General features: G+C 55.3%; 1 protein-coding gene across 3 annotated transcripts; it reads right to left on the bottom strand.

The window, feature by feature from the left end:
- Positions 1 to 26,407: 26,407 nt before the first annotated feature.
- ISG20 (interferon stimulated exonuclease gene 20) lies at positions 26,408 to 41,643 on the bottom strand. Of its 3 annotated transcripts, none has more exons than XM_080651724.1 (4): positions 41,338 to 41,643; positions 40,806 to 41,052; positions 27,518 to 27,718; positions 26,408 to 26,601 (listed from the first exon to the last, which is right to left on the bottom strand). In XM_080651724.1, exons 2-4 carry the CDS (start codon positions 41,031 to 41,033, stop codon positions 26,515 to 26,517), a joined length of 516 nt encoding a protein of 171 aa, XP_080507850.1. In that variant the 5' UTR covers positions 41,034 to 41,052; positions 41,338 to 41,643; the 3' UTR covers positions 26,408 to 26,514. The 3 variants fall into 3 exon arrangements, with proteins under 3 accessions (XP_080507850.1, XP_080507849.1, XP_080507848.1); XM_080651723.1 differs by having other exon boundaries at positions 40,806 to 41,057; positions 41,419 to 41,628; XM_080651722.1 differs by having other exon boundaries at positions 40,806 to 41,057; positions 41,338 to 41,601.
- Between the last annotated feature and the right edge of the window lie 28,349 nt (positions 41,644 to 69,992).

Below are 69,992 nucleotides of genomic sequence, written 5' to 3'. Positions count from 1 at the left end.
TCCTGGGGGCGGCCTCGTTTCCGCCCTTCTCTCTAAGATACGGCTTGGGGCTGGGTGTATATGTGGGGGGCGGGGGGTTGGGGAATGGGCTTCTTAAACCCAGTCCCTTAGGGGCTCCACCCACCTTCAGGTAGGGTCTCTCAACACCTCAGGGGTGGAGCTGACCAAGGGGGTGGGGGTGGGACACAAGAGAGACATTCGGTTCCTGTCTCCAAGGGCCTTGACTTTGAAGTAGAGATGTTACCTCCGAGGGAGGTTTTCACGCCCAGGCACAGAGATTAGCGGGAGACCTCCGTCGTACCACTTTATTTTTTAAATTTAATTTAATTTTTAATCCTCACCCGAGGATATTTTCCCATTGATTTTTAGGGAGAGTGGAAGAGAGAGGGAAAGACAGAGAGAAACATCGATGTGAGATTGGTTGCCTCCTGCACGTGCCCCGACCAGGGGCCCAGGCTGGGGAGGGGCCTGCAACCGAGGTACGAGCCCTTAATGGGAATCGAACCCGGGACCCTTTGGTCTGCAGGCCGACCCTCTATCCACTGAGCCAAACCGGCTAGGGCCATTGTACCACTTTAAATTCATGTCATCGCTGGGCCCCATGGCCTAGGGGGCCTCTGAATTCCTATTTCTATACTTTCTGTGATGATTTTGTGAACAGCACGATTGTGTCGCCTCATGTTTATTTTGGGGTGTGTGTACAAAGAGTGTTCGTTTGTTCACAGGAAATGTCTGAAACACACCCCAATTTTGCTAACCCTGTGTTGACACCTTTTTATGTTTTAGTGAACCGGGGACCCCAGTCCTTGGAAGTGGACCTGGGTCGTCTGGCCCGGCACGGGCCCCTGGCAGAGGGAGAGCAGCCCGCGTCCTGTGCCGTCTGGACGTGACCGACGGGTGAGGTAAGCAGGCCGGTGCTGCCGAGTGCCCGGCAGCTGTGGAAGTCGGCACAGAGGCCAGGACGGGGGTCCTTCCTCCAACTTGGCTGGCTCCCCAGATCATCCGGCCCGTAGGAGGGAACATGAAGTTCAAGTCCTTGCTGGGCTGTTCCCTACCTTCCCTGTGGTGCCAGGGTCCCAGGCCAAGCGCGGCTGCCTCTCACTGGACGTGCCCCTGCCCCTGCGCAGCCCCCTGTCCCCCACTGTCCACCATTCTGTGCTCACACTGTCTTCCTGGCTTTGTTAGCACAGCCTGTCTGACCCCAAGTTTCAGGGGCTTCAAAGCCCCAGAGCCCCCAGCTGCCGTGGGGTCTTGTCTCAGTGAGAGGGCAGCTCACTGCCACTGTCCTGCCCATTGGCCTGGCCCTCTGCCTCCGCCTCACTGAGTGCCCGCAGGACGTCCCCGAGTCTTGGTTTTGCCAGCTGCACTATGGGGCAAGGCACTGGTTGGTCTCTGAAGGCGCTCTCCGCTCTTGATTTTCTGTGCATCCTGGAATTTGGATGCAGATACAACTGGGATCAGACTGACAGTCTTCACACGGGTCCCTGGGAGGCCACGCTGGGATGCTGGCAGCTCCATGTGCCCCAGCACGGCCTGGAAGGGGTTCTCTCCTGGACATTTGCCCCTATGTTCTTGGGGAGGTTAAAGAGGCTTGGTTAAGCCCAGCCGCGGTGGCTCAGTGGTTGAGCGTCGACCTATGAACCAGGATGTCACGGTTCGATTCCCGGTCAGGGCACGTGCCCGGGTTGTGGGCTCGGCCCCCAGTAGGGAGTGTGTAGGAGGCAGCCGATCAATGATTATCTCTCTCGCCCTCTCTGAAATCAATAACAATGTGTTAGAAAAAAAAAGATGCTTAGTTAATATATAGTCCCCTGTCTTTGAAAAGAACCGTAGAGGAAGGCTTGCTGCTGGCGTCTCAGCACCGGTGGGTGGTGGGATGAGCCTGAGGATGGCGGGGGCTGGGAGTGGGCTGTACTGGAGGGGGCGAGCCCTGAGCTCCCAGCAACCTGTCCTGAAATAGAGGTGGCCCGGGTGCCACGGGAGAGAGAGACGTCCCTCCACTTGCTCTCCAGCAAGGCCTCCTGATGGGGAGACAGCTCTGTGGGATAGGATGGCCAGCACCTGCTCTTGGCTTTGATCTTGGACTCAGGGAGAAGGAAGGTGCGGGGGTGGGGTGGGGGCATCTGTGAGAGGCCAGGATCGCTCAAGCTGTCATGGCACCTGGTGGGTGCATATGCCAGCAGTTGTAGTTGAGATGTGACGTTACCTCGGGCTTGGGGACCAGGGCTTCTTGGAGCGTGACCTAGTCATCCCAGGGTAAGCTCGGTGATTAAATGTTTCACCAAATAGAGCAGCCTAATTTTTAAGTTGATAATTTTGTATGGTACGAGAATCAATCTATCTATCATCTATCTATCTATCTATCTATCTACCTATCTATCTATCTATATATTAGAGGCCTGGTGCATAAAATTTGTGCACGAGTGTCCTTGAAGGATGGAGGGAAGGATTTGGGGATGGATAGATGGATGGATGGATGGATTAATAGGTGGATGGATAAAATTAAGCTGATCTGAGGGAGGAATCACTAATGACTTACTTGTGATTAACTTACATACATAAGGGAGAAAAACTAAATTTTATTTCAGTGTTTAAGCCTGATGGACTAAGAGAATGAGTCTGGAAGCCGGGGTTGTGGAAAGGCGATGGAGGTTTGGCAGGCAGGGGAATGGGGATGGAGCGAGGAAGACATGGTTTGAGACCTGTTGAGTCTGAGGCAACGGAGGGAGAGTCAAGCAGAACAGGGGACCCTTGTCAAGGTGGGGACGCAGATTTGGAAATGCCACGCTCAGAGATGATACGGAGGTTCTCTGAATGCATCAGTCTTCAAAGGAGAGACATTGACACGAGAGAAGAAGAATGAGGACAGGTCCCTGTGGATGTTCACGTTAAAGGGACTATGGAGGGGCAGTCAGCAAGGAGGGAGAAGCCTACAGCCTCCTGGAACCAAGGGGTTGGGGGTGGGGGGTGGGGAGGTTCCAGGAAAGTCAGTAACTCCCAATCCTGTGGAGCTGAAAGAGCAGCAGGGCAGGTTGGATCATTCTCTGGCAGTCCGGGGCGGGGGGGGGGGGGGGTGAGCTTTGATAGACTGTTGGCAAGGGGAAGTCATATTGCTCCGCTCCTGGGAGGCGGATGGAATGGTTTGTCGGGAGCTTCTGCATCCTTAGTTATTTCTGTATGGCCGGCATATTCGCCAATGACAGACACCTTGCCTGAAATGTCAAAATAGGGTTCCCTAAGGACAGAGTCCCCTGACATAGGGCCTACACGCTATAGTCTACACATCTGTGTGTCTGTTGTGTATATATTATAATATATCTACCATCTGGTCATTTATGAGTGACTGCATGGTGCCTTGGGATGAGTCCCGTGCCAGTGGTTAAGGGATCTGGTTTCTGATTCTGGCTCTGACGCCAACCAAGTGCGTTCCCTTGGCCGGATCGTTCAGCCAGAGCTCTGTCTACACGCCAACAAAGTTACTTGCCACTCCTTATCGCTGTTCTCATTGGAGTCCCCCCCAAATATATTACTTTGCTCATTGCGACTGCTCAGTAAATGCGTTTGCTGCGTGGATGGATGGACAAAGGGCCAGGTTGGCGAATGACGAATTCTGGAGCTCAGCCTGCCCTTCTGTAAACCAAGGGATATGACTCCAAGCTTCCTAAGATTCCTTCCATTGGCAATCATCTATATAGGGGTGGGGAACATCCAGCGCATGGGCCATATAAGGTCCGGGAAATCATTTGGTGTGGCCCTGCCAAGGCATTAGAGGTGAGTTAATTAAATGTTCGACCAAATATAGTAGGCTAATTTTTATTTATTTTAATTTTTAAAATATTCTTACTGATTTCAGAGAGGAAGGGAGAGGGGGAGGGAGAGAGAGATAGAAATATCAATGATGAGACAGAATCATTGATCAGCTGCCTCCTGCATGCTCACCACTGGGGATCGAGCCAGCAACCTGAGCATGTGCCCTGACCGGGAATCGAACCGTGACCTCCTGGTTCAAAGGTCGATGCTCAACCACTGAGCCACACCCAACCAGACATAGTAGGCTAATTTTTAAGTTGATAATTTTGTATGGTACGAGAATCTATAATAATAAAAGCATAATATGCTAACTAGACTGGACAGCTGAAGCACCTTCTGGACGTCCTTCTGGACAAGCTTCTGGACAAAGCCGGGGCCGCGAGGACCAAGCCCCTTGCATGAATTTTGTGCACCGGGCCTCTAGTGATGGTATAAATATCCAAATGGTCCTTGGCAGCAAAAAGGTTCCCCACGCCTGGTATGCCTATTCTTTTGGGATCACAAGCAGAGTTCTTCCAAAGTTGCTTGGAGCCAGCACACCTGGGCCAGTCAGGCCTTTGCGAGCTTGTTGGATTGAATCTCCTTGAGGGTGAAGACTGGGTCATTCATTGTCACAGCGCCATAGCCTTTCCTCTATGATCAGTGATGTGATCTGAGAAGGGAACGCTAAGTGTTCATTGAGTGAAAAGCGAATCACTTCCAACCACCCTCTGATTCTCTAGAGACACATTTCAGAGTATGTGGCATGCGGTTCTCATGGCAGACAACGTGCCGTAGTATCCGCCAGCTGCTCAAAGATTATCCTCATAACAGGCCAGGATGTGTCCCTGTGGCCGGTGTTGGGTGTGACATCGGCATGAGGCTTTGCAACCTCAGTTTGGGCTTGTCCCCACATCTGCCAGCCCGTCAGCACAGAATCAGGCAACACCAGGGACGTGCAGACCCCAGTCACGGTGTCAAAGGGCGGCTGACAACTTGCTCAGTGTCCAGAGGTGAGTCGCCAGGTGAAGGCTCTGGAAATGACCTTGAATGAGGAGTGGTTACAAGAACAGGGTGGTGGTGGTGTGGTTTTAGCCAGAAGAGAGGGAGGCCTGACTGCTGGGGTGAGTGCAGGCAGCGTTGCTGTAGAGGCTGTTGTCCAGGCTAACTTGGAATAGGGTTGGCCTTCTTCCCTGTACAGGCTTTTTGAGGACAGACCTGCCACTTGCCGATACGAGTTGCAGGGAGGCCGATTTCTGCTCAACCTAAGGGCTTTAAAAGATTTCAAAAACAACAACACCCAAGTTATAAAAACACTAGAGGCCCAGTGCATGAAATTTGTGCACAGCTAGGGTCCCTAGGCCTGGCCAGCCATCAGGGCCGATTGGGGCCTTCCGGCTGCCGGTTGCAGCCTTCCTTCCCCAGGCAGCTGCTGGTTACCGGCTGTGGGCTGCTGGCCAGGGCCTTCCTTCATTCTGCGCTGCCCCCTAGTGGTCAGTGCACGTCATAGCGAGTGATCAAACTCCTGATTTTCTGGTCAAACTCCCAAGGGACACTTTGCATATTAGCCTTTTATATATATAGATTATATATATATAGATAGACTTGTGTGTCCATTGAAGCAGGGAAGGGGTGGCTATTGCCAAGGGTGAAGGAAGGGAGATCGCTGTAGGCTGGGTGTCTCCCAGGGAGGAGAATCTAGGATTCTAAAGACTCGAGCCTGGACAGAGAGAATGCTCCTGGCTTGGTCAATTTAGAAACCGTCCCCAATTTAGAAACAGTCTTTTGGTCTTCTCTGTGGTTCATCTCATTCCTGCCTGGTCTCCTCTACGCGCATTTTTAAATTCAGTGGTTTTGGCCTTCAACAGAAAAGACAATAAAACCTCTCTCCTCTCTGTCTTAAGAAGAAGAAAAGGATTTGTTTTTCTTTTCCAACTAAAGAGCTTAGAATGGATGTTAACTAAACTTATTGTGGCAGTCATTTTACTACATATTATTATGTCACATTATTTATGCTGAATACTTGAAACTTAAAAAGTGTTGTATGGCAATTACAAACCAGTAAAACGGGGGAGGAGGGGAACCCCAGAAGTAAAGAGCTCAGGAAAACTGTACCCAAATGGAGAAATTCCGTAAGAAATAATTAAACAAACAAACAAGAAAATAAATAAATAATAAACCTCCAAGCCCAAACTACATGGCAGTGAAGGCCAAACCCCTCCAAGTTCAGTTTTCTGGGCTGTCCGGAAAGTAAGAGTTCTTCTGTCTGTCCGTCCGTCTGTCTTCACGATCTCTTCAGAGAGGATGGATTTGCTTCACCCAAGACGGGACCCATTACCTTCAAATCTGGGGATGAGTTCGTGGGGAAACCCTCGGGAGCTCAACCCCCCTGAAAAGTGGATGGAGAGGGAGCAACTTGGTCTCCGTGGCGACAAGGGGCCCCATCCATAACAGCCTCCTTTTCACCTGGAGCCAAGTCCTCGAACAGGGACTGGGCCTGAGGTTTGCTCGCCCGGGGCCTCCTCTGTGGTGGCTGGTGATGTCAGTGGAGCCTCTGAGGGAGTGATTTTCTTGGAATTGCGCAGAGGACGGCCCGTAAAATACAAATGAATCTATCAGCTGTGTGGCCCAAAATAAAAACTGATTCACAGCCGCTCTTGTGCCACCACCACCACCACCACCGCCAACCAGCAGCCGTGGCGCTGGGCTCCCCCGCCCCCGGCTCTGTGAGGTTTTCTTTTCATAGTAGCAGAAACTGTCAGAGCCAGAGTGGCTCTCCGGGATCGTCCCACCCCCTCATTTTACAGATGAGGTTTCCTTTGAAGCGCCGTTCCAGGCGGCTTTGGCGTCCAACAGGAAAGCGCTAACATCTTCCAGAAGCAGCCGTGGCCTCCCAGCTGAAGGCCCCTACGGCGTGACAGTCCACGGCGTGTTTCAGTCCGCCCTGGTGCTCTGGGCGTGATGTCTGGAAAATGAGCGGGCGGAGGGGCAGGATGTGATGTCACTGGAGACCCCAGGTAGCTTAGAATGACGTGATGCCGGTGGTCAGCAGAGCCCTCCCCTGATTGGCTGGTAATGGAGGGCGCAAGGGGGCGTAGGTGGCAGCTACTGGTCATCGGGGGCCACGATGGGAGAGGCACTGGCGTGACACAGCTCAGGTAGCCACGGGAGCTTCTGTCTCCAGCAAGCTGGGTAACAGACACAAGGGCGCCACCTAGTGGCCGGGGGATCAAGGGGCTCCCTGCTTGGATGCACTGTGGGCAAAGAAACAGTATCTAGCTCAGTTTGCCCGGCTACGTCTCCAGGGGTTCGAGCTGTTCGAAGAGGAGTCTTTTCTCCAGCCATGTCCCCAGCACTGTCCCCCCTCCCCGCCCCCCCACTTCCACCAACCTTGCTTCCTCCACCTGCTGCCTCTAGCAGGGAAGTTGGGTCTTACCACGCAGATTCCCCAGTGCCCTTCGATCCTGGGCTCTCTACAAAGCCACAGAAGACCCTGCCTTACATGGGTTTCTCATGTGTGTGTGTGAGTGTGTGTGTGTGTGTGTGTGTGTGTGTGTGTGTGTGTGTGTTGGGGAGAGGGAGGGTGGAATGAGGGGGGGTTGTGCTGACAATCGCGAGTCTGTTCTGAAGCCCAGAGGAAAAAATGAGCCCAGGCTAAAAGAAAGAAAATTTCAGGGTTTCCAAGAATACTTAAATAATTGCTCCCATTCCGGCCCTCGGATTGGTGGTGTGTTTGAGTAATAGCTCTGGCACGAGTCCTTGACACCACACTTTGTCCTGGAGGCCAGGCTGGCTCTGTCATGTCTGCAAGGCTCTCCCAAGGGTGTGTGGGGCTGTCGGGAGGGCGAGGTGGTGAACGTCGCACCTTACTGTCGAGGGTCATGTCCGTGGGCTCAGGACTTGCAGCCTCCGGACACGTAGAGGCTTTCCGTGGGGGCCTTCTCTGAGGTCTGAACTCTCCACTGTGTAGATGCTGACCTCATTACCCAGTTGGAGCTCCGTGCATAGAAAGAGGCTACAGATACCGTGTCATCTGGGGGCGCTCTCATCTTGCATCCAATGCACGGGGTTGACCTGGATGCTGGGTGCTTGCAGGGCCCCCGATCGTCTACTCTGGCAGTTGTACCTGCAAAGGGGTTGAGTGTGCTTTGTCTTTGCACGTGGTTGGGCTGTGGTTGCATTTGCAGCCATAATTTGCTCAGGCGCCTCTTCCCTTCCATGCCAGGATAGCAGTTCCCTGAGAACAGGGAGGGTCTTTTCCTGGGCTCCAGAGCTGCAGAAGTAGGACGAGTGCCCAGCTGGCATGACTCAGTGGTGGAGCATCGACCTATGAACCAGGAGGTCACGGTTCGATTCCCGGTCAGGGCATGTGCCCGGGTTGCGGGCTCCATCCCCAGTAGGGGGCGTGCAGGAGGCAACGGATCAATGATTCCCTCTCATCATTGATGTTTCTCTCTTTCTCTCCCCCTCTCCCTTCCTCCCTGAAATCAATAAAAATATATTTTAAAAAAAGGAGGAGGAGCAGTGGGCTGAATATGGGAGGCCCAGGTTCTGGTCCCGACGCTGCCCTTAGTGGCTGTGTGCTCTTGAGCAGTTCACCCAATGCCCTTGAAAAGATGGAGGCAGGACTTGGCTTTGTCCTTCAGACACTGCAGATTGTGACCCGATAGTCAGGGGTCATGACATCCACGCGGGCAGAGTCCATCCAAGCGGCCCTTCTCTGGGCGGGGTGCCTGGGAGCTCGGGGAATCCCTCCACACCCCCCTTCCCTGGGGACCCTGACATCAGGTTCAGATACCTTTCCCTCCTGACTCTTGAAATAGCTTTCCAGGGCAGGATCTTGAGCCACTGTCCTCACCCCGAGACCCCTCGTTCTTTCCAAGGAGCCCTAGCTTGTCCCCTCCAGACATTATATCACAGATGACCTCCCAAGGACCGTCAAGGGAACTTCCTCTTTTGCTAGAAAACACACACACACACATACACACACACACACACACACACACACACACACACACGCGTGCACACGTGTACACACGCACATAGGCTACATCCCCCCCAGGCGCCCTCACCTCTGCCGCATAGTCGTCGTGAAGTTAAAACGGCTAACTCTCCCTTCTCGGGTTGTACCTACTGGCGACAGGGACACAGTCTGGTTACAGCAGACATGCGTTTGAGCTCAGGGTCCCTCGCTCACTTCTTGGAAGACTCCTCTTGGAAACCTGCCACTTTCCTGTTCTGGGGGGAAATCCCTGAGGCTTCTCTGTAAGTGAATGTTACCGCCCTGATTATAACTCAACAGCGGCTGCCCACCACGTCCCAAATGCTTACTGTGGTGCATCAGGCTGTGGATGGCCTGTCCCTGCCAGATCCCCCTCCCCCTCTCTCTCCCCTCCCCCTCCGCTCCCCCTTCCCTCCTCCTCCCCCTCCGCTCCCCCTTCCCTCCTCCTCCCCCTCTCTCTCCCCCTCCCCCTCCCCCTTCCCTCCTCCTCCCCTTCTCCCTCCCCTTTCCCTCCCCCCTTTCCCTCTCCCTCCCCTCCCCCTCCCCCTCTCTTTCCCTCCCCTCCCTTTCCCCTGCCCCTCTCTCTCCCTCCCCCCTTTCCCTCTCCCCCTCCCCCTCCCCCTCCCCTCCCCTCCCCTCCTCCTCCCTCTCCCCCTCCCCTTTCCCTCCCCCCTTTCCCTCTCCCCCTCTCCCTCCCCTCCCCCTCCCCCTCTCTTTCCCTCCCCTCCCTTTCCCCTGCCCCTCTCTCTCCCTCCCCCTCCCCCTCCCCCTCCTCCTCCCCCTCTCCCTCTCACACATATTGCTGAGTTCTTCCTTTCCTTTTGCTTCTGCTGCCTGTTGTGGCAGGCGACCCCCAGCAGAGCCCAAGTTCAGAGAGAGACCCTTATTTCCTCTGGGTGCACACTCCAGAAAGGGTTTTAATCCAAATATTGAGGTGTACAGCAGCAATCCACTTTCCCCGAGGGTGTTGATAGCCACCTTCTCTAGGGTCACACGATGGGGTTCCCCAAACTCCCCAGGTCATATAAAGGACAAGCAGACCGCGAGGATGGAAGTGGGGCATCGCTCTTAGGACTCAGAGTCCCGGCCATGCCTCAAGAGGACGCTCTTGCTTAGTTGGAGACCTCGGGCCCTTGGGGGACACCACAAGGGGGGCCCGGAGAACGATCCCAGGACTGTTGACTCACACCTGAGGGGAAGGTAGTACAGGAACCGACAGACATTCCCCCCTAATCTGAGTCTGGGTCCCTGGAATGTCCAGGGATGGATGGCGGGGGTCTGTAAAGGCCCTGTGTTGGAATGCGGTGTTGGGGTTGCACGTGGGTGCAACCTTCTGAGTGAGGGTCCTCAGAGGGATTTGGGTGCCACCACAGGTTGAGAGCTTCCAAGGAGTAGCGTTTCCTAATATCATTGAACCAAACAGCGTAGGCCAGGGCGTGTGGCTCTAAGGTTCTCTCTGAGGGGGCCTGCGGGAGCAGCGACCTCCCTGAGGTCCAGGGGAGGCGTGTCCAGAAACATCTGGAGCCTCTCTGGGCACCCCCCTGTGCTGTCATCCAGTGTTGGCTTGGAAGGCGCCAGCGTCACTTCCCACAGTGGCCCTTCTCATTCTGGGGGGCTGCTTTCATTCCCGAGGGGGTGCAGAGCCCACCTGCTCTCCGGAGCTGCACAGAACAAACCCAACCCCCGTGCTGCTGCAGAGTCCGCCGAAACGTTCTTGTGTGTCCGGGGTCTGCTCGGCTCACGTCCTCCAGACCGAACGTCTCTGCATTCAAGCCAGTAGCTCCTCTGGGTACATAGCTAAGTAGCTGCTTGGTTCACAAATGAATAGAGTGTCCCACTGTTCTCTCATGCATACCTCCATTTACCCCCCTCTCCAGACCCCCCACTGTCCTGGTGGCCACGCACATTGGCTTCTGCCTTTCCTGTGACTTTAAATCTCAGATGCTCATTGTGCCTGGGACAGCCCTGACGCTCCAGACCCCAGGATTCTCGTACGCGTAATCTCTGATGGCCAGCGTGTTCCCACTCAAGGCCTTCGCACAAGCTGTGCCCTCTGCCTGGGACACGGCCACCTGCCTCCTGTCCTTCAGGTCTCAGCTGAAAGGTCACCTGCATAGAAACAGCCTCCAAAAGTACCAGCCCAGGAGCCTGCTTGCTTCCTCGTGCTGGCCAGTGATTTCAGTTGTCTTGTGAAAGGGGTGACCAAGTTTGTGGGTCCATCATCTGACACCCCACTCGAGGGGAGCTCCTTGAGGACAGGGTCTGTGGCCTCTGCGGTCACCGCTGGGTCTCTGGGCCCAGAATCCTCCCTGGCACAGCGTGGTCACAATATGGCTTGGACACAATAGGTTTGGTTGCATGAACAACCAACATCAGTAATCCTGGGGAGAAGGAAATGTTCTTATCACCATTGGCATACAAAATAATCATAATCTATACTAATAAAAGAGTAACATGCTAATTAGAATGGGAGACCTTCCAGAGACCCTTCCGGACAAAGCCGGGGGCTTGCCCAGCCTGCAAACCACCCCAGGCCCCTCACCCTGGCCAGCCCCATCCCCCAAGGGGACCCCCACCCTGATCTGGGACCCCCTTCAGGGCAGACCAACCGGCCCCCACCCATGCACCAGGCCTCTATCTATACTAATAAAAGAGTAATATGCTAATTAGACTGGACGTCCTTTCGGACAAAGCGGTGGTGGGGCCAAGCAGAGGCAGTTAGGGGTGATCAGGCCGGCAGGGGAGAGCCGTTAGGGGGATCAGGCCAGCAGGGGGGGCAGTTGGGGGTGATCAGGCCAGCAGGCGGGGCAGTTAGGGTTGATCAGGCCGGAACGGGGGGGGGGGGCAGTTGGGGGCGATCAGGCCAGCAGGCAGAGTGATTAGGGGTGATCAGGCAGGCAGGCAGGTGAACAGTTAGGAGCCAGCTGTCCCGGATTGCGAGAGGAATGTCTGACTGCCGGTTTAGGCCTGATCCCACAGGCAGTCAGACATCCCCTGAGGGGTCCCAGATTGGAGAGGGGGCAGGCCAGGCTGAGAGACACGCCCCCCCATGCATGAATTTCGTGCACCGGGCCACTAACCCTATATAATAAAGAGCAAATATGCTAATTAGACTGAACAGCAGAACGACCGTCCAGACGACCTTCCGGACAGCTGTCCGGATGACCTTCCAGACGAAGCCAGGGCTGCGAGGGCCAAGGCAGCCGGGGCTGAGGGCCAAGCTCCTTGCACGAATTTTGTGCATTGGGCCTTTAGTAATTACAGTAAAGGGGGCTGGGGGAAACCCTTGAGGATAATGTATCTGTCTGTGCCCTTGATGGTGGCAGTGGTTTGATGGGTGTGTGCTTTTCCCAAGTTCACTGAGTCGTATACATTAAATATTTACAGCATTTTCATATGTCCGTTACACCTCAAGAAATTGTCTTAAAAATTCGAAAGATAATTCGGAGTCCTACATGGAAAAGTGGTTATGTTGAAAAAGACAAAGTTATACATGACAGCGGTGATAATGTGGAAATATGTTTCATGTGGACATAAAGAAATATCTGTTTAGCACTGGCCCAGTGGTTGGAGCATTGGCCTGCGCACGGAAGGGTTGAGGGTTCAATTCTCAGTTAAGGGCACGTACCTGGGTTGCAGGTTCGATCCCTGGCCCCCGTTGGGGTGTGTGCGGGAGGCAACCAATCGATGCATCACTATCACATCCATGTTTCTCTCTCTCTCTGTCTCTCCTCCTCCTCCTCCTCCTCCACCTCCTCATGTTCCTTCCTCACTCCCTTCCACTCACTCTCAAAAAAAAAAAAAAATCAATGGAAAAAATATCCTCAGGGAAAAAACTATCCTCAGGTAAGGATTAACAAAAAAATGTTTAAAAAGAGAGAAAGACCTGTTTGTATTACTAAAAAAAAAAAATTGATCGTGGGGGAACCATGACAACACAGACTGTCCTTCCACGTATCTGCCACTGTGCAGCCAGAATCCGGGCCGAGCAAGACTCTGAGTCACTGCCCCTCTAACATAGGCTGATTCATCAAGAGCTGCCTCCGGCCGCCCGGCCAGCCCCGGCCGTCGGGGCCTGTGAAAGAGGCCCTTGTCACGTTGCACTGTGTGGTCGTTTACCGGGACGGGCTTGCCTGGCAGAGAATTTTAATTTTTTGAAAATCATTCAAACCATCTCGAAACACACAGGCCGAGCATCCAGGGGCAGGTAGAAGCAGCATGAATCCATTTATTCGGGAGGGTTCCCGAAGAGACCGCAGGAGGCGGGGACCCCGGCTGCCTCTCTGAAGCCCTGGCGTGCGGCCCTTTCTTAGATTTCCTCCCCAAAGAACTCAGTGTACCAGTGCTCAGAGGTGGGGGAGTCCGGAAGGGGGGCCTGGGAGCTCCTGGGATGGGTCTGCGACGGTTGAGGGAGCAGGAGAGCGCGGTGAGGTGTCACACATCTGATACTGCTCCCCCCTGTCCACGGCATCAAGACTTGCTTGATGGCCCTAGCTGGTGTGGCTCAGTGGATAGAGCGTCAGCCTGCGGACTGAAGGGTCCTGGGTTCGATCCCTGGTCAGGGCACATGTCCAGGTTTCAGGCTCAATCCCTCTGTGTGGGGTGTGCAGGAGGCAGCCGATCCATGATTCTCTCTCATCATGGATGTTTCTTTTCTTTTCTTTTTTTTTTTTTTTAAATATCTTTATTGATTTCAGAGAGGAAGGGAGAAGGAGAGAGAGATAGAAACATTCATGATGAGAGAGAATCATTGATTAGTTGCCTCCTGCACGCCCCCTTCTGGGGACCGAGCCTGCAACCCAGGCATGTGCCCTTGGCCAGAATCGAACCTGGGACCCTTCAGTCCGCAGGCCGATGCTCTATCCACTGAGCCAAGCCGGCTAGGGCCATCATGGATGTTTCTATCTCTCTCTCTCCCTCTCCCTTCCTCTCTGAAATCAATAAAAATATATTTATAAAAAAAAAAAAGACTTGCTTGATGTTTGCTCCCTAAATATTTCATAAATCCTCGCACTGCGCTGCTCTTACATCCTGTTCACCTTTGAACCTGCCCTCCTCCAGGCGGGGCTGTGCCACCTCCGGTGGCTGCAGGGAGGAAGGGCTGGGACCTGTGTCTCTGCAGGTTGCTGGGTTCCTGGGTACCTCGCTTCGGCCCTGGGCTCCCACACAGGGGCCCCGCTGAAACGCTGGGCTGAGCGCAGGGTGCAAAGCCACAGGTTTGGCACTTTAAATTCTGCGTCCCCCCTTCCCAGTCGTGCGGCCTCGGGGAAGGCATTTTGGGTCCTCGTCTGCAGGTGGGGGTTAGCACAATCCACAGTCCCCTTTCTGAGCCCCTTGGGGTCAGCGATGCCTCAGGATGGAGACCTATTCACCTCAAACAGGTCACATGGGGCACATACTCTAGACCAGTGGTCGGCAAACTCATGAGTCCACAGAGCCAAATATCAACAGGACAACGATGGACATTTCTTTGGAGAGCCAAATTTTTTAAGCTTAAACTTCTTCTAACGCCACTTCTTCAACATAGACTCGCCCAGGCCGTGGTATTTTGTGGAAGAGCCACACTCCAGGGGCCAAAGAGCCGCATGTGGCTCGCGAGCCGCGGTTTGCCGACCACTGCTCTATACAGCGTAACACCCAGTGGTCCCTGAAAGCGCCTTGTAATCACACACATGAGCATTTCCATAGCTGAACTTTTAGTTATTATTTTATTTATTTTTTTAAATCCTCACCTGAGGATATTTTTCCGTTGATTTTTAGGGAGAGTGGAAGAGAGAGGGAAAGACAGAGCGAAACATCGATGTGAGAGAAACATGTGGATTGGTTGCCTCCTGCACGAGCCCCAACCAGGGCCCAGGCCGGCGAGGAGCCTGCGACCGAGGTACGTGCCCTTGACCGGAATCGAACCCGGGACCCTTTGGTCCACAGGCCAACGCTCTATCCACTGAGCCACACTGGCTAGGGCCGTAGCTGAACTTTTAAACGTTCACAATGAGTGAAGACCGTACCTTGTTCCATGTCCCTTCAGGTCAAATTATGTCACCAAATGAGTCGTTTAAAAATCGTTGTGCAGTACTCAGAGCCTGGGAGGCTCAGGTTGTAGATAAGGACCCCATGTCTCCATAGATAATGGCCCATAACGTGACCCAAAACGCTCACAGCTCCGAGGCCGGGCCACACCCAGCTGGGAGGTTTGAGCTGAGAAGCGTGACAAGGCCAAGGGTGGGGGGTGGGAGGACGGCTGTGGAGCGGCTGTGCCGTTACCCGAGGGTCTGAGCCAGCCGTGGGCAAACTACAGCCCGCGGGCCGGATCCAGCTGTTCTATCCGGTTCTCTTGCTCTCCCCTCAGCTCCTTTACTTTGAATTTATATCAGTTCACACAAACACTCCATCCATGCTTTTGTTCCGGCCCTCCGGTCCAGTTGAAGAACCCATTGTGGCCCTCGAGTCAAAAAGTTTGCCCACCCCTGGGAGCCGTGGGTCCAGAGTCAGCACACCCTCATTGCCCGCAGTTGCTTAGAGCTCAGAGGCTGCCCAGCAGGTGGCTGCTCTCCCATCCTCACCCACACCTCATCTCTGTAGCCCCTCCCCTGCCTCAGCCTAGGCCAGTGGTCAGCAAACTCATTAGTCAGCAGAGCCAAATATCAACAGGACAACGACTGAAATTTCTTTGGAGAGCCACATTTTTTAAACTTAAACTTCTTCTAACGCCACTTCTTCAAAACAGACTCGCCCAGGCCGTGGTATTTTGTGGAAGAGCCACACTCAAGGGGCCCCAGAGCCGCATGTGGCTCGCGAGCCGCGGTTTGCCGACCACTGGCCTAGGGGATGGCCCATCCTGGGGGGACAGTAGTTGGGCTTCACCTGATGTCCAGCACCTGTCCCTTCCTTGGCTCCTAAAGGGCACCTGCCAGCACCTGAATGCCTCTCTCTCTCTCTCTCTCTCTCTCTCTCTCTCTCTCTCTCTCTCTCTCGTGGGGGGGGGGGGGAGTGGGAGAGAGAGGGAAAGACAGAAACACCGATGTGAGAAAAACATCCATTGGTTGCCTCCCGCATGAGCCCTGACTAGGGCCTGGGCTGGGGAGGAGCCTGCAACCCAGGTACGTGCCCTTCACTGGAATCGAACCCGGGACCCTTTGGTCCACAGGCCGACGCTCTATCCACTGAGCCGAACCGGTGAGGGCCTGAATGTCTCTCTTTCAAGGTGTGTGCTGGCTGCAGGTGCAGTGTGCGTGTGCGTGTGCATGTGTGTGTGTGTGTGTGTCTGTCTGTCTGTGTCTCCATCTACCCATGTGTATCAACACCGGAGCCCCTTTCCAGTAACCGGGGAAGCATCTTCCTTCCGGAAAGGCACCGCAGGCCTCCTTCCTGTCTTAGCCCCCGCCACAACCTCCGGGTGTCACCGGGGCCAGGGCTGGGGGAGGGCTCACGGGAGGTGGTGCCCAGGGCAGGCAACTCTGAAGAAGCAAGCGTGCGTTTCTACTCTGCTAGCCTGAGTGCCAGGAATCGCATCGTCTTACCTCTGTCTAAACCACAGAGACTAAAACCCTGGGGCCTCGCGTCTCAGGATGACGAGAAATTCCGTCTGGGAGACCATCCCCTGTGGTTTAGCAAAAGGACAGCCGAGGAACGGGCACCATCTGTCTGCTCACTGGCCAAGCCCTCCGGGTTCATGAGGGCGGCTGCTCCCTGGCTCATGGGGCCTGAGGGTCATCGGTCCAAGGTGAGGTCCAGTCCCCTCACTCTGGAGCTGAAAAGGAAGTTTAACAGCTCCGCCCCCCACCCCCCTGCTGATTCCGACCCTCTCATCATCCAGACGGTGCATCTGGACCACAGGGAGGTGGCTGATTGGTCCAGGGGCCCCGTGTGTGGCAGAGTCCAAGATAAGAGCCAGGTTTTCTGGCTTCCGGCCCAGCTGAGTCACCTTCCTCACCTACAAGACGGGAGGAGGGTGGGGTGCGGGGTGGGGGGGGGAGGTGTTGGCTCCTATAAACCCCGCCTCTTCCTCGTGCCCCTGGCCGGTCCCACCCTTGGAGACTGAGTCTTTCGGATGTAGGCTGGCCTCCCTCCCTCTGTCCGCTTGGCCTGTTGGCCAGCTGCGATCCTGTTTATTGGTTAAATCCTTCCCGATGAGACAGACCCTCCCTCCCCTTGGCCTTTGCTTGGCGGTAAACACATTGCCCTTTCATAAAACGTGTTTCCTCCGTCACTTGCTGGTTGTAAAACTCGCCAGTGATTCTCTTCAAAAGCGCGAATTGCTTGCATGTGCCTCCAAAGGCCGGGGCCCCCGGGGCTTCCTTTTTCCTGCACACGCTTAACTTTCCACTTCTTAAAGAGTCCAACCCGGAGTCTGTCTGTGCAGGTACCTCGTTGTTCCTTCCGGGAGCGCAAAGCCCCTGGATCCTGGGAGTGCGAAGGGGCTGACCCTGAGCGATGGACCAGGACGTGGAGGCCCAGAGTGAGAGAGACGCAAATCCGCGATCCACGGCTGTGTCCACGGCCGTGCCCGCAGCTGTGTCCGTGCTGGGGCCACAGCTGGGTCTATGCCTGGGTCGATGGCTGTGTCTGCAGCTGGGCTCACAGAAACCTCTGCCCCTGATTCCGTTCAGTGGCCCCAGAATCCTAGTCGGGGACCCCCTGGGGATGCAGCATGAATAGTGTGGTGAGGAGAACCCAAGGGATCGGGCTTCTCGTTCCGGTTCTGTCACAGGATAACTTGTGACCGCAGTTCTGTCTCGCCCTCGTTCTGAGCCTCAGTTTCCCATTTGTGAGATGGTGGTTTTTCAGGTGTGTTCCTTAGATCCCTCGGGTCTGGAGGTGTTTTTCCAAGGCCTGGCAGGGTGGTGGAGGTTACAAGTAGGACATTAGCCTCACCTGCTTCCTTTTTTTTTTTTTTTTTTTTTTTAACACTCACCCTGGAATATATTTTTTTTAAAAAAGAGAGGGTGTGTGTGTGTGTGTATGATCTCTGAAGGCATAATAATCTGGCCACTCAGTGTATATCCTATATAATAAAGGGCTAATTTTATTATATAGGATATACACTGAGTGGCCAGATTATTACGCGTTCAGAGATCATAAAAAAAAAGAGAGATATTGGTTTGCCGTTACACTTATTTATGCATTCATTGGTTGATTCTGAATATGTGCCCTGACTGGGGGGCTCAAACCCGCAACCTTGGCATATTGGGCGACGCTCTGACTGACTGAGCTACCCGGCCAGGGCCTGAAACAAGACTTCTCTCAATGGATAGCGCTCTGTAGCATTTTGACTTTGAACCACGTAAACACATTACCTTTTCAAGAAAATAAAATGTAAATTTAACATATATAGCGCCCTAGCCGGTTTGGCTCAGTGGATAGAGCGTCGGCCTGCGGACCAAAGGGTCCCAGGTTCGATTCCGGCCAGGGGCACATGCCCGGGTTGTGGGCTCGATCCTTCCCAGTAGGGGACGTGCAGGAGGCAGCCAATCAATGATTCCCTCTCATCATTGATGTTTCTATCTCTCTCTCCCTTCCTCCCTGAAATCAATAAAATAAAATATACACTGAGTGGCCAAATTATTATGATCTCTGAACACATAGTAATCTGGCCACTCAGTGTGTGTGTGTGTGTGTGTGTGTGTGTGTGTGTGTGTGTGTGTGTGTGTATTAGAGGCCTGGTGCATGAATTTGTGCATGGGTGGGGGTCCGGCCAGCCTGGCCAGGGGGAGGGGACATGAGCGGTTGGCCGGCCTGCCTGCTGGTCAAACTCCTGGTCAAGGGGACAATTTGCATATTAGCCTTTTATTCTATAGGATATACACTGAGTGGCCAGATTATTATGCGTCCAGAGATCATCATCTGGCCACTCAGTTGTGTCAAATGGGTAAAAAGGGTCACGGGAAGATGAGATCTGCAGGCCCCCGTAGCCGTGGTGAGCGGGCTGGTGGAGGGACTGAGAGATACCCACAGGTGCCCGTCTGGAGAGGCAGGGGAAAAAGGGAGGTGCGTGGGTCCGGAACAGGGAGCCGTAGCCCGCGGCCCCCCTGCTGGGTGGCCAGGGCCTTCCCCAGCTCCTTAGCACGAACAGGTGATGGAGAAGGCCCCTGGCACCGCAGCCTCAGGCTTTCCCTTGCTCCCCTGCCTGGCCTGGGCTCCCTGTCTCCGGGGAGGAGGCCAGCGGCTGCCCTCAGCAGCAGGCCAGCCAGCGGGCCCCACCAGCCGGCCAGCGGCGCAGAGCGTCCTCCACGCAGGGCCGTCTCCAGCTGACGCCAGCCCCAGACTGTGGCCTGAGCCGCATCCAGAACCGAGCCCGCGGCACAGATGTTCCCATTCTCTGGCTCTAGACAAGCTTCTTGGAAAAATCACGGAGCCAGCCTTCCTCAATCCACCTTTGAGCGGAGAGAAGAGGGGCCCTTCTCTCCTGTGGCCGCGGGCACCTGGCTGCCCGCCCCGGGAGCCGGCCGCCGGCTGCCGATCCATGCGGCCCTTGTCTGCACGGCTGGCTCCTGTCCTAAGGTCCCTGCGGGGCGGTGGGTGGGCCGAGGGGAGGGTGGTGAGGCTCCAGGCAGCCCCTGACTAAGGTCTCCACGCTCTCTCTGGCTTTTTCTGTCATTCTGGCTGGCTTGCCAACAATAAGTGGTCTGGCTGAGGTGTGGTGGCGGGGGTGGGGGTGGGGGGGGGGACTGCAACCAGGCCAGGACAGACACGAGTATAGGAGATGACTCCTGGACTCGGAGTAGACAGAAGGGGCTCAGCGTTTATTGAGCTACTATTACGTGCCGCGTTTTGCAGTGAGGCAGGCTTATGTTAAAATCCAGGCTCTGTCACGGAGCCACTGTGTGGCCTTGAGCAAGTTCCGTACTGTGCTATCTGAGCCTCCGTTTCATCATCGGTAAAACAGGGATGCTGATAATATCTCCGAAAACGGAACGAAGGTAATAAAATGACCTCATCAGGCAGCTGGTGCCGAAGAAATACTGGCTTGTCCTCTCCTCTCCAGGGATACAGTGCACGGTCTGTGCCAGGCAGGGTTTCATAGACTGAACCCGTGTGCCTGGGTTCAAATCCCAGCTCTGCCACGTACTGTCTGTGTGATCCGGGGCCAGTCGCGTAACCTCTCTGCGCCTGTGAAAATGGGGACAACGCGTACAGAGTTCACAGGACGTCAGGGGGGGACGAATGAGTGTAGAGCAATGCCCGGCTTGCAGTGAGCCCTTGGTGTGTCACGCCTTGGGATGGTTATGTCAGCCGCTGCCCGCTGCCGCCAAAGTCCGGTGGACCCTTTTGTAGCTCATCCAACGTGTGCGCTGTCATCCGAGGGCCTCTTCCGGGGCCAGGCTGGGTCCGCATCGGGCCAGGGCTGGTGCAGAGGTGGGGGGAACGCTCAGTGCACCCCCATCCCCTCACCCCGACTCCATCCAGCATCTGTTTCTCATAAATGGCTCCCGCGGTTTGTGCGGGAGGGAGAGTGAGTTTCCTCAGGCAACAAAAACCCTCTAGAAACACCCATCTGGGCATCCAGGCTGCTCACGGGGTGGGCGGACCTTGCTGGGCCTCCTTCCCATCCTACATACTGCCGGGAGACATCGCGCCCCTGCCCCAGCGGCAGCCTGCCCGCCCGCCCCTCGGCTCCTGGATGCCCGCGGCTGCCAGCGACACACCCTTCCTCAGGCCACCTGATGCCCGCCGTGGTCCGAGCCCGTGCTGAGCCAGGGACCAGCTGCCATCCGCCCAGAGCCGCGGCCCCCGGTCTGGGACGGCTCTTCACACACAGCCCTGCAGAGAAAGCGGGTGGTTCTTTGTGGTGCTTCAGGCAGAAGGAGGGACTTACAGCATGAGGCTGGCAAGGCCCTCGGTCCCTCGGTCCCTTGGTCCCTGTCATCGCTCTCACCGCCTGTCTCTCTGGAGCAGCCCTCTGCCCAGCCAGAAATTTTCTCTTCTCCCCTCCCACAAACTCACTTTAGCTCTGTTCTTGGTGTGCACTGGAACGTGGTTAACTATCTACAATAATAAAAGCGTAACATGCTAATTAGACCGGATGTCCTTCTGGACAACCTTCCGGATGAAGCCGGGGCTGCGAGGGAAGAAGCCCGGGTCCTGGGTGCCTGCTGGCGGCCAGAGAGAAGCCCGGGTCCCGGGTGCCAGAGGGAAGTGGGTGCCAGCAGCCGGCGGAAGGAAGGCCTATTCTTGCATGAATTTTGTGCATCGGGCCTCTCGTCGGCACATAAAGACAGTTTTCCAGCCCCGTCGGTGTGGCTCACTTGGTTGAGCGTCATCCGTGCACCAGGAGAGGTTACCGGTTCGATTCCCGGTCACGGCACACGCTCGGGTTGCTGGCTCCATCCCTAGAAGGGAGCGTGCAGGAGGCAGCCGATCCATGATTCTTTCTCATCATTGATGTTTCTATCTCTCTTTCTCCCTCTCCCTTCCTCTCTCTGAAATCAGTCAAAACATAGTTTGAAAAATGAAATAGATTTAGAGATTCAAGCCGTCCGATGCACTAGCCACATTTCCGGTGCTCAGGGGACACATGTTGTTTGCGGCAGCTACAGGCCTGTGCAAGCACAGACCACGTCTCTCTTGTGTAAAGTCCCAGTGGAATGCCTGCTTCATACATCCGAAGGTTTGTGTTTGTACGTCTTCTTTTTGTTTCTTTATCCATCCATAAACTCTCTCTTTGCCTCTTACGATGCGTGTTATCTCAACTTTTGTTGGTCAGAATTTAAATGTGTAACTCAGGTTTGACTTGAACTTACCCAAAGTACGTGTCTCCTTATCTTTTTATTTCCTGCCACCCCTAAAAATCTATACAATCTACACAAGTGTTTCTTTTTTAAAATTTTCCTTTTTGCTAATCGAAGTGATAAGGGAATCACAGAAGATAAGATTTTGTGGCACAAAATTGAGCCTATCAGCTTTGTTGAAAAATCCCGCCAAACATGCTGGTCGATTCGGGTCCGTTTCATTGTTATTCAGCAATCCCTTTTCTGCTCCTGTCGGCCCCTTTCTGAATTTCCCCTGGGCAATAGCCCCCGAATTCCTGCCTCCTTAAACCCTGTCACTCCCTCTGGCAGGCTGAAAAATATTCTCCCCACACATATCTGTGTCCAGTCCTGTGACCCGAGGATGTCACCGGACCCGGGTGTGATGAAGTTAAAGGATAAGGAGCTAAGCGTGGGTTACCTGGGTGGCTCCTGAGAGCCGTGACCAGTGTCCTCAGAACAGAGAGGCCGAGAGGGACCGCAGGCCACCCCACAGCAAGGGGGAGGCTGCGTGAAGGTGGGGGCAGAGGTCGGAGTGACCTGCCACAGCCTGGAACCCACGGGGTGCCAGCAGCTACCGGAAGCTAGAGGGGGGCAGGGAGGTGCTTTCTCGATGCCTGTATGGAACACCATCCCTACGGACATCTGTCCCCCAGAACTGGGAGGAAATGTACTCCTGTTACTGTAAGCCATCAAATGGAACTCGAAAATGAAGATGTATGGACATCCAGCCCTGAGCGAGGGACCAGCTCCGTGTCCGAAAGCTGAGGCCCCGGCCAGAGTTCCCCGGGCCTCCCTGGCACCTGGGAAGAGGCCGAAGATCACACAGCGCCTCGCTGGGAATCGGGGTGCCGGGACCAGCCCAAAGCTCGCCTTTTCCTCCACGTCTCAGCAAAGCGACTCAAACCCGCACGCTTCCCCCGGCAGGGAAAGCATGTATTCTTTCCATATAGAGGAGAGATTGTTCCACCAGTGAGTAAGACTCTTGGCGGCGGAACCCGGCCCAGCCCGGCACTCCGGGCAGGAAGCGGGCAGCGTTCCTTAGCACTCTGGGAACCCGATGGGGCCGGCGGCCTTCGGATGGGGTGGGGGACAGCGGGGAGCAGGCGCTGAAGGTGCTGGGCAGGTCAGGGTAGAGAGTCCTGCCCCTGAGGAGGGGCGTCTTTCTCCATTCAGGCTGGGCTGGCAGATGCGGGGAGGCGAAGGGGTTAGAGAGCAGCAGGCGACCCCCCCAAACCCCTCCCTCCGTAGGCAGCACGCTGGCCTGAGTCAGAGGTGACTCAGGTGCGCTCAGCGAGGCCGGGCTATATTTAGACGGTCATTTCCAGCATGTCTCCCCCCCCCCCCCCCCCAGTCTTCCTGATGCTTTCAGAGTTAGGTGGCAGGCAGTGATTCTATGCCTTGGTCCATTCTGCCAAAGCCATGCCATTGACCGTTCAGGTCTTGGACTGGGGGACGCTGCTCATGCCCTTAGCTCAGCTGAGCACTGCTGTTCCTCCCACCTCTTCTCCACCTGTTACAGATCCACTGGGAATGGCTGGGAGAGTGGGCAGGGAAGGCATGGGGAGGCAAGGGCGCTGGGGTGGTTCATAGGGTGAGGGGAAATGGGAGGGGCTCTGCAGAAGGGGAAAACGTTGAAGAAATTGGGGACATTTAAGCAGGCACCTGGGGGCAGAGATGAGAGTCATGACCATGATCTGAAGATGGGTGACAGGTCGCCGTGTCGGAGTGGGCGTGGATTTGTCCTGGGTGGGAGCTCCCAGCCCTGCGTGCGTACGGCAGGACCCCCACCCTCTGAGGAGTGCTTGTGAGACAGTGAATTAATTCTCTGCCATTGGACACTTCCAGGCTGAGGGTGGATGGCCCCCCAGCCGAAAGGGGTCAGGGGTCAGGTGGACTAGAGCTTAGGTCTCGAAGTGGCCCGTGAGCCAGGCACGGCCCCGAAGGTGTTCCCACTGGCCAGCGTGTCTGCCGGGCACACTCCACTGGGGCTGAGTGCCCACTGCCCAGCCCAACGGGGTCATGCGCTCACTCCCAGTTCTGCACCGCGTTTAAGTCTGTGAGCCTTGGAGCGGAGGCTCCGGCCACACTCACCTTCTCCCTCTTTAGATTCCCACGGGCCCACGTGAGCCCACATGGCATGAACTGGGGTGCAGGTAGAGCTCCCACGTGGCTGCAGACCACCATGGCACCCACTTCCTCCCCCTCCTCATGCCGCCATCATGCACAGGGGTCACCATGGTCTCCAGGGAGACGCCACCAGAACAGCTTAGTCATTCCCCTTGCTTTCCTGCCCAGGAGTGGAGATAGGCCCCTGGGGTGTCTCAGGCCTGGGAAGTGCACCCCAACAGATTCTCTGAGAATGGAGACACCCCTGGTCCAGCAGCTGTGGGTCTGAGGGCAGGTGGGGTGGGGCTGAAGGCTAACCTGGGGAAGGCACGTGGGGCAGCTAAACGGCTTGGGGAGAAGCAACCGGGGGTCAGGCGATGCTGAGAAGCCCAGCTCTGCCTGCTCCGTGTGCCTGGGGCGGACCCTGACTGGCACTTTCCGGAACTGAGGGATGACGGATCGGGCACAAAGCCACCGCTCATAAGCATCATCTCCCCCTCCTCCATCCTTTACAGACTCATCAGATAGACCCAGTATTGGCAGGCACTGACTTTATTTCTGTGGGGACTGAGCTAGATCGGTGGTCTCGAGGGGTGGCCCCGAGGCAGCTCTTGGCTTTTATTATGATCAGTAGTGGTGGGTGCTGCTTGTGGGGCCCTGCTGTTGTGTGTGAGAGCTTAATGCTCCTCTCAGCCCATTTGATGGATGGGAACACTGAGCCCCTGAGAGGGGAGACTCAAGCCAGGCTGCCCTGACTCTAAAGCCGGTGCTCTCTTTAGAGCACCCAACGTCTGTGTTTTCTCTCCCCTGGGGAATCCAAGCACTGCAGCCAGAAGCAGGAAGTCGGGTTAGATTTCCTGTGGGAATCCTGGTTCATCTCTCCTTTCAAGGAAGCCTGGGGCGGTGGAAAGAAACTTGCTAGGAGTTGGGGAGCCTGGGGTTACCTTGCAGGCCAGGCTGCATCACGGCCCCAGCCCCTCTCTGGAGCAGCCCTCTGCCCATTTTTGCAGACACAGCCCCTCACACCTCATCACCCCCGCGTTCCTCAGGCTGGTTCTGCCTGCACCGCAGCCTGGCTGATAGACGGACCAAGGGCACCACCTGGTGGCCAGACCAGGCAGCTGCACCCGGCTGCTTCGGCGGTTTACAAAAATCATGTAACAGCAGAGGGCAGCAGAGAACCCTGAGGATGCAAATTGCACCTCTCCACGCCCCCCCCCCCCCCCCCCCCCCCCGCGCGACCTGGGAGGGAGCCTTCCTGGTTCGCAGAGGTTAGGGTGTGAACGGGGAGGCACAGCCTTGCAAAGCAGGGGTAGTGGGAAGCACTCTAGCTGGGGGTCCGACAGGCCTGGATTCGAATCCTTTATGCCCCCAACCTTACCTGCAGTGGGGCTACTTAGGATATGTGGCCCTCTCTCTGCATGAGCAGGGAGCAAGGGGGATGGCAGGGGACGAGGCTGGGCCAGTGACAGGAGTCTGGCCTGGTGGCCCTCGTTGCTTGGGTCAGTGACTCTGACCTGTGGCTGCACGTTTCAGTCACCTGACGCTTAGGGGGTGCCTCTCGAAGCCTGGTCCTGGGCCAGCAGGATCAGCTGCGACAGGAAACTTGCTAGGAATTCAGATTCTGGGGCTCCCCCTGTACCCACTGAGTCAGAAACGGGGTGGGGGTGGGCCCAGCACCCTGCAGCTACTGGGGCTGCTGAACAAAGCCCCCGGGCATGACTCAAATATCCTAAAGAGGACAGCCATTCTTGCCCGGCAAGCATGGCTCAGTGGTTGAGCATCAACCCACGAACCAGGAGGTCACAGATCAATTCCCGGTCAGGGCATGTGCCCGGGTTGCGGGATCCATCCCCCAGTGTGGGGCGTGCAGGAGGCAGCCGATCAATGATTCTCTCTCATCATTGATGTTTGTTTCTCTCTCCTTCTCCCTTCCTCTTTGAAATCAACAAAAATATATATATATATAAAAAAAAAAGGAATAGCCATTCATGGTTAGTGGGCCTAACACGAGACCCAGGCACGGATGGAAACAGCTCGGTAACCAGTTCTAACGGGCAGACATTGCTCTGCGGTGGCCCCTTCTCCCCGCACATGACACTTCCGTCAGAGGGCCGGTCTGGGTGCGGCTGCTCTCCCCGGGGTCCCCTGACCCTCAGGTGGTCCAGAGACGAAGCCCCAGCACCAGTCATGACATGTGGTGGGTGCTTAAGCTCCGACAGGTGGGGTGACGAGGTTTCGTAGGCAGCATCTCCCAAGAATCCTATGAATGGTTAAGAGTCCCCCGTTTTACAGATGGAAAAACTGAGGCACAGGGAGGTTCCGTAACGTGCCCTGTATCACGCCGCTGCCAAATGGCAGAACCAGGACTCCAGCCTAGTTCCCTGGGACTCTAGTGGCCACTGGTTCGGTGAAGGTCGCCAGGGGTGACACCCATCACACGTCCTCTGCCTTTGCTTCAAACCTCACTATTGCCGTGACACCAACTTCAGGATGGGATGGATGGACCTCTGAGCCGGGTGCCACCCCTAGGAAATGATGCCACCTCTCCGGGCGTGGAAGCAACTGGAAAAGGGAGGCAGTGGCAGGGGTTGGTAATTAAGTCACACAACCCCCAGGATTCAGGGTATTAAGGAAACGGACACTTGTCCCCCACATCCCGACTCAAGTCTCCGTGGCCCTCTCAGCATCACACAGACCAGGTCCTTTCCACCATTCCCGGCTCGGAGAGAAGAAAGGAAAAGACAAGAGGACCGGTGATGTCGTAGAGAAAATATAGAGGCATTTTACTATGAAAGATGCATTTTCCAGAAGCAAAGCAGTTGCTGTCCTGAAGGGACCTGTGGCCCCTTCGAGGAGGGGCGGCCCTCAGCGGGCGCGGATTCTCCGGGAGATCTGGTAGAGCTCCATGGTTGCCCTGGCGTCTTCCACCGAGCTGTGGCCCAACAGGCTGTCCTGCAGACACACGGACAGAGTGGGGACTTGGGGACGGGCCTCGCGTGACCCGCCCTTCCCTGCTCACACCCCGACTTCAGGCCCCGAGGTGGGTCGGTGGGTGGGTCTCCCCGGGACTCTGACACCCTGGACTCAGCAGGTGGCTGGAGCAGGCCTGGCTTCCCCTGTCAGCCCTGAGACCGGGACATGGCCAGGCACATCATCAGCATCCCGGGAACCAGCGGGCCCCCTCCGGGCGCTTGCACCCGTGAGAGTTTCTACAGTGTCACTCGCTCAGCCGGCTGAGAAGGTGCTGCTGAGTGAACCGGTGTGCTGGCCCTTCTGTCCTTGGCCCTGTGTGCCTCAAGGCTGACAGAGGAGCCCAGCCCCAGCTCCTGCTTCCTGCACCATCCCTGCTCCCCAGCCAAGCAGGATGGGGCTCGTGCTGTCCCCTCCCGCACCCCGTCTCCTGCCCTCCCCCACGAACAGCCACCTTTCAGACTCCTTCCAGATCTGGTCTCCTGTCCTGCCACCCGTGCGCCCAGGACGCCTGCCCTTCCCTCCACGGGACACTCCTCACAGTGTGTGCTGATGATCCAGGTAGGGGCCGCCCTCCACGGAAGCAAGAGTCCCTCGAGGACAGGGCCTCGCTCGCCGGGCATCCCCAGCCTCTGGTTCAGTAGGTGCGTGATCAACACCTGGGACCCCGGAACCCCTAACGAGACACGGCCCCTCTCAAAGGTGCACAGCCCCTCAGGGCTGAGGGGACTCAGAGTGTCTCCAGGGCCAAATATTTGCTCTGTTGCCCCTGATGGGGTTTAGTGTCTTGGAGGGAAGGGCCAGGCCCCCAGAGCAGACCCTTCTAGGGATGCTTCGGATGGGCTGCCCCGGGGCCGGCTCTTCGGCCCCCAGCCTGGGAAGGGAGGGCGGGCCTCACCTGGATGCACCTCCCCAGGAGGCGCTCGCTGAGCACCCGGAGGGAGACACGCTTGCAGTGGTGCAGGTTGGCTTTACGCCACAGCAGCCTGTCGGAGGCCGTGTCGTAGACGGTGTACTTGCTCATGTCCTCTTTCAGAGCGTCAAAGTCGTGCTTCAGGTCATGACCCACCACCAGCTTGCCTCTCAGGAGCTGCAGGATCTGGCCGGGAAGACACGCACCCCCACACGCATCACCCAGGGCCTCCAGGGTGGGTCTGGGGCCACTTGGTGCCGGCCTGAGCTGGCAAGGTAGGAACAGCCCCTCCTTGACCTGCTGTGTGGCCGTGGGCAAACCACTGCCCCTCTCTGAACGTCAAACGTACCATGTACAAAATGAGAAGAGCGGACCGAGCCCCTCCTCAGCTTAGCCGTGTAGGTCTGTGCTGAAGGCCCATACGATTTCCTCCGTGGTTTCAGTGCGGAGTAGCAGTGCGTGAACTAATAAAAAAATATCTATCGGTCCCTGTCGCCCGTTCCTGACCTAGAGCTCCTGAAACCCTTGGGATTTCCTGGGTGACAGGAGAGTCTTTTGTTCTGCTGAAGCAGCTATGGGTGCGCTCCTGGGTGGGACTGTTCACCGGAAGGACCGAGCCGCGATCAGAAGCTTGGCATTCTCAGCCTCTCCTCGCATTCTCTCGAGAGGATGTCAGAACTGAAGGCTGTCAATCAGGGGTCCTCAAACTTTTTAAACGGGGGGCCAGTTCCCTGTCCCTCAGACCGTTGGAGGGCCGGACTATAGTTTAAAAAAAAAAAACTATGAACAAATTCCTATGCGCACTGCGGGCCCGGGACGCGTCGGCTGCTAAGCAGGACAGGCAGCGGCACCCGGCGGGCCGGATAAATGTCCTCGGCGGGCCGCGTGTGGCCCGCGGGCCGTAGTTTGAGGACGCCTGCTGTAAATGATCAGGGAGTGTGGCTTTAAGCCATGAAGTTTATGGTTTTGTTACAGCACGTACAGAGCGAGGGGGAGGGGCTGTAGCTCACTAACTTTTGCAAATGGGAAAAAAATGGGAGCGCCAAGAAGCGAAGCCATTTGCCCGAGGTTGCTCCGATGATTGCAAAAAGGAGCTTGTAGATTTCATGATGCTCCTCTGGCAACGGCTGGAGTCTGACTCCCCACCGCCTCCCACCCGGGCCAGCCTGCGTGACTTCTGACTTCTCTGTGGGGCCAGTGTCCATGGGCCCCTGAGCTGCCCGAAGCCTGGAGACACCACACAGAGACAGAAATGCAGGCCGGAGAGCCCCCTGCCAGACGCCGCACAGGTGGGCGAGCACACCTGGCAATGATTCCAGCCCTCAGCCCCCGCAAGACGCCTCCGCGGACAGCTGTCGCCGTCCGCCAAGCCCTGCCCATACTGCGGGTACATGAGCGAAATAAATGCTGACGTTACTTGAATTGGTGGGTTTGGGGGTGACTGGCTAAGCACCATTAGAGAAATGGGGCAATCACAGGGCACCATCCTCTGCTAAAAGAGCAGGGGTCCCCCCTGACCCTGCCCCCCTTCCCTGCAGCCTAGTTGCCAAGCTGCAGGGAGCAACCCTGAGCCCCTGAGCCCCTGAGAGTGCTTCTGGGCAGAGCCTTGCACACGCACCCACGCCTCCGTTCTCCCCTCTCCCATCGTGGCTCTGCAGAGAGCCGGCCTCTGGCCACACAGGCCGGTCCCCTCCCTTTTCCTTGGTTGGCTGCGTTAGAGAGGATGGGAAGGGTGAGCCGGATGCACCCCGGTGGAAAGGGCAGCTCATGGCCATCTCGGGGCCGCCTTGGGGAGCTCGCGGACAGCCTGCATCGCTGCTTCCGTGCGTAGCCCAGGACCGCAGTCTGTGCCCCGGGAAGGAGCCACCTGCACGGCGGACACCCTCCCGCATCCTGCGTCTGCCGTGAGTGGCCTCCTGGGACTTCACGTGGGGCCTCTGATAGGCTCTCCCTTGGAGACCAGAGGACCATTATGCCCACTTTACAGAAGAGAAAGCTGAGGCTCAGAGAGGTGAGGGGACTTGACGGCCGTCCCGTCCCAGCGCTGGAGGCATCCGCAGGCCGTGTGGCCAGCCTGCCCGCCTTTCCCGTGCTTTTGTCGGGGCCTTCCCTGGACGGAGCCTGCTGGGCCCTGGGACTAGGGGAAGCTGATTTGAGGACCGCAGCTGCGAGCTCTTGATGGACACCAGCGCCTTCTCACACTGGGGCTCAGGATGCCGTGGGGGGCATCTCACTGAAATCTGGATTCTGCGTCTCTAGCAGGTGAGGACCCAGGACCTGTGCGTGGAGGAAAGGGCGCCGGCCAGCGACGACGCAGAGAAAGCTCCGGGGCGTGGGAGAGTGGGGAAGTGCGCCTTGCCTTCGGCTGCTGCGGTCACACCCCTTCCCTTGCTGACATCCTGTATTTGCAAACAATGCGGCCTGTTTTCGCCGGCTGGGGGCTGGCTCAGGCCCAGCTCGCACACCAGCTCACACAAAGCCCCAAGGGAGCATGCCATTTCAGAGACAGCCACAGGGGTCCCAGATGTTGTAGGATCAAGTCATGGTGGGGTGCATTCCTGGGAAACTCATCACTTCCCGAGCCTGAGGGTCCCTGGGGAGCTATGTTCAGCACCACATGACTCATCCTGAGACAAGTAGCGTAAAAGGGTGCGGGGGGGGGGGGGGGGCCGGGGGAGGGGGGGTGAACGTGCAAAGGAAGGACAAGGAAGCAGGCAAAAGGGGAGAGCAATAACCCTTCCAGACAAAAATGCTGAGCATGGGCTGCGGCTTGCTGTGTGGCCTCGGGGAGGTTAAAGACCATCTCTGGGCTTCCGTTCCCCATCTGTAAGGTGAGCCTCCAGGGGCCAGCTAGCAGCCGGGGCTCCCCTGGCTTTCTGAGGCAGGGCTGGGGAGGGGGAAGAGGTACCTTCTGTAGCCCAGACAGGTGGGGAGGTACCAGCCCGCGGGACATCAGGGCGTGAGACCTGCCCGGAGTCAGTGTAATGAGGCAGGTGTGTCACACTCAGGAGGTGGAGATGCTCAAACTCCGGGAAAGAATTGGAGAGGGGTGGGGGGAGGGGACATCGATCTGTCTGCCTTCGTTATCCTGGCACGGGGCCAGGTACTTTCCTCACCCGGTCAGGAGGCCTCTTCTCAGCAAGAGTAATTTTAGTTCCATTTTATGGAGGGCCGGGCCCAGGGATCAGAGAGGTTATGATGCTTGCTCTCTGGTGAGTTGAGAGCTGAGATGCACCTGAGCCTGTCCCTACAATGGTGGTTGTGATTGTCACCACTACGAAGAACACGGGGGCTGAATTAATGTCATTCATCTCAGAGCAGAGAGCACTTGGCACAGGTTTCGGAACCAGGAAGACGGCTTCTGGGAGGCAGGGATCGTCAGACCACGTTACCAACAGAGGACAGGGCTGCAGAGCCGTGTGTACCCACGTCGCACAGCCAGGGAGGGGCTGGCCCAGGTGTCTGCCTGCATGCTCTCCTCCACTGTGCTTCACTCTCGTTCCAAGTATTTCCCAGATCAGAAGTCACTGGGGCCCTTGATGAACATCCGGGATCCACTGACACACAGCGGGGAGGTGCCCTCGCCAGCGTTCCAGAGCGTTGTGTGCCTTGCGTGAGTGTGGACATCCCTGCACTGAGCTGCTGCTTCCATCATCCATTCACCTATTCCTTCATTAGTTCCTGATCCACTCCTCCGTTCCTTCATTTTTCCTGTATCCATTCCTTCCTTCCTTCATTAGTTCCTGATCCACTCCTCCATTCCTTCATTTTTCCTATAGCCATTCATTCCTTCCTTCATTAGTTCCTGTATACACTCCTCCATTCCTTCATTGGTTCCTGTATCCATTCCTTCCTTCCTTCATTAGTTCCTGATCCACTCCTCCATTCCTTCATTGGTTCCTGTATCCATTCATTCATTCCTTCATTAGTTCCTGATCCACTCCTCCGTTCCTTCATTTTTCCTGTATCCATTCATTCCTTCCTTCATTAGTTCCTGATCCACTCCTCCATTCCTTCATTTTTCCTATAGCCATCCATTCTTTCCTTCATTAGTTCCTGATCCACTCCTCAATTCCTTTATTGGCTCCTGTATCCATTCATCCATTCCTTCATTTTTCCTATAGCCATCCATTCCTTCCTTCATTAGTTCCTGATCCACTCCTCCATTCCTTCATTTTTCCTATATCCATTCCTTCCTTCCTTCATTAGTTCCTGATCCACTCCTCCATTCCTATATTGGTTCCTGTATCCGTTCATCCATTCCTTTGTTAGTTCCTGTATCCATTCATCCATTCCTTTATTAGTTCCTGTATCCACTCCTCCATTCCTTTATTGGTTCCTGTATCCATTCATCCATTCCTTTATTAGTTCCTGTATCCACTCCTCCATTCCTTCATTTTTCCTGTATCCATTCATTCCTTCCTTCATTAGTACCTGATCCACTCCTGCATTCCTTCTTTTTTCCTGCATCCATTCATCCATTCCTTCATTAGTTCCTGATCCACTCCTCCATTCCTTCATTGGTTCCTATATCCATTCATTCATTCCTTCATTGGTTTCTGTATCCATTCATTCATTATTTCATTAGTTCCTGTATCCACTCCACCATTCCTTCATTAGTTCCTGTATCCACTCCTCCATTCCTTCATTAGTTCCTGTATCCATTCATTCCTTCATTAGTTCCTGTATCCACTCCGCCATTTCTTCTTTGGTTCCTGTATCCATGCCTCCATTCCTTCATTAGTTCCTGTATCTATTCTTCATTCCTTCATTAGTTCCTGTATCCATGCCTCCATTCCTTCATTAGTTCCTGTATCTATTCATCATTCCTTCATTAGTTCCTGTCTCCATTCATCCATTCCTTCATTAATTCCTGTACCCATTCTTCCATCTCTCCATTGATTCGTGTATCCATTCATCCATTCCTTCATTAGTTCCTGTCTCCATTCATCATTCCTTCATTAGTTCCTGTACCCATTCTTCCATCTCTCCATTGATTCGTGTATCCATTCCTTCATTAGTTCCTGTCTCCATTCATCATTCCTTCATTAATTCCTGTACCCATTCTTCCATCTCTCCATTGATTCGTGTCTCCATTCATCCATTCCTTCATTAGTTCCTGTCTCCATCCATTCCTTCATTAATTCCTGTACCCATTCTTCCATCTCTCCATTGATTCGTGTCTCCATTCATCCATTCCTTCATTAGTTCCTGTCTCCATTCATCATTCCTTCATTAGTTCCTGTACCCATTCTTCCATCTCTCCATTGATTCGTGTCTCCATTCATCCATTCCTTCATTAGTTCCTGTCTCCATTCATCCATTCCTTCATTAATTCCTGTACCCATTCTTCCATCTCTCCATTGATTCGTGTCTCCATTCATCCATTCCTTCATTAGTTCCTGTCTCCATTCATCATTCCTTCATTAGTTCCTGTACCCATTCTTCCATCTCTCCATTGATTCGTGTCTCCATTCATCCATTCCTTCATTAGTTCCTGTCTCCATTCATCCATTCCTTCATTAATTCCTGTACCCATTCTTCCATCTCTCCATTGATTCGTGTTTCCATTCATCCATTCCTTCATTAGTTCCTGTCTCCATTCATCCATTCCTTCATTAATTCCTGTACCCATTCTTCCATCTCTCCATTGATTCGTGTCTCCATTCATCCATTCCTTCATTAGTTCCTGTCTCCATTCATCATTCCTTCATTAGTTCCTGTACCCATTCTTCCATCTCTCCATTGATTCGTGTCTTCATTCATCCATTCCTTCATTAGTTCCTGTCTCCATTCATCATTCCTTCATTAATTCCTGTACCCATTCTTCCATCTCTCCATTGATTCGTGTCTCCATTCATCCATTCCTTCATTAGTTCCTGTCTCCATCCATTCCTTCATTAATTCCTGTACCCATTCTTTCATCTCTCCATTGATCCGTGTCTCCATTCATCCATTCCTGGCTGCCAGGACAGGTGGCTGCCAGGGACCCTAAAGAATGTTGTCCTGTGGAGGCCCAGGCCCTTTACTCTCATCTTCAGGAGGACCCCGGTCCTCCTCTTTCCTCCTGTCCCCCTGTGTCTTCTCCCCACGAGGCAGCTTACCCTGGGGGAACCTGGATACTGAATTCGTCCTCCATCTGGCTGATCCCATAGACACCTGCCCGATGGCGGCACCCCAACAAGGCAGGCCACCCGAGGCGAGGGCTGCCGTGCTGGTTCCAGATGAAATAGCTTCCTGTCCACAAGCCGCCGCGGCCTCCCTTGTGTCCTCCGTGTCTCCCTCCTAAACCACGATGCTCCACAGGATTCAGTTCCCTTGTTTGCAAACTAAAAATGCAATTATCCCCCCCCCCCCAATCCCCATCGTGGGGTAGATGCGACCCCCCATACTGAGCTAACATTAAAAGAGCATTCACTTACAGAAGTAAGTTACAAGCTATTAAAAAGTACTGTTAGTTAAAAAAAAAGGTAATTAATCTGCAGGTGAGAGCCCGGAGTCTGTGCACTAAGTTGCATCCCAGGTTGCTACGTGTCCTTAGGCAGGTCACTGCCCCTCTCTGGACCTCAGTCTCCTCCTGCGTTCCTTCTTGTGCTGACAGTTTGAATTGTGGGAGGGACATCCTAAGGACTCCTCTGGCCTGGGCCTGCCACAATGGTAGCATTTCTAGGGGCAGGGACGTGGGACGGGTAGAGGTTTGTCTGAAGCACAGGTGGGTGATGGCTGGGCTGTGAGAGAAGGCAGGCAGGTTGAGGCTCAGAGGAACTTAGGCCCTGGGGGCCCTGGGAGGCTGTGATCTGAGCCAGGCCTGGGGAAGTCTCTCAGGCAGCAGGGTAGGCGGCAAGCAGGCAGAAAATGAGGGCCAGAGACTAAGGCCGCATTCTCTAGGGGAGTCAGAGAGGAGACTCAGATGCATAATTGAGATTTCTGTCTTTCCTCCATGGGCACATTGGTGACCCTGCGCCGTGATCTGGCCCTGAGCTGAAGGCTATAGGCCATCACCACTTCCAGACACCCTGTGTTGGAAGGAAACACCAGTACTCCCCTTTCTCTGGTGAGAAAACAGGTTCAGAAGGGTCCATATCTATACTAATAAAAGGGTAATATGGTAATTAGTCCAGGAGACCGTCTGGACATCCTTCTGGACAAAGCCATAGTGATGGGGCCGAGGCAGAGGAGGTTAGGGGCAATCAGGCCAGGAGGGGAGGGCAGTTGGGGGCGATCAGGCTGGTGGGGGGTCAATTGGGAGCAAGCAGGCTGGCAGGGGCAGGCAGTTGGGGCCGATCAGGCCGGCATGGGGGGCAGTTGGGGGCGATCAGGCTGGCAAGGGGGGCAGTTGGGAGCGAGAAGGCTGGTGGGAGGGGGCAGTTGGGGGCAAGCAGGCTGGCAAGGGGGGAGAGTTGGGGGTGAGAAGGCTGGCGGGGGGGCAGTTGGGGGCAAGCAGGCTGGCAAGGGGGGAGAGTTGGGGGTGAGAAGGCTGGCGGGGGGGCAGTTGGGGGTGAGCAGGCTGGCAGGCAGAGTGGTTAGGGGTGATCAGGCAGGCAGGCAGGTGAGTGGTTAGGAGCCAGTGGTCCCGAATTGTGAGAGGGATGTCCAACTGCCGGTTTAGGCCCGATCCCATAGGGACTTGGCCTAAACCGGCAGTCGGACATCCCCCGAGGGGTCCCTGATTGGAGAGGGTGCCAGGTCAGGCTGAGACACACCCCCCGCCCCCGTGCACAAATTTCGTGCACCGGGCCACTAGTATCCTATCTAATAAAAGAGTAATATGCAGATTGACCATCACTCCAACACACAAGATGGCTGACCCCATGTGGTCAAAGATCCTGCCCCATGTGGACACAAGATGGCCACCACAAGATGGCCAGCAGGGGAGGGCAGTTGGGAGGGACCAGGCCTGCAAGGGAGTGCAGTTGGGGGCGATCAAGCCTGCAGCGGAGGGCAGTTGGGAGGGACCAGGCCTGCAAGGGATGGTAGTTGGGGGCGATCAGGCCTGCAGGGGAGGGCAGTTAGGGGTGACCATGCCTGCAGGGGAGGGCAGTTAGGGGCAAACAGGCTGGCAGGGGAACAGTTAGGCATCAATCAGGCTGGCAGGGGAGTGGTTAGGGGGTGATCAGGCTGGCAGGCAGAAGTGGTTAGGGGCAATCAGGAAGGCAGGCAGGCGAGCAGTTGGGAGCCAGCAGTCCTGGATTGTGAGAGGGATGTCCGACTGCCCGTTTAGACCCGATCGGGCTTAAACGGGCAGTTGGACATCCCTCTAGGGGTCCCAGATTGGAGAGGGTGCAGGCTGGGCTGAGGACACCACCCCCCCGTGCAACAATTTCGTGCACCGGACCTCTAGTATATATCAAAAAGAAAGAATCCACCACTTGCTGAAGGTCACACAGGCCAGTCAGTGATGGAGCAGGAAGTGGGGACCCCAGCTGTGGGTCCAAAGACCCATTTCAGATTCCTGCCTCGCTCCTGGAATGGCTCGGTGCCTGCTTTGGGCAGGGCTGCATGCCACTCATGAGAAGCACTGGGCCTGGCATCACCTCCAGCTGAGAACCAAAGCATTGTGCACCCAAGGCTGGACGAGGACCGAGGTGTCCCACCTCCCAGGCCGGTGCCAAGGGCGCCCAGGGAACTGCCTGAATGTCCGTGCCCAGAGATGCCACAAGTGTTTCTTTGCTGCCTCCTGGCCCCCTGCTCTGGGCTCTTTGGCTTTCTGCTGCTCTGATGGGAGGGAGGCTGGGGAGGCGGAGGGAGGCTGGGGTCCAGCCGTCCACCTGCCTGCTCAGTGGGTCTGAGTGTGGGGAGCTCCTCTCAGTGTCCTTAGCCTCTCGTTGGCACCTGAACTGACCCGCCTCTTCTTCTTCTTCTAAAAATATATTTTTATTGACTTCAGAGAGGGAGAGATAGAAACATCAATGATGAGAGGGAATCATGGATCGGCTGCCTCCTGCACGCCCCCTACTGGGGATGGAGCCCGCAACCGGGGCATGTGCCCTGACTGGGAATCGAACCCGGGACTCTTCAGTCTGCAGGCCAATGCTCTATCCACTGAGCCAAACCAGCTGGGGCCTGTCTCTTCTTCATGCTGCTCTCCCCTTCTTGGTGAGTCTCCTTGGGTCTCCTCTATCCTAATGCTTCCTTCTTCCCAGTCCTCTGCTACTTTTATGTCTCAGCCCCCGACCGCCCCTGAGCTGACTCTTCTCCCCATTGTCCTCTCTTCCTCACTCCCTTCTCTCCTCCACAGCATTCCTCCCCCCTACCGCCATTGTCGTTTTTTTAAAACTGGCTCTGATCCTGCCATGCTCTTGCTCAAGAATCTTCAATGGCTCCCTATGGCCACTCAGTCGCATGCACAAACTCCTCCCACCCCTTGCACATGCCACCAGCCTCCTGGAGTCTTTCCAGAACCACCATGATATATAGTGCCCCCCTCCCCAGGGCTCCCCGGCACCCTCTTAGCACCTCTAGGTCAGAGCTGTCCAATAGAAATAGAGCGGGAGCCACCTAAGGCATTTTAACATCACCTAGTAGCCATATTGAAAAAGGGAAAAAGAAATAGGTCAGGTTAGTTTTGATATGTTGTATTTAACCTAATAGACCCAAAATATTATCATTTCAACATGTCATCGCGATAGAAAATTACTGAGGTATTTTGTGATTTTTTTTTTTAAACAAACAAGTCTTTGAAATCCAGTGTACACTCACAGCACTTTCAGTTCAGACCAGCTGCTTTTCAGGGGCTCACCGGCCAGCTGGGGGACCCCACCCTATTGGACACACAGCCCTAGAGGTTTTGAGCCCACGTTTGAATCCTGACCAGCCCGTCCCACTCTGTTTTCTGAACTTGGGCCCGTTATTTAGCGTGATGGGCTGAATTGTGCAAACTCTGTCCACCCCAGGCCGGCCAGACTCATTTGTTGAAATGCCTAGTTCCTCAAAACATGATTTATTTAGAAATAGGGTCTGTGCAGGCGGAGTTAGGGGGAGCCCCGAATCCAAACATTTGGCATTTAGATAAGAAGGGGAAACCGGGGCACAGAGACACACACAGGGAGAACGCGAAGGCAGAGGTTGATTGAGGTGACAGGTCTACAAGCCTATGAACACCAAAGATTGCCAGCCTGGGAGCTAGGAGAGACCGACAAGCAGATTCTCCACACCCCCCCGCCCCCCTGCCCCAGTCCTCAGAAAGAACCAACCCCAGGCGCTGGCCGGCCGCTCAGTTGGTTAGAGCAGTGGTCGGCAAACTGCGGCACGCGAGCTGCAGTTTGCCGCTCTGTTGAATAATGAGTTTGCCGACCACTGGGTTAGAGTGTCCATCCTAATACACCAAGGTTGTGGGTTTCATTCCCAGTCGCGGCACATACAAGTATCAGCCACTGAGCGCATCAATACGTGGAACAACAAATCCATCTCTCTCTCTCTCTCTCCCCCTCTCGCCCCTCCCTGCCTCTATTTTCCTTCCCACCTCTCTCTAAAATCAATAAATTAAAAGAAGAAGAAGAAGGAGCCAAACTCCGCTGGCTGACACCTTGATCTTAGACTTCTAGCCTCCAGAACTGCAAGACACACACATCCGCTGCGTAAGCCACCCCGTTGTGGTCCTTTGTTCAGTGGCCCCAGCCAGGCAACGCATCCGTTGGTCCAGGTGAACCCCAGTTTCCTTATCTGTAACACTAGTGGCCCGGTGCACGAAATTCGTGCACATTAAAAGGGGATTAACTAGAGGAAATAATTTAATATTGCTATTTGCCCTTTCTCTATAATAGAAGTGTCAGAGATGAAAGAAAATTAGTAAAATGTATATGAAAACCTTCTTCCTGTTAGAGTCTGGGGCGCACCATGGGACCCAGAGTCAAGTCCCCACCCACCCACATGCACCTCAAAATCGCGTGAGACCCAGACCCGGCTGGCCCCAGCCCCCATTGGGCTAGATCCAGATCTGGCCAGTCCGACCCTTGTCAAGCCCCACCTGGCAGGGCATGTAGCCTCAGGTCCCTGGTCCGATGCCAGGATGAAGGGCGTGGCCTGAAGTCCCCCAGCCCAGACCAAGGCGGGGGGCGTGCCTTGAGGTCCCCTGTCAAGCCCCGCCAGGTGGGGGACATGGCCTGAGATGCCCTGTCAAGCCCTGCTGGGTAGGGGCATGGCCTGAGGTCCCCTGGCCTGGTGCTGGGGGTGGGGAGCAGCCTGAGGTCCCCTAGCCCAGCACCAGGATGGGAAGCGCATCTTGAGGTCCCCCATCAAGCCCCGCTGGGCGGGGGGCGTGGCCTGAGGTCCCCTGTCAAGCCCTGCCAGGTGGGGGGTGCAGTCTAAGGTGCCCTGTCAAGCCCAGCCAGGCAGGGGGGCGCAGCCTCAGGTCCCCTGGCCTGGTGCTGGGGCAGGGAGCGTGGCCTGAGGTTCCCCGTCAAGCCCCACCTGGTGGAGGGCGAGGCCTGAGGTCCCCCAGCCTGGTGCTGGGGTGGTGGGAGCAGCCTGAGGTCCCCTAACCCAGCACCAGGATGGGAAGCACACCTTGAGGTCCCCTGTCAAGCCCCGCCAGGCGGGGGGCGTGGCCTCAGGTTCCTGCTGATTGCTCCTTAAGGCTCCTTATAGGAACTTGGCTTCAGCTGTGGGTGCAGTCATCTTTGTGACAGAGTGATGGTCAATTAGCATATTCCCTCTTTATTAGATAGGATGGGCTTACAGGGCCGACAATCATGGTAGCTAACGTGAGTCCCTAGAGCAGGGGTCCTCAAACTTTTTAAACGGGGCCAGTTCACTGTCCCTCAGACCGTTGGAGGGCCGGACTATAGTTAAAAAAAAAAAACTATGAACAAGTTCCTATGCGCACTGCGGGCCCGGGACGAGTCGGCTGCTAAGCAGGACAGGCAGCGGCACCCGGCGGGCCGCATAAATGTCCTCGGCGGGCCGTGTGTGGCCCGCGGGCCGCAGTTTGAGGACGCCTGCCCTAGAGGCACCCTCCCCTGGCACTTTCTCAGCCCCCACAAGCATCGCATGAAATCGCTAGGGTTGTCACCCCGTTTTCTTTGGGTGTGGAAACTGGGTGCAGAGAGCTTGAGTAACCAGCCGGGATTCAGACCCGAGTTACCTCCTGGGGCCCCATCTTGGCAGGCTGTTTGGGGAGGCGTGACTGTGCTGGAGACCGAGAGTCAGGAACGCCGACGCCAGTGCTCCGTACACAGTAGCTATGGTGCCCTGGCCGGCGGCTACGTTGGCGTTGGCGGGAGCGCCGTCCCGTACACCCAAAGGTTACAGGTGTGATCCCCAATCGGGGTGCGTGCAGGAGGCAACGGATAGATGTTTCTCATCAAATGCTCTCTCTCTCTTAGCTATGGACACAGACAGTAGGGTGGTGAAGGGGCCTGGGGCAGGAACCGGGTGGAGGGGGGCAATGGGGAGGAAAAGGGACACATCTCAACAATAAAGATTAAAAATCAGTAAAGATGGAAACACTAAAAAATTCTCTCTCTCTCTCTTTCTCTCTGTCTCTCTCTCTCTCTCTCTCTCTCTCTCTCTCTCTCTCTCCAATGAAAACATGTCCTTTGGGTGAGGATTAAAAAAACAACCCCCCAAACACAGTAGCTATTGTGGTTTTATCTCTAGCGCCTGAGCCTGGCACGGGAGGTGTGGGAAGTTGAGACAGACCTCAGTTCTCTCTGTTCTACTCGGACGTCCCCAAGCCCCACCCGCGGAGAAACCAAGGCGTGCGTTTGCCCTCTGAAACCTTCCCCGAAGTGACGACCCTGGGGCCACCTGTGGAGTGCTGGAGTTTGCTTTCAGTTTAGTGATTCTGAGAAACAGAGAGTTAACCCTGGAGCAGCTGAAGGAGGGGGTGGGTCTCGGGGCCACAGATTGACAGACTGACAGCTGACACACTGACATCCAGCCTGCCAGCCGAGGTTGGTCTGGGAGCAAGCCCTCCCCTCGGGCCAGTGTTTTAGGGCCGGGCCAGTGAAGGCCTCCGCCCGGGACCCGCCCATTTCTCCACACAGGGCTCACCGGTGGCGGCCGGGGGGGTAGAGGAAAGAACGGGGAATCCAGCCCCCAAATCAGTGTGGGAAACATCAGGTGGGACCCTAGTTCATCATCACAGACCAGCAGGAGGGCCAGAAGCACAGGTGGGAGTCAGCATGGTGGCGCTCCCCGCGCAGGGGTGAGGGGCCCAGGTCAGGGATCCTGCACTTGGGGAAGGTGCCAGGGAAGGGTGTCTGTGTTGGGGTGATGGTGTCTGCAGCCCCCCCTCCCCCTTGGCCGGGGTGGCACACGGCCCTTCACTCACCTCCAGCTTGGCCACGGCGAAGGGTGTGGCCTTCTCCATGTGCCGGGCCGTGACCCCGCTGACCCGGGTTCTGTAATTGGTGATCTCCCCCTCGGGCCGGATGAACTTGTCGTAGACCACGGCGCCGTTGATGTCCACGAGGCTGCACCGAGCCAGGCCGCTCTCATTGTTCGGCCCCAGCCCCACCATCTCACAGTCCATGGCCACCACCTCCATGCTGCTTGCCATGCTTGGCCGGGACGCTCAGCTGCGCTGGAGAACAGGAGGCAGGAAGGGCATCATCGCTCGGGGGCCACGCGGGGCCCAGGCGTCCCCGGCCGCCACCCAGCCAGCCTGCGCTCTTCGCCCTGCCTTTATCACGAACGCCACCTGGCAAAGGGAAGTTGGCCTCCTGCCACCCTGCCGGTGTCCTAGCCTGGCAGGGCCAGGGCTTGTGGTCCTGCTCGGCAGACACAGGGCCAGGAGGCCACCCCCCCTGACCTCCCACCCCCGAGACAGGCCCTGACCCCGCCATCCCGGCGCCCACCCTCACCTGCCTGCTTCCTCTGTCTCGCGCCTCTGCCTCTGTGTGGCCACTTCTCAGCTGCCGAGGTCCCTCTTAGCGGTGACTCACCTCTTGACTTCAAAGCGGGGAATCCTGACCCTGCCGTCAGCTGCTTCAGTTTCAGGTTCGTTTTCGAGCGAGCACGTGGCCAGCTTGCTCCATCTCCTGCCGGAAGATGGGGAAGCTCGGCGGGCACCTGAGTCAGGGCTGGCAGAGAGGGCAGGCTCCATGTCCCGCTGCCCTGCCTCTGCCCCACGGGCGCCACCTAATCGCTCAGCTGACGCTGCTGCCGACGGACTGACGTGGAGGGAGTGGATTGCAACATCTCTCTTTCCTTTCTCACCCTCCGCCCATAGAGTAAACATCTCGGGGATTGGAACTCGGGGAATGTGCCCCAGCTTCTGGGCTGCTACCAGCCTCGCACTCTAGGGTTTTTGGGTTTGTGGGGCCGGGCGAACTGGCTTGAGGGACGTGGAGGCTCTTAATTGGGAAGGGCAGAAGGTGAGGGGAGAGGGGGCTGGCCCCCAGCCCAGCCCGGGGGAGGCAGGGAAGCAGGACCAGAGCCCTCACCGCCCCCGTTGGTCCAGGGTGTCTCAGAAACGGCCTTCAGTCCGCCGCCCGCCACAGGCTCTGTCTCCCAGCGGGGCCGGCAGTTTGGGGACAAGGGGAAGCAGGCTTGGAGGGAGCCCCTAGCAGCCCGGCCCTATTTCCTCTTGGCTGTTCTCTCCCAAGCTGGAACTTGAGCTTCTCAGAGTGGTGTCTGGCCCAGGGGGACATGAATGAGTTGCAGCTAGGGCAAAACCAGAGCCAGCTGTCATAGGCTGCGTGAGGCCAGGCGGGGTTGACGCCCCCCTTCCGTGCGTCCTCCCCAGATCCGTACAGAATAAGCACAGTCCCCGCGGGATCCTGTTGCCCCCGGGGGTCACGGAGGTGGGTGGCTGGAAAGGGAATTTCCTCAAGACCACGGGTTTCCATACAAGAGACATCCGACGGTGACAGACCCGGATATGGAAATGTGTCCAGACGATCAGGCCTTGCTCTCTGCGTGGTTCACATTTGAAGTCACACAGATCACGTTAGGGTCCCATCCTGGGGGGCACATTTCACTGCCATTCGGACTCTTTGGGGACCTGTATAAAGGATGGCTGTTGATGTCGGGGGGTTGAGGCAACAGTCCTGCTCCAAAGCTCCCAGGGGAGGCTTTTGAGGTCCTCATGACCTCACGGCCCCTGGGGATCCTGCTAGGCACCCCTCACCCCACTCACCTCCTCAGTGTTTTTTTTGAAATTTGATTTGATTTTTAAATTATGTAAAAAAAATAATTTTATTGATTTCAGAGAGGAAGGGAAAGGGAGAGAGAGATAGAAATATCAATGATGAGAGAGAATCACTGATTGGCTGCCTCCTGCACGCCCCCTACTGGGGATTGAGCCTGCAACCTGGGCATGTGCCCTTGACGGGAATCAAACCCAGGGCTAGACACTCTATCCACTGAGCCAAACCAGCCAGGGCTAAAAAATTGGTTTTAGAGAGAGAGGAAGGGAGGGAGGGAGGGAAAAAGAGAGAGAGAAAGAGAAACATAGATTTGTTGTTCCACTTATTGATGCACTCATTGGTTCATTCTTGTATGTTCCCTGACCAGAGATCGAACCTGCAACCTTGGCGTATCAGGACGACGCTCTAACCCAGGGGTGGGCAAACTTTTTGACTCGAGGGCCACAATGGGTTCTTAAACTGGACCGGAGGGCCGGAACAAAAGCATGGATGGAGTGTTTGTGTGAACTAATATAAATTCAAAGTAAAGGAGCGGAGGGGAGAGCAAGAGAACCCTCCGCTCTTTTGGCTCCGCGGGCCGGATAGAACAGCCGAACGGGCCGGATCCGGCCCGCGGGCCGTAGTTTGCCCACGGCTGCTCTAACCAATTGAGCTACCGGCCAGGGAACCCCCTTAGTCTTAGAACATCTCCCGCTCCTCCAATTCTTGTCCCCACAGTTCCGGAGCCTGCTCAGTGGTGGGTTCCACATTTGCATCTTTAAGTCTTCCCTGCTTTTCTCCTTTGCTCCCCACACCCGCATCCCCACCCTCACCTGCCCCAGTCGGCGCTCCATCTTCATGCCCTGCTCGAAACCGTCCTTCAAACCCTAGTCGATGACATTCCCCAAAATCTAATTTTTCCCCCAAATATATTTTTATTGATTTCAGAGAGGAAGGGAGAGGGAGAGAGAGAGAAACATCAACGATGAGAGAGAATCATGGATCGGCTGCCTCCTGCACGCCCCTTACTGGGGATCGAGCCCGCAACCCGGGCATGAGCCCTTGACCGGAATCAAACACAGGACCCTTCAGTCCGCAGGCCAACGCTCTATCCACTGAGCCACACCAGCCAGGACTCAAACTCTAATCTTTTGCACTATTTGTCACAGCTCCTTGGCTCAAGAATCTTACAGTGATTTCCCATTATCCCCCGCCCCCCCCCCCCCAAAAAAAATCAAACTTCACTTCCTGTGCAGTTTCCAAGACCCCCTTTTCGTCTGTCCCACGGGCCTTTCCGGTCTCCTCCTGGTTGGCTATCCAACCCAATGCCTCTTCGTTAGGTTCAAACCTAAATGGAAGGCCTTTGTGTATGCACATGGTGACACCCCCCAAACCAGCACAGACCCCCCTGCCTCCTTCAGGATGATGGTGTGCTCCCTGCATTCCCATTCCCCAAGTGCTGGGCCCCAGAGCCCGAGGGGAAGGTCCAGGTGTCTGCCCTCCGTGGAGAGAGTCTGTGGTCAGTGCCTCTCCCACACGCTCACCGACCTCTGAGCTCACCTCCTCCCACCGCAGTGGCTGTTTCTCTGTCCCCCCGGGGCCTGGGCACTTGCTGACCCATAGAGAAAGCTCTTTTCCAGGTTATCTGCCCCGTTTTCTCCCTCTGCCTCTGGTCTCCCACTGAGACCCTTCCTGGCCTTCATTAAAACTGCACCTCCACCCTGGCTGGTGTGGCTCAGTGGTTGAGCATCGACCTATGAACCAGGAGGTCCTGGTTTGATTCCCGGTCAGGGCACATTGCCCGGGTTGTGGGCTTGATCCCCAGTGTGGGGCGTGCAGGAGGCAGCCGATAAGTGATTCTCTCTCATTGATGTTTCTCTCTATCTCTCCCTCCCTTTGTTTGTGAAATCAATAAAAATATATTTAAAACAAAACACAAAAACTGCACCTCCGCCCTGGCTGGTGTGTCTCAGTTGGGTGGGTCATCCTGTACACTGTAAGATTGCTGGTTCCATCCTCAGTCAGGGCGCATGCCCAGGCTGCGAGCTCGATCCCCAATAGGGGGGTGTGCAATCGGGGGCTTGTAGGAGGCAGCTGATCAGTGGTTCACTCTCATATCGATGTTTCTCTCTCCCTCCCTCTCCTTTCCTCTCTTTCTAACAATCAATACAAAAAAAATCTTAAAACAAAAAACAAGCAACAACTTTCTTTTTCCTTCACAATCTCACGGAGGGAAGAGGCATTCTTACTGTAGGCCTTGGCAAGCTCAGTATAGAAGTCTTTTCCTCTCCTCATTAAGTCGAGGACTTTCACCTTTTCACCTATAAGGAAGCACTTTATGGCATCTCCCTGGCCTCTCTAAATTGCCAGCATCACCACTCTTGCACTTCGGGGCTGTGATTAAGGAAAACAAGGGTTATTCGATCGAAAGCACTGTGACACCGAGACAGCCGGGCTAATAACGGAGACTCCTTCGTGACTAACGCGCGGGGCATGCCTCCGGGTGGAGACGCTGGAGACGGCGATGAGTCACATCCCGGGTGGGACAGAGCAGGACAGCGTGAGGTTTCATCACAGCACTCAGCGTGGCCTGCAACTTAAAACTTGTGTATTCTTATTTCTTTCTGGGATTTTCCTGTTTACTATTTTCAGACCACAGTTGAATGACATGAAACCTCTGGAAGGGGGGACCTACCCAAAAGAATTGAAAGCAGGGTCCCAGAGCGATATTTGCACACCCATGTTCATAGCATCCTTATCCTATACTAGAGGCCCGGTGCACGAAATTCGTGCACGGGGTGGGGGGTGTCCCTCAGCCCAGCCTGCACCCTCTCCAATCTGGGTCTCCTTGAGGGATGTCCGACTGCCTGTTTAAGCCCGATCCTGGTGGGATTGGGCCTAAACGGGCAGTCGGACATCCCTCTCACAATCCAGGACTGCTGGCTCCCAACTGCTCACCTGCCTGCCTTCCTGATTGCCCCTAACCGCTTCTGCCTGCCAGCCTGATCACCCCCTAACCACTCCCCTGACAGCCTGATTGGTGCCTAACTGCTCCCCTGCCAGCCTGTTTGCCCCTAACTGCCCTCCCTTGCAGGCCTGGGTCCCTCCCAACTGCCCTCCCCTGCAGGCCTGGTCACCCCCAACTTCCCTCCTCTGCCGGCTTGGTCATCCCTAACTGCCTTCCCCTGCAGGCTTGATCGCCCCCAACTGCCCTCCCTTGCAGGCCTGGTCCCTCCCAACTACCCTCCCCTGCTGGCCTGACCGCCCACAACTGCCCTCCCTTGCAAGCTTGGTCCTCCCAACTGCCCTCCCCTGCTGGCCATCTTGTGGCGGCCATCTTGTGTCCACATGGGGGCAGGATCTTTGACCACATGGGGGCAGCCATCTTGTGTGTGGAGTGATGGTCAATCTGCATATTACTCTTTTATTAGATAGGATAGAGGCCTGGTGCATAGGTGGGGGCCAGCTGGTTTGCCCTGAAAGGTGTCCTGGATCAGGGTGGGGGTTCCCTTGGGGCGTGGGGCGGCCTGGGCGAGGGGCCTGTGGTGGTTTGCAGGCTGGCCATGCCCCCTGGCGACCCAAGCAGAGGCCCTGGTTCTGGGGTTTATTTATCTTCTACAATTGAAACTTTGTAGCCTGGAGCAGAGCCAAGCCTTCTGCTTGCTCCCTGGTGGCAGCCTTTTCTGTTGGGATTTATGTATCTTCTATAATTGAAACTTTGTAGCCTTAAGCAGAGGCCTGGGCTGGCCAGGGTGTGCGGAAAGCTTGGCTTCCTCCATCGCCGGGGGCAACCCTAGCTTCCTGCTCTTTCCAGCTCCATGGCTGCTGCCATTTCTGTTTGGGTTTATGTATCTTCTATCATTGAAACTTTGTAGCCTTGAGTGGAGGCCTAGGCCGGCAAGGGCAGGCGGAAAGCTTGGCTTCCTCCATTGTCAGGGAAACCCAAGCCTCCCTCCTGCTCTCTGTGGCCGTAACCATCTTGGTTGGGTTTATTTGCATATTCACTCCTGATTGGCTGGTGGGCGTGGCTTGTGGGCATGGCTTGTGGGTGTAGCAGAGTGATGGTTAATTTGCATATTACTCTTTTATTAGATAGGATAATAAAAGCCTAATATGCTAAGTGTCTGGTTGTCCGGTCATCCGTTCAACCAATCAAAGCGTAATATGCTAATGATATGCTAAGGCTGCTCAGCCACTCGCTATGATGTGCACTGATCACCAGGGGGCAGACGCTCCAACCGGTAGGTTAGCTTGGTGCTGGAGTCCGGCTGATGGGGACCGAGCGAGACAGGCTGGACATGCCCTAGAGCCCTCCTGCGGTCCCTCCCTGGCTGGCCAACCTCCCACGTCCCTCCCCAGCCCCAATCGCACAACGGTGGGGTCCCTCAGCCTGGCCTGCACCCTCTCGCAATCCGGGCTGAGGGACCTCCCTCCCCCAGTGCACGAATTTTGTGCACCAGGCCTCTAGTCTCTATATATAAAAGGCTAAGAGACCGACTGTCCAACTGACCGACCGGTACATATGACATGCACTGGCAATCTAAAAATAAACGTTGACTCGTGCATGTATGATACATACAAAGCTCTCCCTGGCGCCAGTCACATGCATATGTTTTGTTCTGTCATTGTCGATTGTGAATTTGGTTGACACTTCTATTGTAGAGAAAGGGCGAATGGTGATATTAAAATATCCCTTCTAATTAATTTCCTTTCAATGTGCATGAATCCATGCACTGGGCCACTAGTTCACAATAACCAAGAGGGGGCAGCAACCCACGTGTCCATCAGGGGATGAGTAGATCCACAAAATGGGGCAGAGTCGTCCCAATGAATCGTATTCGGGCTTGTAAAGGAAGGGAAGGCTGACGCATACAACATGGATTGAACTTGAAGGACATCATCAAGTGAAATAAGCCCGTCACGCAAAAAGCAAATCTTGTAGGATTCTACTTACATGAGGTATCCAGTCAAATTCATAGAAACAGAAAGTAGAATGGTGTTGCCAGGGGCTAAAGGGAGGGAGGAATGGAGAGTTATTGTTTAGTGAGGATAGAATTTCAGTTCTGCCCGATGAAATAGTCCGGGAAATCTATGTGAATGTACGGAGTCCTTCTGAACTCCGGCTCAAAAATCATTCAGGTGATAAATGTTATGTTGTGTCCCTCACAATGAAAACTAAAAGATATTTTTAGAGATCAAAGAAAAGTGAATACATAGCTTCGGGGAGAAACAAGTTAAATAAACGGGTGCTCTAAAACAGGGCCGTTCTGAAGTGTTTGAAATATGTATACTGTGTGAATTCCGTAGCTCAGATATGTTCTTGCCACCCACCACCTCCCAAAGCATCATCTCCAAAGCCACCCACCATGAAGGGCAAAGCTCCCAGCAAGACTGGGCGTCCCAGCACCCCGATCCCTCCACCAGTCATCTCCCCAAGCTCACTTGAGGAGTCACAGAGAAAGCCTCTTGCCCTAGCTGGTTTGGCTCAGTGGAAAGAGCACTGGCCTGCGGACTGAAGGGTCCTGGGTTCGATTCCCCGTCAGGGCATGTGCCCGGGTTGCGGGCTCAATCCCCAGTGTGGGGCGCGCAGGGGGCAGCTGATCCATGATTCTCTGTCATCATTGATGTTTCTATCTCTCTGTTCCTCTCCTTTCCTCTCTGGATTAAAAAAAAAAAAAAAAAAAAAAAAAAAAAAAAGGCCTCTTCACCCGCTTTTCCAATTGAGGTTTATTCCAGAGCAGTGTTGCAGCAACGCTGACTCAGAACCCAGTCCATTTCTAGAACACGAATAACAGCTTCATCTCCCTCTACCCACAGGCAAAGGAACAGAAGCTGCTGCCCACCTGCGCTGCAGACGGGGAAGGAGATGGTGACGGCCGGACGTGCAGCCCGGGTCACGGTAGTGTGGTTGTGGGTCTCCTCCTGGCCCTGCCGCTCTGCTCAGACCCACATGAGCAACCACCGTCACCTCTGGCACACAGCAGAGGGACGCAGGTGACACATGAGTCACCCAGCCGTGGAGAGCGGTGAGCACCCGGAACCTCCACGCGGTGCCCTCACCACGGGGGGGCCCTGCCCCACCTGCTGGAGCAGCCGAGCGAGGACCGTCAGCCCGGGCCGGGGCCGGGCCAAAGTCCTTCCACTGGGGGCGTGTTCGGGCGTTACCCTGAAGCGGCTGACACCGATCCTTCAGGGAAAACAGCGGGGCCTGCGTGTGCCGGGCACCGTGCTGCGTGCTGGCATTCCGTCCTCATAACCACCCTGAGGTAGGTCGTACCACTGTCCCCATGTTACAGGTGCGGGACTGGGCTCAAGGGAGAAGCCACACAGGTGCCTAAGGTCTCAAAACTATGAAGTGACAGGGACAAGCCACGAAGGGGCTCCAAGATCTGTGTGACCTGAGCTTTCGGTTACCCCAGTACCCCAAACCGCCCCTAAGGGAACAAGGAAACGGGTGGGGGTGAAATCTGGAGGAAAGGCAGCCACCACAGTGATTATCCGTCAAAGTGCCTGAAGGGACAGCCGCCAAGGGCGGGGCTACCTCATCCCTGCTGGAGCCCCAGCCCCACCCCAGCTGACGGCAGACCCTGCTCCGGGCGGCCTTGCTGTGTGTGTGGGTTTTTTAAAAAATATATTTTTATTGATTTCAGAGAGGAAGGGAGAGGGAGAGAAAGAGAAACATCAGTGATGAGAGAGAGTCATGGATCGGCTGCCTCCTGCACACCCCACACCAGGGATTGAAATCGCCCGCAACCCAGGCATGTGCCCTTGGCTGGAATCGAACCCGGGACCCTTCAATCTGCAGGCCGGCGCTTTATCCACTGAGCCAAACCGGCTAGGGCCAATTTGATGTTTAAGGGGGGCAATTCGAGAATGAGTTATCAACCGTGAATTTTTTGCATTTCTTACAGTTCCAGGGGCCTCACGTACAGTCTATAGATACATAGTGGCATATTGATGCTTTTCAGTTCTCTGTTACGTTTTGAAATTTTATTTGCTATTTTTCCATATCACTTCCTATTATTATTATTAACAATTTCTTAGTGATTTCTTCCTCAGGCCTTCAGCTGTCCTTTTGTCCTTCTATTTTTCTCTTTCATGGAGGCCATGTTCTTTGGAAGCTTGTTTAGACCAAGTTCATGGCCTTTGAGGCTTCCTCCACGTGAATAGGGGCTCACTTTTTGAATAATAAGAATTCTATGTCACGGTGGGGGGGGGAAGGGGCCTTCAGGATGTTAGAGATGCTTAGGTGGGGCGTGGCCAAAGAGAGGTTGGGAAGCGCTGCTCTAGGGGAAATGTTTGAAAATATCAGGGTCACGCGCGATGCCATTGAATCATCCTGACAACACAGTGGCGTCATGGGATGGGCGTCTTTATTCAGCGCGTGGATTCCTCCCCCACATTTGAGTCTGTCTTCGCTGTGTGAGTCTTGTGGGGAGACTGAGCCTCACTCTCAACAAGAGGCTTAAAAGGCCAGACACATGTCTACCTGCCCCCACCGCGGGGTCCGGACACACACCTGCAGAGCAGGCGACACACAGGCACAAGGTCAGGTCGGCATTCGTTCCGCTGGGGCCTGCAGGGACCGCGCTGTGTGCTGTCCATGGCCGTGGCACCCGGGCCAGCCTTCCTTTGGCTGCGTCCTGCACCCCTCCCTCCTTCCCGCCCGTGTTCTGAGCGCGGTCCCGCCCTGGCATGCGTCCGAACTACCCAGCATCCTCCTGGCACAGCTGTTCTCTGCTTCAGTTGCCGGAGATAGTTCCTCGGTTTCTCACATTACAGCAGGCGTCCTCAAACTACGGCGCGCGGGCCACATGCGGCCCGCCGAGGACATTGATCCGGCCCGCCGGGTGCCGCTGCCTGTCCTGCTTAGCAGCCGACGCGTCCGGGGCCCGCAGTGCGCATAGGAATTTGTTCATAGTTTTTTTTTAAACTATAGTCTGGCCCTCCAACGGTCTGGGGGACAGTGAACTGGCCCCCTGTTTAAAAAGTCTGAGGACCCCTGCATTACAGGCCGCCCTCTCCACGTGCTGGAGGAGGACACGGAGGCTGGGAGTGCTAAGTGCAGTACCGCTGTGTGCCGGGCTGTGGACAAGGGGCCGCGGAAGGGGGGTGCCTGGGGGCGGCGGGGAAGGCTTCACTGAAATTGCAGAGCTGAGGTCTGAGGAGGAAGAGGGGTCCAGGTGTGGTCGGTGTGGCCTGTTATTCTGGCGGCTGGAGCAAAGGGTGCAGGGAGACCCGATGGGGCTGCCCGAGGAGGAGGTGGCAGCCACCTCCGGAGGGGCCTGGCCTGCCGAGGGCAGGAGTTGGGATTTCAGGACAGGCTTCCTAGTTGTAAGCAACAGAAGTAGCAATTTGGCTCATTTCATCAAAAAAGGGATTCAGCCCTAGCAGGTGTGGCTCAGTGGATAGAGTGTCGGCCTGTGGACCGAAGGGTCCCGGGTTCGATTCTGATCAAGGGCATGTACCTCGGTTGCAGGCTCCTCCCCAGCCCGGGCCCTGGTCGGGGTGCGTGCAGGAGGCAACCCATCGATGTGTTTTTCTCACAGTGATATTTCTCTCTTATCTTTCCCTCTCTCTTCCACTCTCTCTAAAAATCAGTGGAAAAATATCCTCAGGTGAGGATTAAAAAAAAAAAAGAAAGGAAGAAAAGGGATTTATTTGGAGAAAATGGGGATGGAGAGAGACTTTGGGGCGATGGGTTACATGATGCAGTGTGCAGATGCTGTTTTATTGGGTTGTACACTTGAAACCCATATGGTTTTGCAACCAGTGTCACCCCAATAAGTTCAATTAAAAAATAAATAAAATTAAAAAAATTAAAAAAAAGAGGGCTGTCTGATAACTCACAAACCTGGGGGGGCGGGGGGGAAGGCTCATGAACCGGACCTGGAAAAAGAACAGGAACGAGGATACTGCCAAGAGCCAGGAAGTGAGGCCTTCCGATTGGTCAGGGCACTGCGGCTGCTGGAAGAAATGGCGATGCCTTTGGACCCTTGAATCACGTCACACGCAATTCAAAGTTGTTGGGTTCAGAGACCCGTCGTTCTCGCTTGGGGAGGCTGGGAACTCCTGACTTGTGATCCCAGCGGGTCTGCGTGCTGTTGGGAAGGAGTGAGAAATACCCAAGTGTCGCCCTAGCTGGTGTTGCTCAGTGGTTAGAGCTTGGCCTGCGGACTGAAGGGTCCCGGGTTCGATTCCGGTCAAGGGCACATGCTGGGTGGCAGGCTCAATCCCCACTAGGGGGAGTGCAGGAAGCAGCTGGTCAATGATTCTCATGTTTCTCTCTCTCTCTCTCTCTCTCTCTCTCTCTCTCTCTCTTCCTCTCTGAAATCAATAAAAATATATATTAAAAGAAAGAAAGAAATACTTCCAGGAGAAGCTAGGAACCCGTGGGGAAAGAGAACGGAAAGGAGATGCTGGGTGGGACTTGGGGACGTGCAGAGTTTGAAGGGCCTGGGGGCAGTGCCGCTGGGCAGGCTTAGAGTTTAAGACAGAGGCTAGTGAGTCATCCCCTAATGGGGCCATTGAATTGAGGGACATAAGTGAACCTCGCAGGGTGAGAGGCAGAGGTGGCTGAGCAGGAAGAGCCGAGGGAATGCAGGCAGGAGAGGCACCGACAGAACGGTCGACCACGAGCTGGAAGGAATCAGAAGCGGTTCATTTCGTCATCCTATATAATAAAAGGTCAATGTGCAAATAGACCGAACACGGACTGACTGGTTGCTGTGACACGCACTGACCAGCAGGGGGCAGATGCTCAGTGCAGGAGCTGCCCCCTGGTGGTCAGTATGCTCCCACAGCCAGAATCCGGGCTCACAGCTGGCGAGCGCAACAGCAGTGGCAAAGTCTCTCCTGCCTCCGTGGCAGTGCTAAGGATATCCGACTGCTGGCTTAGGCCTGCTCCCTGCAGGAAGTGGGCCTAAGCCATCAGTCAGACATCCCCTGAGGGCCCCCCGACTGCAAAAGGGTGCAGCCCAGGCTGAGGAATCCCCTTGAGTGCATGAATTTCGTGCACCGGGCCTCTAGTTAAAAAGAAAAAGAACAATAGAGCCCTGGCCAGGAGTCTCAGTTGGTTGGAGTGTCGTCCAGTCCACCAGAAAGTTATGGGCTCGATTCCCGGTCAGGGCACATACCTAGGTTGTGGGCTCAATTCCTGGTCAAGGCGTGTACGGGAGGCGACCAATTGATGTTTCTCTTTCACTCCTCGGTCTCTCTCTCCAGGAGGGGGTGGTCAATATTGGTAAATGGTGCAGAAGAGTCCCATAAGATAAGCACTGGAACGTCCACTGGGTTCGACCTTTAGAAGGTCACTGAGAGTTCTTTGCATATTCTTGTCCCGTGTGTATGTCAGTTGCAGACGTTCCCTCCCATTCCGTGGGTGGTCTCTAGCTTTCCTGATGGTGTCGTTTGACAAGCAGTGTTTTCAGTGTTGACGAGGTCCGGTGTATGTTGCTTCCTTCGGTCGCTTGAGCTGTTGGTGTTGCAGTAGTTGTGAATGTTTTTCATACGTGCCCGACTGTTACTCCCAAGGAAAGGGAGTTACTGGGGTAAACTCATCTGACTGAAGTGAATATACACATAGTGGCCAGATTATTATGATCTCTGAATGCATACTAATCTGGCAACTCAGTGTGTGTGTGTGTGTGTGTGTGTGTGTGTGTGTATATATGTGTATATGTATGTGTGTGTGTATATATATATATATATATATATATATATACATATATATATATATGTGTATATGTGTGTGTGTGTGTGTGTATATATATATATATATATATATATTTTTTTTAGAGGCCCGGTGCATGAATTCGTGCATGGGTGGGGTCCCAGCCTGGCCAGGGGGAGGGGACATGGGCAGTTGGCCGGCCTGCCTGCTGGTCGAACTCCTGGTCGAACTCCTGGTCAAGGGGACAATTTGCATATTAGCCTTCTATTATATAGGATATACACTGAGTGGCCAGATTATTATGCGTTCAGAGATCATCATCATCTGGCCACTCCGTGTAGACAAGTCCCCAAAGGAGTCCTGACTGCGGAGAAATCTGTCCCCGAGGGCTGCCCTGGCCGGTGCTCGGGGACGGGCTCAGGGTGGCAGAGAGCTTGGGGGTTTGGGGTCCTGCAGAAGCTGCCTCCCGGGTTCGCGGTCCGGCGGTGGCGCGGACGTTCGCTGCCGTGCACTGGGCTGTCCACGAGATGTTCTTTCAGGGAGCGATGCATCCGACCCGTCGGCTCCTTGCAGAAACCTTAGGGACCCACAGATCAGGAGACAGTTTTTCTGAAACCCCCATTTCCTCCGAGAAGGGATCCCCAGTCTCTGATGTGGATGTCGTTCTCTTTGGGGGAGAGAATGGCCAGCATCCGGAAGTGGGAGAGTGAGGTGTGCGCGTTTCCATGGAGACTTGGGAAGCGGTGGAGTTCCCTGCCCACCTCTCTCTCCTGTCTTTGCCTCCGTCATTTCACACAGGGAACGCAGTCTCACCGCGGCCACACCAGGGAAAGACAGAGTCCCAGGAGGCCCACAGCCCCGTGCCCAACCCAACATCCAGGGAGCGGGGCTTTCCGTCTTTTTCAGCATCCAGTAAGAATCAGAAAGAGGACTTTCTTCTCGTGTCAGAAACATCCTATGTGATGTCCAGAGCAGCGGAAATGCTCTCAGGGATGCGTTTCCATGCCCACGGACTCTGTGGAATGGAATTGGCTCATCTTACGGAGCCTCCTTTCCACCAAGCAAGTCACCTGCAGGCTTTCCGGAACACAACCTCTCCGGCAGGGGCCCTGACTGTGGAGACGGCTGCGGAGTTCTGAGCTTCTGTGGCCTTGATGGTCCATGACTCGTGGTGTCCCCTCCCCGGTGGGTGGCCTGTGCACGCTCTACAAGGCGGCCACTGAGCCGAGGACTCCTCTGGTGTTCGGGTAACCGGGGTTCCTGTGGCCGCGTCTAGAGACACTTTGGGTTGTCACAGTTGGGTGAGGGGTGCCATCCAGTGGCCAGAGCCCAGGGATGCTGCTCAGCATGCCACAGTGCCAGGACTGCCCCGCAACCCCATGAACTATCCGGCCAGCTGCGTCCTGCCAAGATTGAGAAACCTCGCTCCGGACTAGCAGGTGCCTTTAGGTCCCAAGTTCTAGGTGTGTGCAGGTTCGGTCCGTCTCAACCTCGTTTGCTTGTGGCTTCAGAGCAAGCTGGGAGCTCAGGTCTCATTTCCTCTCTCAATGAAACACTATTATTTTTAAATGTATCTTTATTGACTTTAGAGAGGAAGGGAGAGTGAGCGTGAGCGATAGAAACATCAGTGATGAGAGAGAATCATGGATCGGCTGCCTCCTGCACACCCGCTACTGGGGATCGAGCCCACATCCTGGGCCAGTGTCTTGATCCGTAATCAAACCGTGACCTCGTGGTTCATAGGTCAATGCTCTGCCACTGAGCCACGCAGGTCGGCCAACGAAACACTTGAAACTGATATTCGGGGAGCACGTGTTTTGCGAAGGTGGGGCTTCTACACAGAGAGGGTTCCCGGAGCTCCCAGGCCTGTGTCCAATCTGAAACCGGGGCGGGACTTGGAAGATGAGCCAGCGGAGACCTGGCCGGTGCCTGGGGGCTTCGAGTCCTGGACCCTTCCACTGTGCTGACCGGTAAGAAAGTTCTTCGTTTAGAGGAGAAATCACTGCAGGTTCTGGTTAGGCCCCTGAGAGGGCCCCGAGATGCCTTGGGGAAGACTCAGACCTACGTGGCCGCACGTGAGCTCCATTTTCCTCTTAGTCCATATCGTGAGCCCCCCGTTCTGGCTGGTGGCAGAAAACAGAGGTCTTAGTATAAATAGACTCGCGGGGAGCATGGACCCCTCCCTGCTCCTGGCCGTTTTCCGAGGCAAATACCCGAGGCGGCCACACGATGGCAGCCTTGCCCAAACCAAAGGCCTGTGTCCCAGGCCCGCAGCCCCGGCTGGGTGTTCCCAGGCATGGACTCTTCCTAGCAGGTCTTCCTGCAAAAACCCGAGGAGGCCAGCTGGGTGGGGGCTTTTAATTGTGGCTGAAAACGGGGCTTTGCAGGGGAAAGGCACGGCCGTGCAGACGGCTCATGGCTGCCTGTGTGTTGTGTTTTCACGGTGGGACCAGTTCGCCACTCCAGCCCGGAATTTCAGTGATGGGATGAGGCAGATAACACAGTTGACACTGGTTCTTAAGAGGGCCGCAGATGTCGGCCCGTCTCTCTTGTGAAGGGAAAAAACATTTGGTGTTCCCTGTAAGTCCAGAAGTTCAGACAGATTCTGAATTCCCCTAATTTCTTCAACCCCATAGGCTGGCCAGTAAAACAAAGCAGTTCTAGCTGGTGTGGCTCAGTGGATAGAGCGTCGGCCTGCAGACGGAAGGGGTCCTGGGTTCGATTCCGGTCAAGGGCGCATGCCCAGGTTTGATCCCCAGTTGGGGGGGGTGGGGAGGATGCAGGAGGCAGCCAATCAGTGATTCTCTCTCATCATTGATGTTTCTCTCTCTCCGTCTCCCTCTCCCTTCTTCTCTGAAATAAATCAAAACAAAAACCAGGATCTGCTAAAGTGCACTCCATCTCCATTTGCTGCTGTTAAAGTGGGGTCTTGGGGCTGGCTCACTCCCAGGCCCCTCTAGGGTCAGGTCCCGAGCCCCGAAGGGCTCGGGTCGGGGCCCGGCTGCACGGGCCCTGCAGACCCAGGAATCCCAATCCAGTGCCCCCTGTAGGCCCCCTCATCGACACTCAAGCCGAACAGGCTAAAACTCTGTCCGGACTTGGGCCTTTATTTTTCTTAACGATGCGGCGGCCGTAGCCACTCGTGTTAGCTGGGGAGCCCGGCGGCCCTGTCCCTGCGCAGTGACCCCAGAGGAGGTGGGACCACGTTTTCCCAGTGGTGCGCGCATCCCTGCAGCCGCCCCGCGCAGCCACTAGATGGCGCTGTTGCACTTTCCTGCGGGCTCCTCTGTGGGGCATGCAGGTTCCCGCCTCCCTGCTTCCAGGGGTCGCACCAGAGTCCCCAAGTGAAATAACAGCACGCCATTGTGAGCCGAGGCCTAGTTCACTGAGGTGTCTGGGAAATGAGATGCAGCTGGGAGGCTTTGACCAGAGGGAATGCTGACTGGGATTGTAGCAGGAAAGCCCAGTAGGACATGTCTCCCTCCCAGGGCACTGCCCCCCCCCCACTCCCCTCCCCTCCAACCCCTTTACCCCCCTACCCCAAGCACTGTCCCCTGGGGTGGCTGAATTCCCATCACAGGCCCTAATATCAGTCGGGTGGCAGCAGGCATTTTCTTGGGGGCACCTCTAATCTGCTTGCACCCACCTCGCTCTTTTTAAAAAACATATTTTTATTGACTTCAGAGAGGCAGGGAGAGGAGAGAGAGAGAGAAACATCAGTGATGAGAGAGAGTCGTCGATCAGCTGCCTCCTGTACGCTCCCTACTGGGGATCGAGCCCACAGCCCTGGGTACGTGCCCTTGACCGGAATCGAACCTGGGACCCTTTAGTCTGCAGGCTGACACTCTATGCACTGAGCCAAACCAGCTAGGGCCCTCTTGTTCTTTTGTGCGTCTGTGGATCAGTTCAGCCATGGCAGCTAAGGAGAAAGAAACGCCAGGATTGGCCAGGGACCTGCAGAAGGACCCCAAAGCGGAAGAGAGAGCAGTCTGAGGGTTTTGAGGAATCAGCTCTCTCCTCAGCTCCAAAGTGCTGATGGGTCGATTCATGTGGTTTCCCTCGGCTGGGGATTCTGTTTATTTCCTCACCATCTTGCAGGCGTCCTCAAACTACGGCCCACGGGCCACATGCGGCCCGCCGAGGACATTTATCCGGCCCGCCGGGTGCCGCTGCCTGTCCTGCTTAGCAGCCGACTCGTCCTGGGCCCACAGTGCACATAGGAATTTGTTCATAGTTTTTTTTTTAAACTATAGTCCGGCCCTCCCACGGTCTGAGGGACAGTGAACTGGCCCCTGTTTAAAAAGTTTGAGGACCCCTGTGAGAGACAGTTGCCCCGTGATGCATCTAAAGAGCAACCCTGACTGTTCACTCCTGCTTAAAACCCGTCCCATGCCTTAGCTCCGTGGTCGGCAAACTGCGGCTCGCGAGCCACATGCGTCTCTTTGGCCCCTTGAGTGTGGCTCTTCTACAAAATACCACGGCCTGGGTGAGTCTATTTTGAAGAAGTGGCGTTAGAAGAAGTTTAAGTTTAAAAAATTTGGCTCTCCAAAGAAATTTCAATCGTTGTACTGTTGATATTTGGCTCTGTTGACTAATGAGTTTGCCGACCACTGCCCTAGCTGGTGTGGCTCAGTGGATAGAGCATCGACCGGCCGACTGAAGGGTCCTGGGTTCGATTCCCGTCAAGGGCACATGCCTGGGTTGTGGGCTCGCTCCCCAGTAGGGGGCGTGCAGGAGGCAGCCGATTAATGATTCCCTCTCATCCTTGATGTTTCTCTCCCTCTCTCCTCTCTCCCTTCCTCTCTGAAATCAATAAAAAATGTTTAAAACACACACACACACACACACACACACACACACACACACACACACACACACACACAAACAAACCCGTCCCTGCCTTCCCACCAAGGGCTGGTAGAGTTCCGTTTCCTTCTGTGACGCCCCGGACCCTCTGGGACTAGCCCCCAGCCCGCTTCTCTGGACTGCTCCCGCTCCCACGCCTCGTTCTAGAAGGAAACATACCTCTTGCTGTAACCCTCACACCGGGCAGCTCCCGGCCTTGGCACCTTGCTCACGCTCCCGTCGGGCAGGTGGGGATGGGGGACCGGGGAGAAAGGAAGCAGCACCATGGGGGCCCCTGTGAATGTGAGCCCTAAGAATGCACAGACAGCCCCAGGGGCACCGGACTTGCCCCCTGGCAAGGAACAGGAGTCGCAGGCAGCTTTATGTAGGCCTCTGAGGACCGGGACATGTTGGTTCTGAACCCAGCTTGCTAATTAAACTCCCTAATGATCTTGACCTGGAAAGTGAGGTCCTTTCCCGAGTCCCCTATAAGCCTGGAGGAGCTGGGGCGGGAGGGGGGTGAGGGAGGAGGGGACTGGGGGTTGCTGCTGCTAACAGCACCCAGCCGTCCCGACAGAGGAAGTGTCCTCGGAGGAGTTGCTGCTGCTCTGTGCATTTTCAAACTCGCTTCCAAATGAGGGAAAGAAGCATTGGTCTGCCCCGCACACAAGTCCAAATTCTTGGAGCCTCTCCGTCCTGTTCTTGCTCAAGACAGGCAGTGTTGCACTCTAGCTGGTGTTGCTCAGTGGATAGAGCGTCGGCCTGCAGACCACAGGGTCCTGGGTTCAGTTCCGGTCAAGGGCATGTACCTCAGTTGCAGGCTCTTCCCCAGCCTGGGCCCGGGTCATTCAGGGGACAACCAATTGATGTGTTTCTCTCACATCGATGTTTCCCTCTTTCCCTCTCTCTTTTCCACGCTCCCTAAAAATCAATGGAAAATAACCTTGGGTGAGAATTAACAAAACAAACGAGTCCTGACTGGTTTGGCTCGGTGGATAGAGCGTCGGCCTGAGGACTGAAGGGTCCCAGGTTTGATTCCGGTCAAGGGCATGTACCTTGGTTGCGGTCACATCCCCAGTAGGGGGTGTGCGGGAGGCAGCTGACTGATGTTTGTCTCTCATCGATGTTTCTGACGCTCTCTCCCTCTCCCCTCCTCTCTGTAAAAAATTAATAAAATATATTAAAAAACACACAAAACAAACGAAGAGATAGGCAGTGTTGTGATAGGATGATCACACTCAATGAGTGTGAATACAGTTGACTTCCAACGAGAGCAGCGGGAACATTCATGAGCTCCCACCCTTTGGTAAATGCAAACCACAGCTTTCTTCTGCAATGATTCTCCGCCCCCACCCCCCTCCCCACACACATTCTGAGCTGCTAGATCTTGGGAGGGGTTTGATACCTTGGACTTCCGATCATTCTTATGGCCCCTCTGCCTGGGGCTGGTTTTGATGGGACTGCCAGACATCTCCTTCTCTTGCGGTATATGTTCTCATTAGTGTGATTCCCCTAATATTTCCCTTTCTTCCCACTCTAGGCACATTCTGGGCCCCCTCGTGATTAGATGGCATGGTCATGAACCATGTGACCCACAGAATGTGAGACCCTCCAGAGCCCTTTCTCTCTGGCACTGGTGGTAATTGTTCAGTAAGCCTGCATCTCCAGGCGGAGCCCCCTAGCTGACCTAAAGGAAGTGCGATACAGTTTTACCCACGGAGGTTCTGGAGTTGTTTGTTACTGCAGCACAACCTCACCTATCCTGACTGACACGTAGTGTTGGCCTCCCAGGTGGCTTAATATTTTCCTCTAGAGGCCCGGTGCACGAATTCGTGCACCAGTGGGGTCCCTCGACCTGGCCTGTGGAATTGGGCCAAAATTGGCTCTCTGACATCCCCTGAGGGGTCCTGGATTGTGAGAGGGTGCAGATCAGGCCAAGAGACCCCACTGGTGCACTATCAGGGCTGGGGAGGGACGTGGGAGGTGGGCCAGCCAGGAAGGGACCGCAGAAGGGCTCCAGGATGTGTCTGGCCCATCTCGCTCAGTCCTGATTGGCCGGACCCCAGCAGCAAGCTAACCTACTGGTCGGAGCATCTGCCCCCTGGTGATCAGTGCACGTCATAGTGAGCAGTTGAGCAGCCTTAGCATATCATTAGCAATTACGCTTTGATTCGTTGGACGGCCGACTGGTCGACCGGACACTTAGCATATTAGGCTTTTATTACATATGATAGCTTCATTTACACAGGGGCAGTACCTGTCTCTCTGGCTCATCGCTTCACATTCCTTGAGGGAGTTTTCTTTTTTCTTTTTTTTTTTTTTAAATATATTTTATTGATTTTTTACAGAGAGGAAGGGAGAGGGATAGAGAGTTAGAAACATCGATGAGAGAGAAACATTGATCAGCTGCCTCCTGCACACCCCCTACTGGGGACGTGCCCGCAACCAGGGTACATGCCCTTGACCGGAATCGAACCTGGGACCTTTCAGTCCGCAGGCTGACACTCTATCCACTGAGCCAAACCGGTTTTGGCCTCGAGGGAGTTTTCACTGATGGCCTAGTGAATGATCAGAGTCGATTCTCCTTTTCTAGAGGGAGAAGAGAGAAGTTGTGGTTTAGTGTTTTAGATGGTCTGATATCTTAGAAGGACCTTGGCATACTTTGTGAGGTTAACTTTTCCTGACATGGTAACAGAGCATGCCCCTCATTGCAGGGCTTGGTTAATATTGGTAACACCCATAACTTACTGAGTGCCAACCACGTGCCGGGCACTCAGCACGCCGTATCTATAATTCTCAGTACAACTCCAAGGCGGCCTTCTATTATTCCCACTTCTCAGCTGGTAAAACCAAGGGATGTAGAGTCTGAACAGCTTGCCTAGACTCACTCTGCTAGTGGAGCCAAGAAGCGGACCCAAGTCTGGATTCGAAAGTCTGTTCTCTTTGTGGCCTCTGCACAGTCATCCTTTGCAAATGTCTCGGGAAGGGATGAAAGGTGCCCCTTTTCTTTCTTTTTTTTTTTTTTTATAAATTTTATTGATATTTTACAGAGAGGGAGGGAGAGGGAATAGAGAGCTAGAAACATCGATGAGAGAGAAACATCGATCAGCTGCCTCCTGCACACTCCCCACTGGGGATGTGCCCACAACCAAGGTACATGCCCTTGACCGGAATCGAACCCGGGACCCTTCAGTCCGCAGGCTGACGCTCTATCCACTGAGCCAAACCGGTCTCAGCAAGGTGCTTCTTTTCTTTGGGATATTAGCACCTCGATTATTCTGTGTTTGTTGGGACGCTCCATTTTCATTCATTCGTTCGTTCACTCACTCACTCAGACACTCCCATAAATTCACTCATCCCATGGGCTTTGTTGAGAGTCTTTTAGGGGCTGGATTTTCTTTGGGGCTGGGATTTAAATCGGAACTGGTTATGATTCCTACCTTCAACCTCAGTGGACTTACAGCCTTAAAGGTATAGAAATATATATATATATATATATATATATATATATATATATATATATATATACATATATATATATATATATACACACACACACACACACACACACATACATATATATACGTACACACACACACACACACACACACACACATATGGTGTCCCCCCCAAAAAAATGTATACACACTTGAACAGCTGATAGCTCAATTTTGAAAATGAAATGTATTTAGTAGACACTGCCTTTATAATTATTCAAAGTATGTGTATACATTTTTTGGGGGGGACACCCTATATATGTACACACTCGTGGAAAGTGTCCTACATATGCCCAAGGATGTGTGGGCACCCCGAGGAGGTGGCCCCTGGTCCGGCCAGGGTGTTGACTTATGTCAGGCCTGACTTCCTGGAGGAGATGGCATTAGAAGCGATTTTCGAGCTTCTTGTCTATTTGTCCTTGAGAGTCTCACACTGTTTGCACCCCAGCCCCACCTCCTGTCTCACCAAACCCATAGCCTGAAGGTCAGTGTCATTATCACCAGCCGGGATCTTTCCGTCTGGGAAGGTCAGGGTGACAATGGCATCTGTACTGTATTTTGTTCCCTTCCCATCCTCCTGTCCCCCATTCAGAGTTGTCATTTCCCACGTCCCATGCTGAGAAGGTTAGGTGCCCCGCCTAAAGAATGACAGCATTGGCCCTAGCTGGTTTGGCTCAGTGGATAGAGCGTTGGCCTGCAGACTGAAGGGTCCCGGGTTCAGTTCCAGCCAAGGGCACATGCCTGGACTGCAGGCTTGATCCCCAGTAGGGGGCGTGCAGGAGGCAGCTGATCCATGGTTCTCTCTCATCATTGATGTTTCTATCTCTCTCTCCTTCTCCCTTCCTCTCTGAAATCAATAAAAAAATATATTTTTTAAAAAGAATGACAGCATAATCCTGGCTCTTTGGGGGTGTACCTAGATTTCCCCAAAGTTTGGCCTGCCACTCATCCTGAATGGCTTGGGGGAGGTTGTCCAGCAGGAACAGCGGACGGAGCCCTGTCACCACATGCTCCACGCTCGGCTGGGCTGACGTGCGCAGAGCCGGCGTGGTGGCTCTGGGGGGAACATGCAATTCTCGTGTATGAAAAGCGTGGATCAGGGTTGCCGTGTCCGCTGCTTGTTTTTAAAGCCCCCACAGGCCAAGCCACATTTCTGGGTCAGAGGGGCTATTGATTACCTGTCAGGGCCTGAGGTGTGGGTAATCAATAACACTAACCTACAGGAAAGGTGGCCTTGAGAGCAGAAACCCCGTCACCCGCACCCTCCCCTCCGTGCCTTCCGGTCTGTAAGTGCTTTGCAGGGAAGCAGCACTCCCCAAACTAGAGCCACAGACGCCCCGAGTTCTGGCAGCGGCCCCCCAAGCCGAGGCTTTGGAAATGATCCCCCCCATAAGGGAACCCAAGGCAGTGTGTCCGCTTGGTCCCCAGCCCTTACAGACATGGGACACACAGGTGTGTGTGTGTGCGTGTCCCTCACCAAATTCAGAGCAGAAGCAGCAGCCCCCGGGGAAGAGAGACGAAGAGTGATTTTGTCAGGGGGCCCCTAGTGCCATAGCCTTGACCTGTGGCTAATGTGTAATCGGGTGCTCAGAGCAAAGCACTTAAAAAACTGCAAATCCATGTGATGGATGGAGGGCCAGTGAGCGAGGAGGCCGGCTGTGCTTGGATCTGCAAGTGACGCTCCTCACATGGACGGCTTTCTTTCGGGGGGGGGAGGTGCCACGCAGAACAAGGGCGCTTCTTATTGTGTGTCTGCGGGGCGGCGCAGTAGGGGGGTCTGGTCCAGGGTTCGTGCTGAGAGGAGCTGATGTCCTTCCTCACAGCTGCCCTAGCTCTTGGGATCACCTACCAGCATCCATTCCCCCTCCTGCATCCCAAGGGGCCCTGATTTGGTTAAGTGCGCCCTCTGCCGTTGGGAGGGGGAACTGCAACTGGGGAGCTAGCAGGTAACCATCCATCCCCTGGTGGCTGAACTGAGTCCAGAGGTGTTCGTGGGGGGTCTCCTACGTGGAAAGTTCCAGAGCCCACTGAGACAGGAGGGTTTTCTCTGGTGCAGAATAAGAGCAGCCTGCCTTCCGCCCACCTGTTCGACCTGCCGCCCTGCCTGATGTGGTCCTTTTCTGTAGAGCTGGGCCCAACCCGAGTAGAAACAGGAGCACGGGTGACTAACGATGAAATCATTATAGGATTCAACTCAATTAATGCCAATAACCCTTGAAATGTGCTTAGTGTCAGCCCTTGGTCCTGCCCCAACTGCTAACTGTGGCTCCCCTTGGAAACTGGTGGAGGAGCTGATGTTGCCGTGCGTGGGACCTGGTGCACTATAGGGTACACACCCTGAGTGCGGCCGGAGAGGGCGCCTGTGCTCAGGGCCCTGGGTGCACGTGGGGGGGGGGGAACCCGGGCGGGGGGACAGTGCGGGTGGAATTGGGGTGTCAGATCACGAGTGCTGGCTGGGGATACGGAGGGGCCTTCCCTGGCTCTGATGGGTTCCTCGAACCCTTTAACTTTGGACTTGGTGCCTGTGTGGGATGAACTGTGTCCCTCACCTCATTCATAGGTGGAGTCCTAGTCCCCACCCCCCCACACACCTCAGAACAGGGCTGCACAGCATGGGCAAGAGACCTTGACCAGAATCGAACCCGGGACCCTTTAGTCGGCGGGCTGACGCTCTAACCATTGAGCAAAACCGGCCAGGGCCAGGAGGGTTCGCTTTATACCAGGGTCTGGGTTTTGCTGAGTCCATCTGTGGCCAGGGCCACAGGACCGCCAGCCCACACACAGCCACCAAAGCCTGACAGGGCACTCAGAACATGCCTCTGGGATTTATTTTATTTTTTTAATCCTCGCCTGAGGATATTTTTCCCATTGATTTTTAGAGAGAGTGGAGGGGAGGGAAGAGGGGGAGAGAGAAAGAAACATGGATGAGAGAGAGACACATGGATTGGTTGCCTCCTGCTCGAGATTCAAATGGTGTTATAGAGATCGTATGTGTATGTGCCCTTGACCAGGAATTGAACCCTTGGCCCTTCCGTTCATGGGCAGATGCTCTAACCACTGAACACAGCGGCCAGGGCTGCTTAACTTTCTTAAGAAAGACACCACACTTGCTTGTTCCTTCCCTATCCCTCTAATACATTGCAGCATGTTTTTAAATATATATACTAGTACATATATTTTTTATTGATTTCAGAGAGGAAGGGAGAGGGAGAGAGAGATCGAAACATCAATGATGAGCCCTGGCTGGTTTGGCTCAGTGGATACGGCCTTGGCCTGCAGACTGGATAGGGCCCCAGGTTCGAATCCGGCCAAGGGCACATGCCCGGGTTGTGGACTCGATCCCCAGTAGGGGGCGTGTAGGAGGCAGCTAATCCATGAGTCTCATCATTGATGTTTCTATCTCTCTCTCCCTCTCCCTTCCTCTCTGGAGTCAACAAAAATATATATTAAAAAACAAAAAAAAACATGCTCTTGGCTGGAATCGAACCTGGGACCCTTCAGTCCATAGGCCATCGCTCTAGCCACTGAGCCAAACCAGGTAGGGCATCGCAGCATACTTTATATGATGGGGTGATTGGTAGATATTGCTGACTGATCCACTGGGGAAAGTGGTCCAGTTGTGCCCTCTGGAAACGTCCATTAAGCCCCATCATGCGTTTTTTGCAGTCAGTTGTCCTGGAACGGGCTTTGGGCAACAACCCCAAAGGGGCAGTAAAGAGAGGAGGCTGTATAATTTTATTGTCTCTCGCCCTCCATCACGGCCGCCTGTCTCGCCTCCGTCCGCGTCTCTGCCTCCTTGCTTCCGGGTTCACCCCTCGTCCAGCCGCTGGATCCTGCTAATAGCCCCCAGATCTTCATGTTCAACAATGATGTTTATTTCCGGAATAATTGAATCCAGCAGGGACACGGAGGGCGGAGGGCACTTTATATAACGCCTGCCGAGGAAACGGGAAAGTCACGAATTGGCTGGATGGCCTTCCGTTCAGGGGACGCCACGGAGCCGACTGTCCTGGCGTGCTCACGTTTAGTGATTCGTTGCTGGGGGGAACCCAGCCGCAGACAGAAAGCGAGACGTGCTCCCCCGGCCGAGCCCGTCGGTTTAATGCAGTTGTTAAATATTTCCAGGAGGGTCAAGCGCTCAAGGCCTGCATGGGCTGTCCTTTGAGTGAATCTTGCTAAAATGAAAATGAGATCCTCTGTAGCTCTGACCTGGGAGACACGTGGACGTGGGAGGGGTCAGAGGTCCCCGTTTTACAGGAAACCAGTGCTCAGCCCTGGGGCCTTGAGGAAAGAGCTGGAATGGGGCTCATTGCCTTAAGTAAACAGCAGCTTAGAAGAATCCTGTTCCTGGGAAATGGATACTTTAGTTAAGGCTGATGAGCTTGGAGGCCACTCACCAAGGCTTTGGTCTGTCGGCCTGCTCCTGGACACGTGGACGTTATGGCGAGGGAGGTGCGCAGAGGGGCCCTGCCCTGCGGCACGTGTCCTGTGCTGGTCCCCGGAAATGGGTGGGCACTGCTTGTCCTCCAGGGAGCTGATCCCGGAAATGGGTGGGCACTGCTTGTCCCCAGGGCCCAGAATGCTGATCCCCGGAAATGGGTGGGCACTGCTTGTCCCCAGGGCACAGGGAGCTGATCCCGGAAATGGGTGGGCACTGCTTGTCCCCCAGGGCCCAGAATGCTGATCCCCGGAAATGGGTGGGCACTGCTTGTCCCCAGGGCCCAGGGAGCTGATCCCCGGATATGGGTGGGCACTGCTTGTCCCCAGGGCCCAGGGAGCTGATCCCCGGAAATGGGTGGGCACTGCTTGTCTCCCAGGGAGTTAATCCCGGAAATGGGTGGGCACTGCTTGTCCCCAGGGCCCAGGGAGCTGATCCCGGATATGGGTGGGCACTGCTTGTCCCCAGGGCCCAGGGAGCTGATCCCCGGATATGGGTGGGCACTGCTTGTCCTCCAGGGCCCAGGGAGCTGATCCCGGAAATGGGTGGGCACTGCTTGTCCCCAGGGCCCAGGGAGCTGATCCCGGAAATGGGTGGGCACTGCTTGTCTCCCAGGGCCCAGAATGCTGATCCCGGAAATGGGTGGGCACTGCTTGTTCCCCGGGCCCAGGGAGCTGATCCCCGGATATGGGTGGGCACTGCTTGTCCCCCAGGGCCCAGAATGCTGATCCCGGAAATGGGTGGGCACTGCTTGTCCCCCAGGGCCCAGAATGCTGATCCCGGATATGGGTGGGCACTGCTTGTCCCCAGGGCCCAGAATGCTGATCCCGGAAATGGGTGGGCACTGCTTGTCCCCCAGGGCTCAGGGAGCTGATCCCGGAAATGGGTGGGCACTGCTTGTCCCCAGGGCCCAGGGAGCTGATCCTGGAAATGGGTGGGCACTGCTTGTCCCCAGGGCTCAGGGAGCTGATCCCGGAAATGGGTGGGCACTGCTTGTCCCCAGGGCCCAGGGAGCTGATCCTGGAAATGGGTGGGCACTGCTTGTCCCCAGGGCCCAGGGAGCTGATCCCGGATATGGGTGGGCACTGCTTGTCTCCCAGGGCCCAGAATGCTGATCCCGGAAATGGGTGGGCACTGCTTGTCCCCAGGGCCCAGGGAGCTGATCCCGGATATGGGTGGGCACTGCTTGTCCCCAGGGCCCAGGGAGCTGATCCTGGAAATGGGTGGGCACTGCTTGTCCCCAGGGCCCAGGGAGCTGATCCCGGATATGGGTGGGCACTGCTTGTCTCCCAGGGCCCAGAATGCTGATCCCGGAAATGGGTGGGCACTGCTTGTCCCCAGGGCCCAGGGAGCTGATCCCGGATATGGGTGGGCACTGCTTGTCCCCAGGGCCCAGAATGCTGATCCCGGATATGGGTGGGCACTGCTTGTCCCCAGGGCCCAGGGAGCTGGTCCCGGATATGGGTGGGCACTGCTTGTCCCCCAGGGCCCAGGGAGCTGATCCTGGAAATGGGTGGGCACTGCTTGTCCCCAGGGCCCAGGGAGCTGATCCCGGAAATGGGTGGGCACTGCTTGTCCCCCAGGGCCCAGGGAGCTGATCCCGGAAATGGGTGGGCACTGCTTGTCCCCAGGGCCCAGGGAGCTGATCCTGGAAATGGGTGGGCACTGCTTGTCCCCCAGGGCCCAGAATGCTGACCCCAGAAATGGGTGGGCACTGCTTGTCCCCAGGGCCCAGGGAGCTGATCCCGGAAATGGGTGGGCACTGCTTGTCCCCCAGGGCCCAGGGAGCTGATCCCGGAAATGGGTGGGCACTGCTTGTCCCCCAGGGAGCTGATCCCGGAAATGGGTGGGCACTGCTTGTCCCCCAGGGCCCAGGGAGCTGGTCCCCGGAAATGGGTGGGCACTGCTTGTCCCCCAGGGCCCAGGGAGCTGGTCCCCGGAAATGGGTGGGCACTGCTTGTCCCCCAGGGCCCAGGGAGCTGGTCCCCGGAAATGGGTGGGCACTGCTTGTCCCCAGGGCCCAGAATGCTGATCCCGGAAATGGGTGGGCACTGCTTGTCCCCAGGGCCCAGGGAGCTGATCCCGGAAATGGGTGGGCACTGCTTGTCCCCAGGGCCCAGGGAGCTGATCCCGGAAATGGGTGGGCACTGCTTGTCCCCAGGGCCCAGGGAGCTGATCCCGGAAATGGGTGGGCACTGCTTGTCCCCAGGGCCCAGGGAGCTGATCCCGGAAATGGGTGGGCACTGCTTGTCCCCAGGGCCCAGGGAGCTGATCCCGGAAATGGGTGGGCACTGCTTGTCCCCAGGGCCCAGGGAGCTGATCCCGGAAATGGGTGGGCACTGCTTGTCTCCCAGGGTGCTGGTCCCGGATATGGGTGGGCACTGCTTGTCCCCAGGGCCCAGGGTGCTGGTCCCGGATATGGGTGGGCACTGCTTGTCTCCCAGGGCCCAGAATGCTGATCCCCGGATATGGGTGGGCACTGCTTGTCCCCAGGGCCCAGGGAGCTGATCCCGGAAATGGGTGGGCACTGCTTGTCCCCAGGGCCCAGGGAGCTGATCCCCGGATATGGGTGGGCACTGCTTGTCCCCCAGGGCCCAGGGAGCTGATCCCCGGAAATGGGTGGGCACTGCTTGTCCCCCAGGGCCCAGGGAGCTGATCCCGGAAATGGGTGGGCACTGCTTGTCCCCAGGGCCCAGGGTGCAAACCCATAGTCCCCTGGAGACTGCTCTGGCCTCTGGGGCTCCAGCTGTTTGCTTTGTAAGGTTTGCACCCGGAAGCTTCTTCATTTCCGCCCGGGCACCTCTCGGCTACGGATGAACTCTGACCCCTCGTGCAAAGGTTCCAGGAGTGGTTCTCTTGGCACCATCAGCAGGTTGTCCCTCAAAAGTGTGCCTTTATTTTTATTTCATTTTTATTTTTTGGTTAATCTTCCCCCGAGGATATTTTCTTCATTGACTTTTAGGGAGAGTGGGAGAGAGAGGGAAAGAGAGAGAAACATCGATGGGAGAGAAACACATTGATTGGGTGCCTCCTGCGTGAGCTCTAACCGGGGCCCAGGCTGGGGAGGAGCCTGCAACCAAGGCATGTGCCCTTGTCCGAAATCGAACCCGGGATCGTTTGGTCTGCAGGCCGAGGCACTCTCCACTGAGCCAAACCGCCTAGGGCATAGTGTGTCTTTAAACAGAAATCTTCAGCAGCCCGATGAGCCGAGATGCCATAATTGTTATTAACCCCAATACCATATTTAGCTAGGTAAGATTTATGTTCAGCGTTCCTCATCCACTGGCTATAGCATCCAGAGGTAACTGGAAATAATCCTATAAAATGGAGCTCTTTATTAACTCGATTAAACACAAGCATTAATCAGTTTTAGTGTAAACATAGCCTCTGAATAAACGATGCAATTAGAATAAGATTTAGATAATTGTCTCCTTTATTTACTGGCTGCACTCATGGGATAAATTAGAAAGAGACAGGTAAGTGCAAGGCGGAACATAACTTAAAAGCAAAACAAACAGAACCACACACACACACACACACACAAACTGATACTTTAAAACAGGAAGTGTCAGCCCTGGCCAGGTAGCTCAGTGGGTTAGAGCATCTTCCCTCTACACCAAGGTTGCAAGTTCAATTCCCCGTCAGGGCACATATAAGAATCAACCAATGAGTGCATAAATAAATCAGTCTGTCTCTCTCTCTCTCTGTTTTTCCCACTTTCTTTTTTCCTTCCTCTTTCTCAGAAACCAATAGAAACAACAAAACAGGAAGTGACAAGGTTTTAAAACAATTTCAAATGACCCTCCACTCCCAGGGCTGTGGATTTGTGGGTACTTCAATTCTAGAGAAATAGTCGAATTTATCATCCATATTAGGGTTAAGGATTTGGGACCTGAGAGTCTTAAACCATGAGAGGAAGTCTGCCAGGGCATTTTTG

The sequence above is a fragment of the Plecotus auritus genome, assembly GCF_963455305.1.
Source record: "Plecotus auritus genome assembly, chromosome: 15".
Taxonomy (NCBI): Eukaryota; Metazoa; Chordata; class Mammalia; order Chiroptera; family Vespertilionidae; genus Plecotus; species Plecotus auritus.
This window is presented reverse-complemented; position numbering and strand designations above follow the sequence as displayed.

Excerpts from the sequence above, each read along its gene's own strand:
- ISG20 (XM_080651724.1), bottom strand. The coding sequence starts at position 41,033 with ATGGCAAGCAGCATGGAGGTGGTGGCCATGGACTGTGAGATGGTGGGG. Across the intron at positions 27,719-40,805 it reads TCGCCGTGGCCAAGCTGGAG|ATCCTGCAGCTCCTGAGAGG; the intron begins GTGAGTGAAGGG and ends CTTCCCGGCCAG. Across the intron at positions 26,602-27,517 it reads TCCTGGGGAGGTGCATCCAG|GACAGCCTGTTGGGCCACAG; the intron begins GTGAGGCCCGCC and ends GTGTGTCTGCAG.